This window comes from Magnolia sinica, chromosome 10 (genome assembly GCF_029962835.1).
Source record: "Magnolia sinica isolate HGM2019 chromosome 10, MsV1, whole genome shotgun sequence".
Classification (NCBI taxonomy): domain Eukaryota; kingdom Viridiplantae; phylum Streptophyta; class Magnoliopsida; order Magnoliales; family Magnoliaceae; genus Magnolia; species Magnolia sinica.
The window spans coordinates 67,211,848-67,283,936 of NC_080582.1; the positions used below are offsets into that span (position 1 = coordinate 67,211,848).

General features: G+C 41.0%; 1 protein-coding gene across 4 annotated transcripts; it reads right to left on the reverse strand.

Moving 5' to 3' along the window:
• Positions 1-4,361: 4,361 nt before the first annotated feature.
• On the reverse strand, positions 4,362-27,068 carry LOC131216910 (homeobox protein knotted-1-like 13). 4 transcript variants are annotated; one of them, XM_058211518.1, is made up of 6 exons: positions 26,068-27,065; positions 18,318-18,438; positions 8,959-9,152; positions 8,389-8,520; positions 5,212-5,348; positions 4,362-5,130 (listed from the first exon to the last, which is right to left on the reverse strand). In XM_058211518.1, exons 1-6 carry the CDS (start codon positions 26,851-26,853, stop codon positions 5,091-5,093), a joined length of 1,410 nt encoding a protein of 469 aa, XP_058067501.1. In that variant the 5' UTR covers positions 26,854-27,065; the 3' UTR covers positions 4,362-5,090. The 4 variants fall into 4 exon arrangements, with proteins under 4 accessions (XP_058067501.1, XP_058067503.1, XP_058067502.1 ...); XM_058211520.1 differs by having other exon boundaries at positions 4,362-5,119; positions 26,068-27,064; XM_058211519.1 differs by having other exon boundaries at positions 4,362-5,127; positions 26,068-27,064.
• Between the last annotated feature and the right edge of the window lie 45,021 nt (positions 27,069-72,089).

The following is a 72,089-nucleotide window of genomic DNA, read 5'->3' on the forward strand; positions in this document are numbered from 1 at the left end:
ATTGTGAACGTAATGCGTTTGCAGTAGCGGACCCTGTGGCAATAAGTAATTCCATGTCTCATGGGTAGTGGTGCACAAATCGATGTAAGTAATTCGCAATGCATGTTACTTCACTTCTGAGATTGGATGTCATAAATAGTCGCTCCATGAACAAATCGTGTCACGTAATTCATCCAGTCATGTGTTGTGTTTGTCTTCGGATAATCGCGTAAAATATATTAAACGTGAGACACGCCGACAAATCTCCGTAGAATGGGATGCGAGGTAAGCCGGATAACTCTAATCATTTTTCACATTGTGGTGATCGTTAAGTATGATGAACCGTATATACTTTTCTAAGCATGCATCTCATGTAGATTGCTTGTGCACATTGATACCTCTCATATCGCGTAAAATATATACTTTATATTGTTTTTATGAATATCTTGAAGTATTGTTAATCTTAAAGGATAACCATTACTATGAGTAGGGCATTGACTCTCTCCAACTGTACAGATGATGCAAGTGACATACAAATTGAAGACCTAGAGGACAATTTCCGTATGAAAGATTATGCTGAAAGAATAAGAAGATAGTATTTTGATTTAATTTTATACTTCCGCTACGAACTCGATAAATGTAATAAGCTTCGATTGAGAGGACATTTGATTATTCTTTTACTCTGATAAAATAATCAATACAGTCGATTTTATTCTCGTGAATGTTACCTTCATGAATGTATCTGAATGTGATCTAAATGAAAATAAATAAATAAATAAATAAGGTGCAAATTTTAAAGCATTCAATTTATATATTATTAACACCCGATTTTCTTGGGCACGAGTATAAATTCTGGCCGTGAAAATTCGAAATGTTACAGTGTGCCCCACCAAAATTTTAGTCCACACATTCCTACGAAGATAAAGATATTATTTATATATATATAAAAAAAATTGCATGGAAGGCTAACTCTTGATTTTGATGGGGTCCACCATAATTTTATGTAAGATCCACTATAATCATTAGATATTTAGTCCCATATTAGCTCGAAGACAAAATAATAATAATAATAATAAGGTTGATGACTGAGGGATGGATGTGATGAGGTTGAGTACTGTCTTCTTCATGGGATAATTACTCTAAATCCACAGAGTTTATCTGGACTCCTCGCAGAGATTCCTTAAATCCACAAGAGAAAATAGAAATAAATTCTAAGAAATTCAAAAATTAATTGACTGATGGTAAAAATGAAATTACAAGCCTTTAAATAGTGATATCAAACCTAGGAAGAAGTTTCAAAATCAAACTCCAACTCAAACTTCTACTATAAATAGTAAACCAACTATTTATAGACGATCATAATTTCTACTAGACTTCATGATTTTCTGCCAAAAATAGTAAGTGTCCAATTTGGCCTAACCACGTTATTCTCGTAAAATTTCTAAACCCCTTTTCATGTTGGGCACAACTCCTAAAGCTTAAAGGATCAAGAGTTATGGACGAACTAAAACTTACTATAAATAGTAAAAACAAAATTAAAACGGACTTTCGACCGTCAATCTGATGGAATCTTACAAATTCGGCGTGGTCGACTTGGCTTAGCGGGGTTGGTTGGCTAAAGTAGTCTCTCCTACCCCAAAATCATATATTGTACATCCAATAACTCATTTTGGTTTGCATGATACGCCTACATTAGTGTTCTAACAATCCTGATCACTTCTGCCTTCAATCGGGCTTCTCTGGTCCACCTTGGCCATGAAATTGTCCGTGACCCACTCTACATCAGTTGACCTATGATTCCAGTAGACCATACCAACCGAAATGGTTGCAAGAAAGACATCCACCCTTGATTTTTATAGGGCACATAGTGACAACTATATGAAATCGACTCCAATCATGTGGTCCACATGAAATCACAAATGGAGTGGATCATTGGGTCCTTGGCCTAGCATGAGCTGACAGACCTAATGGCTGGGATTATTTTACATAAGCATCAAGACATGGCCCACCCAAACCTATCAACCCATTTGCTCACATGATAGGAGATGACAAAAGGTAGAAAGTAGAATGATAATTATATCAACTAATGAGATAGCTATTTGAAAACTATTTTTTATTTCCTAATTAATTTGAAAATAATTATATTCATGGTTTTGTAAAATTAAAGTTAAAATTTGTTTTGGATGACCAATCATGGTTGTGGAAACCTAGAACACCGGGCCTTTAGGTGACACATGAAATGTTATTTTATAACAGCGTAAAAGATATGCCTTTAGGTGATACATAAACAGACACTTTAGGATAGCATGAGATAGGATAGTCACGTACGTCCATTCAATGCACACATGGATATATATATATATATATACCACCGTAAAAGATATGATAGCTGTGTGGGCCCCACCGTGAGTCAGATGCACCGGTGGGCCACAGGCTTAAAAATAAGGTCAAATCCATGACTTTGGTGGCCACACCACATACAATAGTTGAGAGGGGTTATCCGCCCATTAAAACCTTCGTGATCGTTTATTGGGCCCACTGAAATATGGTTCACAATTTCAGCCCATGCATTGTGTATCCCACTCTTTCATATATATATATATATTGTAGCTTATAATTTAAGTAACCCTCAAGGTGGACGCGGATTGCGTCCTACCCTCAGCCCGGACGGTAATCCGTCCAGGTAGGGCTCTGTGGTGCCCACCGTGATGTAAGTGTTTTATCCAAGCCGTTAATCGCTTTTGTCAAATCATTTTAAGGTCTGAGCCAAATATTGAGCAAGATACAGGGCTTAAGCGGACCACAAAGTGGGGATTTAATGTCCACCATTAAAAACTTCTTGGGAGATGGAGAAGTTTTGAATCAAGCTAATATTTGGTTTTTCACTTTATCCACGTGTACATGACCCTATTGATAGGTTGGATGATAGAAAAACATCACGGTGGCCCTTAGAAAGGTTTCAACGGTGGGTGTCATTATCACTGCAACTTCCTCCGGTGTGGTCCACTGGAGCTGTGGACCTGCTTCAATTTTATATATATACCATAAAATAATATAAGAAAAGCAATGAACGGCGTGGATAAAACGCTTACAACACGGTGGGCCTCACAGAGCCCTGCCCGGGGGTAGGACGCAATCCGCTCCCCCCTCACGGTACATCTCTCTCCAATAAGAATTTGATGGCTAAGTCTTATAGATCTATAAATACATGAGTAGCAGCCTAGAAAGTTACGTAAAGTTTCACATGCCAGGAAAGCTTCCTTAACACAGTAAAAACCCTAGCATATCCAATCCAAGAGGAGATATATATATATATATATATATATATAGATATATATATATATATATATACACACACACACACTATGCGCTCGACCTCACGATAAGCTCCCGTGAGGTCGAGCTGTGTGGGCCCCACCGTGATGCGTGTCAACCATCAACACCGTGCATTTGATGGGCCGTGCATTTGATGGGTCCCCTCTAAATTATGGGATATCCCAAAAATCAGCCGTATACAGAACTCAGGTGGGCCATACCATCTAAAATCATGTGAAGACATGCCAAAAACATATAAAAGCACTTAGTGGGTCCCACCTGAGTTTTGAATGTTGCTGAAACTTGGTCTGAACCCTCATCCAAGTGGGACACACATAATGGATGGGCTGGATTTGCAAACCACATCTCAGTGGGCCCAAAAAATGATTATGACTGTTCTAATGGTGCACAGCCCCTCCCCACTTCTGTATGTGGTGTGGCCCACACAAGTCACGGATTGACTTGATTTTTGAGACCTAGGCCCACGATGGAACGGTGCATCTGACTGATGGGGGTAGATGTTCGAAACGCATCACCGTGGAGCCCACACAACTTGACCTCATGAGACGGTCTTGTGAGGTCGAGCGCATAGTACCTTTTCCTATATATATATATATATTCTTTGAAGTCTTTCATTCTCCATAAAATGCACATTAAAGTTTTGTAATTAAAGTTTTGTAATTTCATACATGCCTAGAAGTGTATCCAACTAGATTTGTTTTGCTTTGGCCATGTCCAAACGCTTTCAACATCAGTTCTCCAGTTGAGAGTTGGAGAGTAGACGATGAAATACACAACCTTGTGAACATGCTTGGGTCAGATCAACCTTCACATAATGGGACACTAGGTTTTAAGGCATTGTCCAAAACTGGTACATATCACCCGATATATACAATATCATCCATGAACAGTATAGCAATATCAGCCCCATAAAGGAAAATATAGGGTGATAGGGCCCGTATCAGTGGTGATGATCCAATACACCAAAATTGATTTTTGAACCACAACCGTCCCGCTTCATAATAGAGTAACAGCTGGAGAATCAAACAACAGCCAAGAGATGAGAGTAGACTATAAACCATTCATCTCTTTGTATTTTGTAGCTCTTATCATACAGTGGTGAACAAACTATGGCCACCAACACTGTTAGGGGTATCATGCAGGAGATTATTACACTGTACACCTACACCTCTTTACTGTTATTCACATATATATAGAGAGAGGCAAAATAGAACTTAAAACCCACCAATGCTGGAAAAGGAAAATTTCCAAAGTTTCAGTTCTGAGTAATAATAAGAATTGGACCTCTAAATGTTACTCCTACTGATATAGTATAGATTGGCGTAACTGCATTCCAGTCAAGCTGCAAGATGATTTAAGGGTGCGTTTGGAATTTGGAGGCTCAACTGCACTGATTTGCAATTCATTCAATTGATTATAGCGGAAATCAACTAATTGCAATTACATCCATCTCTAGTTGGATTCCAAATGATAGTAATTGCAATTTGGAGGTAGTCGATCATTATGACTGGAGTGGGGTGTGGGCCCCACTTTGGCCATTTACTCTATATATTGAACTGAATTATCGCAATTCAATTCAATTGAACTCCCAAACGCAGCTTTAAATCAATCGCTTCCCACCTGTGTCCACAACATTGGCTTTGCACGAAACCAACAATAAGGTCTCCATGAAGGCCCCAGCAGATTGGTATGGAGCTGTATGTAAGATAGGCGATGCAAATCGGATCAGCGAGGCTTCATTTGTCGAGCATGGGCTTTAAATCCACAGCTGTCAACTACATGAGCCGTTCGGCGTTGTTGTCACCTGCATTACTTCTTTTTCAAATTTAAGTTGGCAGGGAGCCCTTGAAAAGCCACTAGCTGTAAATAATACATGAGAAGCTCATTTTACCATACCTCTTGCGTTTGCTCTTCAAAACAGTAGAAGAGGAGGGGTTGCTATGCCAGTTCCTCTTCCTCTGGTTGATGAACCAGTTATTGATCTGCTTTAATTGCAATCCTGTTTCCTGCACCAACCTCGCCTTGTCGTCCTCCTGAAACAGGCCAAAAACCAGTGAGTCAACAGCACTTTGTAAGTGTAGTCCCACAGCTAATGGTAATGCTTTGTGTCACATGGGCCGATAGCAGTTTGTATCCTGGGATTTGTATCAGGTAGGTCCCACAGCTGTAGATGACCTGCCCCCAGTATCAGGCCAGTCTCTAGTGGGCAATAACTGTACATTGAATGTGGACTCGAGGCTTTTTTTTTTCCCTACTTTTTAAAACCATCAACCTGATGAGTTGACATGCCTTTTTTGGGCCAGGCCATCTGGATTGTGGGGTCCACCTGATATGCCCACTCGAACATAACACACATGTAGAGGTGTGTATGAGTTTATCAAAGCTCGGTAGAAGAAAATGTCAAAAGGAATATTACACCAAGTAACACAAGACAAAACAGAGGAAAAAGAAAGAACTAAAATGCAAGAGAAATTTCAAGTCCAGATGCATCAGAAAGTGAGAAGTGCCCTGAGACCCCAATTCCATAGGACATGCATTTATGTGATCCAAAACATTGATCTGGTGGATATCATTGTGGATAAGGAATGCTCCGAAAATTCTCTCCCCCCCCCCCCAGTTAAAAGACTCTGTAACCATTTTATCACTGGCCTAGAAAGACCGTTAACAAAAAATATGTAAAGGGATTTTTTGGGAGAATGACCAAACATCCCCTCAGTTAATACTTACCAACAGCCCAATCCATTTATTTTCATTCCAACTTGGTCCCCACTTTTAATAAGCAACCTTGCTTACCCCGTACTTCAAAGAACACGACAAGACAGCGTGTATTTTTCATCTTTCAATGTCCATTTATGGTAAAAATCCCACAATTGTGTGGAGAATCATATTCCAATTGCATTGCACTAACCTACCATGCACATAGACCTAAGAAGGGTGTGACTACAACCAGCCGAGCACCACATGGGGGAGAGTATGCATCAAATCCACATCATCACATTTTCACCGTGAATCCTAAAATTCAGTCCAATCCACAGCCAAGTTGGGCCATAACATAGGCAAATGGTGTAAAGTCATTCTTAAAACTCTAAATTCACGCGGCATTGCCCACTAAAATATCTTAATTTTCACGCCCATTAATCCTAGTATGGCATGTCAAATGAGTGGATTGGATGGCATATACACAATTTTGGACCCCACACAATTTGGACGGTGTGAAAATGCCCCTACATTAATCACCCCTGGTGAGAAGTCTCAAACACGAGACCTCCCGCTTTGATACCACTTTGATGCAGGACAATTAACCGCTTGCTCTAAAAGCTCGAACTGATAGAGCATGGCGAATCAATCTATTTGTCTCATAGCTCAGGCCCCACACCCCATGGATTAGGACATCCGCCGAACCCTCTTCGTGGGCCCTACTTCACATGAGTTCCGCTTCACACAAGCCACCCGCTTCACACGGGTGGAGCCCACCTTACACGAGCCACCCGCCTCACACGGGCCGCCCACCCGAGTGTGCCCCTGCATCCCACAAGCCACCCCACTCGAGCCCGGTGCGAAAATGCCCATGCGTTAGGTTATATGCACGATTATACATTGTTACACTCACCCAAAGTTTCAAACCAGGATGAATGGATTTTCAGAAAAATAAGGATGAAAAATAGTAAATTTTGGCCTAAAACTTAAATTAACCCATAAAACGACCTATTTTTGAAAAACCTTACAGAAAGGCATTGGCTAGCATGTAGGGCAGTCAACGGACCGGACCTAGGGTTGGTCTTGGCCCAGATTTTGAGCTGTTTCGGGCCGGGCCGTCGAGCTAGGCCTATTCAAAATTCTGATTTTGCAAGCCTGAGCCTGGTCCATTGACACCCCTACTAGCATGTGGAGCTAGTCAATAGCGTTTCAATAACATATTATATGCACTAAACCGGTAATCGGTTATAAAGTTATGGCCGTCGGAAAGCTATAATACACGCTAGATCCTTGGATTGAATTTTCAACCCTGATTTCCTGCGTCCATGTGATTGTCCTTGACTTTGTCCTACATCACTACGCAAGTTGCAAGCACAGCCCAGGAGAGAACCAACTAGGATACCAAGTGTAAGTCACTTTTGGATTCAAGTGCCACATGGCTGGAACTTTAATGATATCACATCCATCAAGCACGCTGCATCATGCTCACCTTGGAACACAAAAGCAATGATCATCCAAAACTTAGGTAGCCCAACAATATAGGCTAAAGTTAGGATGAAACGCCTCCATTAGTTTTTTGTGTAGGGCCCACAGTGGTCTTTTGATGTGCTTCATTAGGATGAAGGAAATAAACAAAAATAACAGCATTCCGAAACTCAGGGGGGCCATACCACGTGAATTTAGATGTTTTAGGGACAATTTTATGGGATGGCCCACTTGAGTGTTGAATCAGCCTGATTTTTTAGATCAAGGAGAAATCAGGGGTTGTGTGTGTGCGCGCGCGCGTGTTGGGGGGGGTGGGGGTGTTATTAGGACAGGAGGCATCAGGACAACTTCATATTCTGAAGTATCAGCTACCTATAACTTGCTTAAAATAAGAATGACGAAAGAAATCCACATGATAAAAGGAGACAAACATGAGGAACTATATGCTACGTTTTCCCCATCATTGCATCGTATACATGGGTTTTCAGGTTTCAAAAGGACTCATGGTTCGTTAATCCAGACCATTGAACTACCAAGTCCCACATCCTGAAAACCTCCCAGATTGGAAAAGCCCGGCAGCCAATATCAGGACCTTTTTCAGTTGAATATGGACCGTCGTTGCATTTCTATTCCAAATCATCTTTTGCAGGCCACAAAACAAAAGGTCAAGACTGTCCTACATGGAGATTTTTTTAGGCATGGCGGGCATAGCCCATCCAGTGGGAGGCAAGTGACCAAATGTTGGGACTACCAAACCAGGCCCCACTCATTAGAATTGAACACTCTGTATATTGTACAAAGATGCAGACCACATAGCATATAATTCCTCCACAAATAAACTGCAAAACAGAGAAATTGTAGTAGTAAAAGAGAGTAGATAGGCACACTTACAGTCGGGTAAGGCCACTTGGAATGCGACTGCCACCAAGCCTTTAATGTGGAGGTGGTGTCCCCAGGGAGTTTACCCGCTCTTCGCTTACGTAGAATCTCCTCCCTTATGTCCACAATCTTCTCCTTGTAATCCTACAAACACAGAAACTGATTGGCAACATTTAACATGTGCAGCAGTAAAAAATTTCCTAGCCCTGCTAGCAAACACTTGTAGCCCATGCATGCCAACATTGGCTAAACGATTGAGATCCAAGCCACTGATCACGCAGACCCAGCCATGTAGACACCAAAACATCATGCTGATCTGAGACCTGCTGATGGTAAAAAAGAAAAAAGAGGACCACAAGACCTAGCCATGTAGACACCAAAACATCATGCTGATCTGAGACCATGCTGACAAATGGTCCACATTCCACGTATGAGTTTGGACCACAAGACGGGCATATTTTTTTGGTCAAGGCACCTAGATGGTGGGGCCAAAATGATGAGTGGGCTGGATCCTGCACGTTATTGCCACATTGGCATGTGTGTCCATGAGTCTTGTACACTTCTCCCAATACTTCTTCTTACCTGTTTCAGTTCATGCTTTAGCTCTTGCCTCACACGCTCCATCAAGGACCGTTCACTTTCTGTCGGGATAAGAGGGCCAAATCCCATGCTGTCAGGTCCCTCCAAGCTTCCATCATACAAGTTGGCATCGCTATCTGCTTGGTCGTCATCATCATCAGACATGGTTGCACCTGTGCCTTCACCTGGAGAGACACCTGTTCCATTGCCCACAATCCACACAGAAAGAATGAGAGTTACTTGAAGTTTACCCCTGTTAAGCCCATTTTAACTAGTTCTGACAAATGCACAGGCATGTATCATCTTGAACTAATCATACGATGACATTTGCAGCATGGCGCACAGTTTAAGACTTTAAGCCATCAAAACTTGTTTCGAAGCTGCTAAAAAAACAAAAAGAAGTGCCTAAGCTAGGTAATGATGAATAACCAACGGCATGTCATTTAGTCGAATGGAGAAACCAGAGGAGTTAAATGCCCATGTACTATCAATTATTTGATGTATTTACTTAATATATCAATTTGTAATGTCAGATGAATTGGGCTCGAGTTACCATGTTATGGAGTACTTGCAATTGCATGATACAGGTATCAATATCATCACCGTCGCCATCATCATCATCTAATCGTTATCCCAACAAATTGGGGCCAGCTACACAAATCCTGTTCCACCATCCACTCTATCAAGAACCATGTCCTCAGTTAAACCATAGGTCATTAGGTATTTGCTTACTAACTCCATCCACATCCTTTTGAGCTTCAGCCTTGGCCTTTTAGAGCCTTCGACTAGAATTGACACACTCATCACTCCTGAACAGTGCAGCTTTGTCTCCATTGCACGATATAGGTATGACCATTGTTGTCAAAAAGCATAAGCGATTGTATGCGACCCAAGGGGATTGTGCACATATGCGATCACATAATCGCATATGCCATCACATAGCCCCAAAAAAAATTACATTTTCTAATGGCATAAGTGATAGCATAATCGCATATGCTATCACATAATCGCATATGCAATCGCATAATCACATATGAGATCGCATAATTGCATAAGCCATGACATATGCCATGGCATAGTCATAAATGCGCACTTGTCATAAAACTCTATATGCAACTATGGTATGTGCTCCCAAAATGGCATATGCGATTGCATAAGCCCTTATGCAATCGCATATGACAACATTGGGTTGACAGTAAAAACATTTTCCATTTGAGGGGATAAAACATCTTCTCCTTTAAGGGCAAAACATCATTTAAAAAATGGGATAAATGTGCACCTCCCCTTTATTTGATGAAAATTGTAAATGCATTCCTTTTTTTACACATTAATCATTAACGTAGTGACTGCATGGATAAAGAGGAGATCACCATCTCTCATGAATAGCCCTTGAATTTATAAGGAGAGAAATCTCTAAAAATGAGAGATAAAAATTGATATTATTGATGAAAAATGCTACTAACAACATATCCAAAGTGCTTATTTAAGCAAAAAAAAAAAACCCTAGACCCTTTTGACTCGAAATAGGTAACTTTCCCAAAAATAGTAAAAATTACCAAAATATTAGAAAGATTTTTAATCCTACTAAAACTCATAAACAACCATCAAATGAGTATAACAAAGACTTTGGACCACAATTAGACTCTTAAAATAGTGAAACTGAACCTCCTACAAATAGTAAGTTTTTAACTTTAAAACACCCTAATTTGACCCTTAAAATGATTGAATTTCTGAAGCTGTTTAGGGACCAATGACCTTGGGTGATTGGTCAAGGCGTAGAGCTCACCGATAGCTTTTCAATGGTATATTGTACACACAAAATGCATAAACAGTTAAAAAACTATGGCCGTCGGAAGCTATAGTGCGCATTACGCCATTTTTACCAATCAACACCCCTCTGGCCCAAATTTATGCAATACTGGCCCTCCATTGAGTTGTCCTTTACCGTCCTACAGACCCATTGAGCTTGGTCCCTCTAGGAAAAATGGGACACCCCGAACATCAAGTAGTTTCAACCATCAAGTAGCCCACCACATGAATTTGGAGGTTTTTGGGTGGTTGTCTATTGTTTGCTATGGTGTGGTTGACATAACCATTGGATTGTCCTCATTTATTAGGCGTGAAATATTGATGGAGTGACCCTCCATTGGATGCCATTTTATACATAACAGTGAGCCTGACAAGTAAGTAAAACAAACTCCTTAAGGTGAGGCTATTGTTGTCATTCAGTAAATCTTTGTTTAATGTCTCTTACAAAGGAAGGTATTTGCAATAATCCAAAACAGAGGGGGAGTGTTTACAATTATCCCTAAAAAATTTAAGGGCTACCAAGGAGTGTTATGCAATTTCATGGAGGAGCATGAGGCAATTCTAACTCGAGGTTGTCAGCACACATATAGTCAAAATACATGGTGGGCCTTACATGCAATTAAGGGTAGGCATCTCCTCTCATCTGTCTCGTGGTGAGGCCCACCTGAATTTTGCATAGCATGACTTTTGGGCTTAGAGCCCAATGTGAGAAGGCACATCTGATGGACAAGTTAGATGTCATGCATACATCATGTGGGGCCCATTTCAAGCAGATACTAGCACAATTACCATGTGATTATTTTCAGTGTGTGTAAGCATTCATTTGTGTGGATTATATATGTAACAAAATCTGTAACTCTACCTTGTAGCAGCGTGCCATCTAATTCCATGCGCATGTCAATTTACACATCCTATTTCACCAATCGAGTATATCTGAGCCTCTATACTTGGTCAGTGAAAAAACAAGCCTTCATATCTCTTCTCACCACCTCAATCTAAGTCCTTTTTTTCCTCTGATCCCCTTTCAAGCCCTTCAACTCTAATCAATTTTCTTCTCACTAGCAATTTCCCCAACCTTCATTTCCTAAAGACTAAACTGTCTTCATATACATAAATGGCATAATCATCATCTAAGAGTTATCCCAACTAACTGGTGTTGGCTACACAAATCTTGTTCTGCTATCCCAACTAATTAAATCAGTATCTCCCGTGCACTTCCAAACATCTATTGGAATACATATGGTTCCTTGTTTTCATCTTTCTCAGAGCTTTTCACATCAGATATCTTAATCCCACAAAAACATCTACTGTCTCCAGCATCATTTGAGTTCATGATTCCTTCTATCCTTATGCACTCAAAGTGGTCACCATTTAAAAAATTATAATAAAAAAATAGCTTTTAAACCTTTCATCGAAATCATTGTCCTCAACCAGCACCCACTAGTCATTGCTCTTAAGGCATCTAGCATAATCTCTGTCCCTACCTTTCCTCTCTCATTTTCACAACTTTGAAGACATCTTTCTCACCTTCACTTGTCCCCAGTCTATCATAAAGATTAGCATATGCCGTATGCTTAGCCTCTCTACTTTCTTAGTGTTCCTAAATTTCAAGATTCACAAGAAAAAGTTTTGGCGAAAGTTTGATGCCAGCTACCAACCTGATGCAACCCTCCTTTTATTCAGGCTCAAGACCAGCAATGAGAACGCAAAAACTCCCACTAGGAAGTTCATATACATATATGAAATATGCAAGAAAATTATTAAAAATAATAATTTGTGAACAATAACAACTTCCCATTGTCAAGATGGTAGACTAAACTACAGCGCTACATACAGTATGTATGCTATATCTTGGATGAGATTGCATTAGATCCTAGTTTATCTGCTATATCTTGGATGAGATTGCATTAGATCCTAGTTTATCTCCTATGATTTGTTTAAAATAAATCATCACACACGCACGCAGGCATACGTGGCCAATCATTTTAGGAAAAGAGACCAAAATCAAAGTACATTCAAAGCTCAAGTGTACAACATAGGAACCAATGGGAATTGGGCGCCAACCATTGAAAACTTCTTATCACTTTTTCTGTGGTGTGGCCCACTTGAGCTTTGGATATACTTCAACTTTAGGTTCATGCCCAAAACGAACTAGAAAAATGGATGAATGGAGTGGATAAAGTAATTACACTAAAGTGGGCCATATAGAGTCTTCACCACGAAGGTAAAGGATGGTAAGTGCCTCACTGCATAATCAGTGTCCTATCTGTCACTTTACGTGAAAGCCATTCAAGGAAGGGGTGGTCCAGCTCCGGTGGGTCCCACCATTATGCATTTAAAAAATCTACTCTGACTATCAAGTAAATGCCTTAGTTTTAGGCCCATGGGTGAAAAACCAACTCACCATTATGCATTTAAAAAATCTACTCTGACTATCAAGTAAATGCCTTAGTTTTAGGCCCATGGGTGAAAAACCAACTCCAACCATGATTCAAGTGGACCATAAGACTGGAAATAGTATTAGGGTGACACTTACCCTCCAAATTGTTTAACCCGTTATGGGCTGCATGTATCATGGATCGGCCTGATTTTTAAGTCGCAGACCTGAATTTGTGTCATCTAATGGTTTGGTTGGATGACAAATAAACATTACGATGAGCCCTAGGAAGTTTTTAATGGTGGGCGTTCAATCACCACTATTTCCTGTGGTGTGGTCCACTTAAGATCTGGATCTGGTTCATTTTTGGGTCAATGCCCTAAAATGAGTGGGCAATATGGATGGACGGAGTGGATATATAACACATACATCAAGATGGTCCAGATCACGGCCTAACTAAACCCGGTGTTTCAAGGACACAATGATGATAGAGACTTCTTCGGTTAGGTCTACAGCTATCCTGTCAGGATCACATATTTTCCTTGGAATGGCTCACTTGAATTAAAGATTGTGCAGATTTTTGGGACCTATGGTTAAAACAGGGTGACTCACATGATGATTGGGATGGATTTCACCAAAACATTACGCTCAGCCCCACTTCAGCTAGCCCCGCCTTAAGACAGTGGATAAGGTTTGCAGACTAGTGTGCAAGAGACCACAACTCTCTCTCTCTCTCTCTCTCTCTCTCTCTCTCTCTCTCTCTCTCTCTCTCTATATATATATATATATATAGCCAAATGCTCAGCTGCGCACCAGTTCACATGGAACTCGTGCGAACTTTTTTGAGAACTCATCATACGTGATACGACTCCAAAATCTGAACGGTCCACGTGAAGCAGCACCTCATTGACCCCCTGGGCCCAATTTTTACTTTGATCCAAAACTTTGGTGGGCCATGAAAAATGAAAACAATTTCCTCCCTTGATTTACATTTCTCCTTGCTATGGCCCATCAGAATTTTACATCAAGGTGAAAATTTGTCCCTTGAGATTTCATGGGATTCCGCATCACATGGACCATTCGGATTAGACGCCCATGACACGTGTGCAAAGGCCTGCACGCGTGCAAGTAAGCATGACTATATATATATATATATATATATATGGGAAAAGGTACTGTGCGCTTGACCTCACAATAAGCTCCTGTGAGGTCGAGCTGTGTGGGCCCCACTGTGATGCATGTCGACCATCAACACCGTGCATTTGATAGGTCCCCTTTAAATTATGGGATATCCCAAAAATCAGCCGTATACGGAACTCAGGTGGGCCATACCATCTAAAATCATGTGAAGACACCGTTAAAACATATAAAAGCACTTGGTGGGGCCCACCTGAGTTTTGAATGCTGCTGAAACTTGGTCTGAACCCTCATCCAAGTGGGACACACATACTGGATGGCCTGGATTTGCAAACCACATCTGGGGGGGCCCAAAAAATGATTATGAATGTTTTAATGGTGCACGGCCCCTCCACACTTCTGTATGTGGTGTGGCCCACACAAGTCACGGATTGACTTGATTTTTGAGACCTAGGCCCACGATGGAATGGTGCATCTGACTGATGGGGTAGATGTTCGAAACGCATCATGGTGGGGCCCACACAGCTCGACCTCATGGGACGGACTCGTGAGGTCGAGCACATAGTACCTTTTCCCTATATATATATATATATATATATATATATATATATGCGCTCATGTTTACATGGTATTAGAGTGGGCAATCAACCTCTTTCTAATCTCCAGCCCTTATTACATGTCCTCTATTCATCTATAGCCATAGAACCCGGCCATCGCCAGCACCATCCATCTGCCTCCTCTGAATTAGATGTGAATGTCCATATTCCTCTATAACAACCACTGGCATCGTCTGCTGCCCGAACCCATCATCCAATATAGACAGAAAATTGCTATCTGTTGTCAGATCTTGTCCTTGCCATGGCCAATTTTGTCAATGCCACTTTCAACTCCCATCACTGACCCGCTATTGTTGGATCTGATTTTCCAGCAGTAGATACATGTTCCACACCACCACCATCTCTACTGCAACCCGTTGCTGCCACTGCCATCTTGCTGCCACCCTCTGGATATCAACCTCTGTGGATGTGAACTCACATGTCAACATTGGAACCCACTCACAGCAGTGGACACCCTGCTTAATCATCATCAGCACTGGCCACCCAGACCCTGTGATCAACGTAGATCACAACCCATCTCAGATCCAGTGCAAAATCATCTACAGCAGCTGTTTTCGAACATATACATCCTCAACTGTCTTCTCCAGCTACTGTAACTGTCAAGTACTCATCTTGGAATTAGCCATGACCACCCGTGAGACTCTATCCATGCATCCACCATCCTCTGCAGTTGTCAACATTGGACTTGGCACCCTCGATCCGCCACTAATGGCTCTTGGACTGACACATTAGCCATCAATCCTTCACTCCTTTCCAGCAATCCCAAACCCACCACAACGCTACCTCAAGTTAACCATTGGCAGCCATCATCATCGTTTTCATATCTAAACCACCAACACCACCACTACCTTTGTCCTGATCAGATCTAGATCATATCCCCCATCCGTCCCATGACCACCACAACAGATCATTGTCTTTCTCACAAACATTGATGCACATATGCTACGCCAACCTCATCTGCATCTTTAAAAACTGTCCCTGATCAGTTATCGTTCATCTGATCTACAGGACCCACTGCCAGGTCAAATCTAGACCATCAGATCTGAATCGGACATATTTTGGTTGTCAAATTTGGGTCATCTTCTTCAACATTACCGAAAGCCACCTTCTCGAGATCTCACCTTGGCCAGTTGCAGCTCGCATAAACCATCACTCAGATTGAATACCAAGGGTTTGTCAAACCCATCTCTTTTGGGAAAGAAGGGGTCTGGTGCCCCTTTAAGCTTTCTTTCTTTTAGTGCTCTGAGGGTGCACCGAAGTATGTTTTAGTTGGTCGATTCTTCATTTTATTGCGACTGTTCATCTTAGTTTTAACAGATTTAATAGCATTCGAATCACATCTTGCTGCCGCTTCTGCTATCCATACACTTTGTGCCACTGGATTTCATCATCTCCAACCATTTGTTAGTGTCGCTTGATCTGATCACTCCAGTTCAAATCACAACCAATTCTATCAGGTTTGATATGTTACTACATCTTCTACGGGCCTTTCTTATCAAACCTGTTTTCTACAAATCTGTTTCAGCAACCTATCTCTGCCAATTGAATCATCAGTCCCTCAACATCTAAATTTTGATCTAGTTCACTGTCTCTGGCTTAGGATCTTTCGATCTGTCCCTTCACCTATATGTTCACTAAACCTGTTTGCATCATCTGATTCTGTTTACTCAAGCCAAAATGATATGACCATCATTATCTAAGCCAAAATGCATGCATGACAGAAATTTTACACATCTTCTCACTCCAACTTGATAATTTGAAAACAATCTAGCCAGTTGACATTAGACATGTCCCCAAGTCAAAATAACTCTCTAAAGCGTACAAGGCCATATAAATTGTTCAATATGCTATTAGATATACATGTGAGCCTCTGCAATGGTCGGTTATAGATTCTAAGTAAAAGAGGAACTTTTGTTAAACAAACGAAACAAAGAGAAACATGAGACTAATACTAAGAGGAGTTGGGGTGCAATTGCTTGATTAGAGCTCTCAAGTGCACAAGGTGCCACATAGCTATGAAAGTCTTTTGTTGTTTTTTGTTGAAGCATAGTACTGGAGTTTTATTTTCTTTCCGAATAAATGCCTATCAAACTCAACTTGTTCTCTTGGCCTAGTTAGCCCCTCTCAGTTTAAGACACATCCTCTTGTATATTTTTTGGATTATTATCAATAGAACATACAGTAAGATTTCCAGTGTAGTCCCTAACGTTTAAACCTATGATTTAGAATGCCAAATAGACTAATAACAATAACTTATTTAATATTATTAAAAGTTCTTAAAATGGGTTGAATGGTTCTATTAAGGCAAAACAGGATTCATGTAGCCAATCCTGATTAATTGGTATAAAGCTTAGATGATGATGATGATGGCTGTATTGAATACAATGCAACAAACTATCAACGGCATGTCACAAATGGGATAACCTTTTATGTATCCATATGCTGCATTTTTTATATATATGGGGAGTCGTAACCCCATACCTATCTTTGTGGACATACTAGTATCTATTTATGGGTATAATAGGTTAAAACACATTCAAAACCTATAAGCCTAGAAAAAAAAAAAAAAAAAAAAAATTCAATAGAACAACACATTGGGTTTGTTGATGAAAATACAGACCCAAATTCATATAAGGGAATGGATTTCCCAAAAAAAAAAAAAAAAAAGCACTACTCATGAATATATGCTAAAGGATAAGGAAATTTGTTGCTTTTATTTTTGCTACTTTGTGTCAGTGTGAAGGGCAGCTTACAACCCATGGATATGTGCAAAAGGGTCAGGGGATTCTTTCCTTCTATTGCTACTAGTTTATATTACTGTGAAGGGCAGCTTACAACCCATGGATATGTGGGATTCTTTCCTTCTATTGCCACTAGTTTATATTACTGTGAAGGGCACTTTACAAGCTAATAAGAACTACAGCACCCCCTAAAAGAGGGTTTTCCGTCAGTTTGTAATGCTCCATGAAAAAATGATGATTCAAGCAAGCATGCATCTGCATAAAGCTGCAAAATGTCTGGCAATCAAATTGGTTTCTTCATGTTGGATGGGATGAATTTCTCCAAAATGATTGAACATAACATGAAATGAAACCATAGGTTGCATTTGTTTCAAACATTATGCATGTGCCATTTTGAATTCAAAAACATGACTTGAAACCTAAAGTTCTTATTGGGTAGCAGGGCCGCTGTGGTTGACTATACCAAGAAAAATGTGTAGTGGTCTGGAAGGCTTAAATCCACCTGCACAATCATACCACAATAGGCTAATCACTAAGCCAACGCTACACAACCAATGCAAAGCATTAAGCATTTAAGCGGAATGAGCTTCAAAGACCACCATATATTACTGTAATGCTCTCATGCAACCTATATTATGAAGAACCAAATCACAATCAGATAAACAAAAAACTCAAAATCACCTGTTAGGCTTTGCAGAGATTGTTCCAATTCCCAGCAAGCCATTACTGCTTCCATTGCATGGACACGGACATGCTGTTGAAGCTGTTCTTTAAAGGAATAGAGCAATAGAACATAGTGTGTCTAGACATAAGAAGAGAACAAGGATCAGACATAAGAATAGTGATCAAATTGTGAAGGAATTGAATGTACAAAAAGGGTTTCCAGTAAGACTGATCAAATTCTATGTATGTTCTCTTTTCCATTGGATTTCTATATATAAAGTTCTCAAGAAATAGAGCACCAATTATCTCAAAAATAAATAAATAAATAAATAACAAAACAAAAAATGGTAGAGCACCAGTTCATCTGTATAATGCATGTGACCATCACTACGCAGGCCAAAATGCATCCATGACAGGAATTTACACATCTTGTCATTCCCAACTTGATTATTTGAAAACAAAGAAAGATTAGTTGAGGTTAAACATGTCTTTCAAGTCAAAATAACTCTGTAAAGAGCATAAAGCCATATAAATTGTTCATATGCTATTAGAGATACATGTGAGCCTCTACCATGGGCAATACAAGGTCTAGGTACAAGAGGAATTTTTGTTAAAGAAACAACAAATAAAATAAAATAAAATAAAATAAAATAAGAAAAAAAGAAAAAAGAAAAAAGAAACACTTGAATTTTATTAAGAGAATGGTTGGGCACTCTTAATAGATTAGAGCTCCCAGGTGCACATGGTGTTACGTTGCTTGCACACTCTCCACACTAAACTAGATGGCTTGAGACACTTTATATAGATAGGAATTGCAACCCAATTTCCCACAAGCATCTAATGTAGGTTAAAACATAAGACAACATAATAAAACGCTCAGTTATTCTTAATAACCCCCCTCAAATTCAACATTGTTAGATTTAAGAGCATTAATTGCAGTTTGGCTTTAGATTGAACTGTTGACATCCGTTGAATCTTCTTTTGAAATAGTTAACCAAAACTGAGCTCAACAACCATCAACGAACCAAACCATCATTTACATGTGAAATCCTCTCAGAGACACAAGTGCAATACCGCACAACGAGTGAGTGACATCATCACAATGGTCGAGAGGGAGACTACACTGAGTACACTCACAGCAGCATGTGAAAACAAGAGCAATACTCCACAATAGATGAATGAACTAAACACAGAACAAATAAGAGAGATCTAACAAAGAAAGAAACGGTCAATGGAAAATCTTCAATGTTGGGTTGGAGCCAGCGTTACATCATACAATTGAGTGCATTGAGAAAAAAAGGTTGGAACTCGTGTAATCCATGGACTGATCCATTGCTCCTCCAACTTCAACATGCAGCATTACCACTTCTACATCCATTGGAGCTTCCAAGTGTACAAGGTGCTAAATAGCTTATGCACTCCACACTAGACTAGTTGACTTGACTATCCTTATATAGATAAGAATTACAACCCACCTTCTGATAAGTACCTGATGTGGGACTGTACTCCAAAACATTAAACATAGGGCGCAGAGTAAAAGGTTGAGTTTGTATTCTCAACAGGTTGATGTCTATCGGGCAGCGGATAAAAAAAAAACTTCAACCAATATACCATGCCAACCCTAAATTACTAGGAGAAAGGATGTGATGATGATGATGTTGATGATGTATTAATACAAGTACTTAAAGAGGGTACATATCAAGAATACATTGCACGCTTAAGAACCATCAGTAACATTCTAAGGACTTGTTTGAGAAGCAGGAATTCATGGGAAAGGAAAGGAATTTGTAATCATTATTTAGTGATAACTTCCCAAGGTACTGTTGAGAAATGAATTCCAATGGCTTCCATTTTCCATGGTATGTCTAATTTACAAGCGGAAATCCTTAATCCATCTCACAAATGTTACCTTCAATTTGGTACTTGAGAATTGAATAAGCAGGAAAGTGTAATGATTATATGGAATCCACGGTTGTCTTGCAAATCAAACATGGAAACACATCATGTCAATGAAAAACTTCTTTTCTTTAATATTCTTTTCCAATGGATTCCCACTTATCAAATAGGCCCTCAAATACCATGTATCCAAAAACCCAAATACTACATTTCCTTTCTTTATTATCCAAGAAAAAGGATTTTTTTTGAAATGCATATGCTCTAGCCCTCTAGTAATTAATATTCTAAACGCTAGGAATCTCCGTTGCTACATAAAATTTTGAAGAACAGATATGTTGTTCCATGGTTCACCATCACTATTGGTGTCATTGTCATCATTGACACTGTCATCATCGTCATCTCAGCCTTCTCCCAAAATTTTGGGGTCAACTTTGTTCCATGGTTAACAACTTATAATCTCTCATATCCACTTACTAATTAAAAAAAATGGATATTTCAGTATAATATTAAATATCAGTTGCGCATTTCTTATAAGTGAATTGTATAGTGTTTTAAACATCTCAAGCTGCATAGCTTGTAGCTCACGCAACAAAGTGTGGCATAGCCTTCACACTACGTAACTCATGAAAATAGCCCAAGTCGCATGTAGCCTATGCTACAGGCTAAGTAGCATACGCTACAGATTAGCCTTCACACTACATAACTCATGAAAATAGCCCAAGTCGCACAGGGCCTATGCTACGTGCTAAGTAGCATATGCTACAGATTACGCTAAAAGCTATGTAGTCCACACTATACACTACATAGCTTACACTACAAATAATTTTTCACTTACACAATTATTGTTTTCAATGGCATGTTACATTTTGCTATTTTCACTAAAAATTAGTCAATATTTTCAATGAGTTTAATGAAATAATATAAGAAACAGTGTTAAATCAGTCCCAGTGTTAATAAAACCCTTGCCTTATTTTTCCCATATTTTAGGTTGTCTGGTTGCACCAAAGATCATGATATTTCATTATTAATCAATCTAATTTCATGCAAAATATCATGAAATTTCATGATATTTGGTGCAACCAAACACAAGTCCTTAATTAAAAATATAAAAGTAGTGTGTACTGTGCTGCATAGCTTATGCCTCACACTTTTCGTGAATATCCTACAAGCTATTATTTAAAACACTGGCGTGCGTATGTAATGAAAATAGTGGTGCCAATATGCAATGTTGTTAAACCATGGGCATTTTGATCAACAACTGCCCCCAAATCATTTGTTGTTATATAGATAACAATGAATGGCTTACTCACCAATGCATGGATAGGGCATATGATTAAGAATTTTAAAAATTATGAACTATTTGATGCAAATTGTTAATGCTAAATGAGAATGAGCAAAGTATTGATGCTTAGGAGTCAACTAGCTACCTAGAAACTAAAATGGTGGGAAGAAAGGCTTTCTAGTAAAGATTCTCTAGAAGAAATTTTGTTTATCATGGTTTTCTATTGGAAAAGAAAAATATAGGGCCTAGCAGAATCTGCAAGCCAATTATTAATTGTGAAGCAAAAAGGGACCTTAAGATAGGACGGTCAAGGTATTCAATAACAGTAAGGGTGGCTGTAGCAGCTAGCCTTATGGATGTTACAATATGGGCTGCAATGGCCGTCGAATGGCCTTGTGCGGTAAAACAATTTAAGAAGAAATTGTATAGGACCTGTATCAGACAATTACATGCCCATATTCAGTGCTTTAAGGGGCCGTATCGGTCCCTTACGCCATTACAGCCCTGTATCACAGGTCCTACCATCATCGTTACATAACGATCGTCACGGCTGTTAAGCTATCGTTTTTTAATACCACGAGAAAGGTTATCCCACAAGAATATGTTTCATGATTTCCAAACATCGGAACACCCCTAACAAATCTTACTAAAAGAAATGGGTTCCTTTCTAGTTTCCTAAATATGAAGTTGACTAATGTCAATTAAACAAAATTTAAGAGACCCAACACCTTTGGGCTGGATGGATCCATTAAACGCATGTCATCAACACCATTCTCTTGGCACTGCCTGGATCTTACCAAACAGTTACCTCCTTTGAGCCGATCATTACCTATAATTGTCTCTAGGGCAACCTAACATAATCCCGGACATACATGGAGAGAACCAACTTCCACTCATGAATCCAAAATCAAAAACTTTGTTCATTAAGACCACTTTGGTGAGTAACACAACTGACTACATACCCAGATTTGAACTCAAGGACCATCATGTGATCCTGTTGTCATGGACCACCTAAAGATGCCTTTGATCTTACCCAAATAATATTCATTTTCAATCCTTTACTAACCGTCAAATTCCGCCACGGTAAATGGCCAGATTTGGCTTAAGATAAATGGTTATATCTACCCTAGATTCAATCCAAAATTTTCAGGCAAAATTGTCCAGATCCAATGGTCGAAATTGAAATGCACCCAGTTTACCATTGAGCTATGGACCTGTCAAGTTTAATCCATAACTACTTTGTGAGGACACGTAACCAATTCACTCAAATACTCAAAGGCGTTTCATTGACGGTTTTCTTTCATAAATTTCATATATGAAGAAACAAAGCTTTCATAATGATACAATATTTTTGAATTAGTTATTTATTTAAAACACTATCTTCAACGTGCAACTGCACGTGCGCTGTTGACTTGTCGCTAGTAATATCAAAATTGCAACAGTTGGAAAAGCCTTATCAACCATTATCAAAATTGGAATTAATCAAATCTTGCAAGGATAACGAAGAGTAGAGCTTTGATGCCATATTTAATCGGTCTGATTTCCCATGATCACTATGCATCAATTCCACAAAGTTCAAAGGCAAAAACATGTATATGGATTGCCCAATATTACTGTCATTGTTGTAGATTTGATGTTACTCTTCAAGAACCTAATTCATCCTCACCTTCTCTCCTTTAGGCTTTATTAAAATGGCAGTGTCAAACATGAGAGAGGCTTGGGGACCAAGAGTACCATACATTGAGGACTCTTAAGAAACCTAAACCCACCAAGAGTCCTTTGCCCTAAACTCTCCACGTTTTTAGAAAGTCCACGTTTGCTAGGATTCCACAACATGACGAAAGTGGTAACTACGCAGGCCCATATAATGTTAAATTCAGACACATCATATCTGGAACCACCAGCATGCTCATCGCACAAGATCCAACAACTAGATTTGATCTGGTTTCATCAAGACCACTGATCTAAAATGGTCCACTAAATTGAAAAGTCTTAAAAAGGGTGGTAACATGACTAGTAGTGTGTGCTTACCAAAATTGTTAGTGGTTGAATTTGGAGGTCTCTACGAATGCTTTACTTATATCTCATGGTTTAATTTTATTGCATGTGGTCCCAATGTAGCTATTATGTGTGCATGGGATCTTGAGAAGTAACGTTGTATAAATAAATGTTAATTTGTGGGGAGGTCAATATAAGACCTATGGGGATGACGAATTTGGAGAATTCAAACTTGATTTTGTTTGCAAATATATGTATATATAGACATACATATATACACATACGTATCTGTTGTAGTTGAAATTTGCTCCTATGTAAGGGCCATTCCATAGGGTGTTAATCTTTAAAGCGAAATTTGTTCGCCGTTGTTTTCTGCACTAGGTATGCAGGCGTGCCAGAATTGAAATTGCGGCTCCAATTCGAACCGAACAACAATGACTTCGAGCTGAGGTAGGCAGACACGTAGTTTATGACCGAGATCTGCAGAGATCGGTGCCCTGTTCAGCCACTCGCTCAATGTGTAAATTAGATCAGGCGATATTCAGAGAGTCGGGTTCGTCCTCTGATGATGGGTTACTCTTTTGCTTTCCATACGAAAGGACTTTTTAATACAGATTAAATGAAAGGAAAAAAGAAATTATTACCGTCAACTGCGAAGAGCAGCTAAAGAACGTCTTTCCGATGGATGAATTGAGTACAATGTATGAGCGTGAACTCGAATTACAGCGAAGATAACTGGCTACTTGATTAATGCTACAGATTACGCTACAGAATGTAAATCGACAAACTTGGAAAGTAAACGATTACGTTAAGGAATGTAATTTGCTTAACAAGGAAAGTGAACGATTACACTAAGGAATGTAAATCGACAAGATAATTTGAAAGATAGATTTGGTTTGTTTGGTTTGGTGTCAGATGCCTTTTCTTACTAAATTCCTCTTCTATTTATATCTTTGATTAAGCCATTTTGAATCTTTCCTACATTCTGACGATTACTATAACCGCTCTCCACAACTCGACTTCTAGATACTTCCCATATTCTGCTTCCTTCGTCTCTCCTTTCGCCCCCTATCATGCGACTGATCGAGCTCGATCGCTTCCCTCTCGGCCACTTTAGCAATACATGGCACCGCCTGATACATCCTAGCTCCACTTATCAAGAAATCTCTTCTGTACATATTCACAGATCTCTGAGCACACCATGCATATCCGTACGGATCACACGTAGTCTACTCTGATTGGTCGTGGCAAGGTACAGCTGTAGTGGGGACGACTAAAACCTTCCTTCACTCATGGTCTTGGTGTTATACTCTCTTCTTTTAGCATCTAAACCTTCCTTCACTCTTGATCCTCGGGTCGATTCTCAACCAAATCTTTCTATAAGCTGATTTAGAATTAACATCCCAAGTGAAAAAGCCCACAACTTTGTTCTCCTAGTTCTATGGACCGGTGGGAATGAAACATTTCTTTATCCGGTGGGAATGAAAAAAGTACTAACCATTGACAATCTCCAAAAAAGATCCATGACGCTCACCAACATATGTGGTGAATCGACTAACCACCTTTTTCATTCATTGTGCAGGTGTGGACCACCTTCCTTGCTTTATTCGGTACGTCATGGATGATGTCAAAGTCCATGAAGACTTCATGTGGTCTTGGCATGGGGGAGGAGTGAGGAAAGAAGACAAGATCATGTGGTGGCTAGTTCTTATGGCTTCACGTGGGGCTATTTGGGGGAAAAGGAACAATCGTTGTTTTCACAACCTCTACAATTCAGTTAATATGGTTGTGAGGAGAAGCAAGATTGATCCAGCGGGTTGGGCATCCAGCTTTAAGTTGGTGGACGCTTGTAAAGTTTTTGCTTTCTTAAAATTCTAAATCTTGGCGCCTTCCCCATGAGGTCATTCTTAATATAATTTTCATTACCTTTCAAAAAAAATATAAAAAACTTCCTCACTCCTTTTCTCCATCACCAAACGATCATGAATACAAATTCATCTTTAAAAAAGGAGTAAAGCTATTCACGCCTTTTAAGATGGGAAATGACTAATGACAAGTGTGCTGGTGGCATTCCTTCCACACACTACCTTCATTCACCCCTTTCTTTTTCACTATTTATTTGATTGCTGCCCCTTCCACTTCTCTTCCAAGCAACCTACATGAAGATACACAACAGAGAGTGATAGTTGCATTTGAGACCAGAAAGTCGACACTTTGTCTTACATAAAATTCCTCCCATTTACACTTTTACATCGACCAATTCTTCCTACTAACACTTAACAGCAAAATCAAATGTACTTCGTTCTCAGAATCAGTGCTACCAAAGTCATGTTGCCGATTAGAATCAGAACCATATCCTAATCCCAAGGCACTAAGTAACGCATAAAGAAACTTTTCACAGAAAACAAACATTCAATTATAGCAATTAGCAACAGAACTAACATCCTTTCTTGTATTCAATCTCATCAAAACCAAAAGCTATAAAAAAACCAATATCAAAATAACAAAAATCAATAATCAAAAGATAAAACAAGAAAACAGAGCAGAGGATAGAGAGAGAGAGAGAGAGAGAGAGAGAGAGAGAGAGCTGACCATGAACTGATCAAGCTCCTTATCATCTCCACCCATCAGCTGATTCCCATGGCCCAGCACAGAATACTTGGTGACAACATGCTGCGACTGTGCAAGCTGCGCGTCGATCCGTGGCAGCTGGTCCACCGGCGTTGCGATTCGCAGGCACGCCACATGCGCCGACAGCAGCTGCTCATACAGCGGGTGGGTCAGGATATCCGCCTTGTAACGCGCACTCTGCCACGGCGCCACCCCGTCGCCCTGCTCCCCGGCCGTGGCAGCCCCGGCGTCGCTCTCACCCAGCTCCCCCCCACTGTTCGCAGCCCTGCCCTGCTCGCCGCCAGTGTTCAAATCGGCGGACCCATGCGAGATCGCCGCAGCGATCATCGAGTCGCTGGCGTCGCTGGCCCCACCAGCATCACTGGCGTTCCGCTGCAGCATCGGACGCGGGACCCACGGGTTCCCGCCCGACGCTGTCGAGTCCGACGTCGTTTGGAGGTGAAGGAAGCTCCCGTCGGCGTAGTGATGGCTCTGCTGCCGGAGAATTGCGTTGTTCAGCCACGTCGGGCCGGCGCCTCCGCCACTCCCGCTGGCCGGTTTCCCAGCCGTCTCGAGCATCAGGCGCTGGATGTCTTTCCCATCCTTCACGGAAGGTCCGGCCGCGTCGGACGGGGATGGCCCGAGCTGCTGCTGCTGCTGCTGATGCTCTGGTAAGATGCTGCGGAGCACCGAAGGGTTTTGTGCCAAGTGTTGTTCGGTGAAATGCGGGAGCACCATTTCGTTTGCGCGGTGATTATGGTACGCCATCAAGAGAGCGGTTTCACGGCGTTGCTGTCATGGCGTTCAGAGAGAGAGAGAGAGAGAGAGAGGCTGGTGGGTTGTATTACAATGAATATATAGATATACGTGAGGGGTGAAAACCGCTTTGGGAGAAAACCTCTCGGGAAACTGCTTTTGGTTCAAATGGGCGGTATTTCTGACGCCATGCTAGATTTGGGGAGTTGCTGTTGCTGCTGGTGTCATCGACGCCGCCGAATTTAATTGAAGCGATTAAAGTCGCTCTCCTGATAATCGTCGTTGATCGAGGAAAAGAGATTGGACGTGAGAGATTGCGACACGTGGATCCATGTCGGAGAATTACAAATGCCAAGCGTGGAATTCGACCTACTTACACGTGTACTCGGGTTTGTAGTGTACAACTGGGGCCGGAGTTACTACATCCGCTGATCTGTTGGGCCCATCGTAGATGGGCCATGTTTTTAAAATCTACACCGTAGGTAATCTTGTAATTCATGGAATGAAAGGTGGACGGTTGGGGAGTAAGATGCAGCAAAGCTCCACATTTTGTGCAGAAATGCCCAAGATCTCGGGTCATTGTCGATGCACTGTGGGTCCTATTCTACCAACGGTCTCGATTACTCAACCATAAGAACTAATATTTATAACATGTCGAGGATCAAACGTAAGAGCAGGGTACGCGTAAACGTAGCTACCTAGCGCGGATTGGGTTCTCCCGCCGCCCGTTTCGAGCTCGGGACAAGCTAGAAGCACTGAGGGCCGCCGTGATGTACTGATTTTACCAATAGTGTCTGTGCACTTTTCCATGTCACTTTAGATTATGATCTAAAATAAGAGGTTGATCCAAGGGTCAGGGGCCACCTTACATGAATCATTAGTGCTAACGACGACTTTGTTAAAATCTTCCTAGAGCTCGCTGTGATATATATTTGCCATCCAGCTTATTCATAAAGGTCATGGAGCCGGATGAAGGGAAACACAAATATTAGCTTAATCCAAAACTTATGTGGCACTCAAGAAGTTTTCAACAGTAAGTGTGTTTATTCCCTATCTTGTGGTTCACCTGAGCCTTAGATATGCCTACTTTTTGGAATAAAAATTTTACAATGACATAGAAAAATTCTTGAACAGTGTGGATGAAATCCATACATCATGGTGGACCCTTGAGCCCTAGCTTGTCCCAAGCTCAAGACTCGTAAGGAAGTACCCAATCCATACCCCTAGCTACCATACATGGGAATGTAATCAATCCTGACTATTCAAATCTTCTACTCCACCGTGGATGCAGTGAGAGGGATCGATGGAGACTAAGTACTACCCCACCATGACAAATTTCGAGGCAGACAATCCTATCAAAGGCTTTGTGGGGATCATTGTGATATATGTGTTTTATCCAAGTTGTCCGAAAATTTTATAAGATCACATGACGTGGCTCCAAAATAGATGTAGATTGACGGCAAAAGAGGACCACAGCACATGAAGCAATAATGATGTTTATTTGTCATCTAACTTGTTCATAAAATCACGTAGACCTAGATGAAAGGAAAATATAAATATAAGTTTGATCCAAAACTATTGTGGCCTAATGATGTCTGTAGTGCAGACATTTGATTCCCCACCGTTTCTTGTGGTGTGGCCCACTTGAGCATTAAATATGTCTCATTTATAGGAACATTGCCTAAAATGATGTGTAAAAATGGATAGGCAAGGTGAATAAAACACATACATCATGGTAGGCTTCACAAAACCCCTGGCAAGACCGACAAGATCGATTATCCTTAAGTAGGTCCTTGTGAGGGTAGCACCCAACCTATGCCCTAGCTATAAAACTATAATACGAGATTGAAGAGGATTACGCTATGCATCAAGTAGATCAAATAAACTGGATAAGAGGTGTACCTAATTGTTGAAGTCTTCCACACCTTATACTTTAGAAAAACACCATAATGGAAAATAAACGCTTCGGACATGTGTAGAATTGGGGACTCAACCTTGCTTTTATATTTACTGAAGGTAAGGAGTTTATAACTCATCGAAACTCCTTCCATTTAGGCTCCACATGAATTTAGGATTCTTAATCCATCTAAAACGTTGTGTACAACATAGTTATAAAGCATCACTCATTATATGATTTTAGACCAATCACAACTAAGAGAGTCCATGGGTAGCCCGATCATGATCCAACCCCTAGGGAGATCTAGACCGTTAATCAAATAAGACCACCTTATAGAATTCTTACACTATCATGAGCCTAATGTCATGTTATTAATTGGATACTCTTAGCCATTTGATCTTGACCAATGAATGTGAAACATTCCCATTTTACTTTTGATTTAAAGTTTTGATGGCCATCATTCAATGCCAACTATTTTTTGAGTTGTCCCTAAAATATGCTTATTCTCCATAGAAGTTTCATAAAATTAGAGATTTGATCACACACAGTTTACACGTAATCTAACATTATTAGGTTAAGTGGCTAAGAAGTTGTGCCTTGGTGGCCTTGTCATATGAAGATTACCACGAAAACATGTAGTAAATGTGATTCAGAGAAGAAAATTGTAAAAGAAAAAACAAGTTCTCTATCCAAATAGCATATGGTGTATGTTCAGAAGGCAAAAGTATGCCGCTATCACCAAGTACATATGGCAAGATGTTATTAGCCATAATTCATGTAATTGCCTAAAGAAACACACATGACAATAGGGGATGATTTGCTCTCAAACTTACATCAAATTATAATTGGCGGTATTAAGATTTGAAAATATTTTTGGTAAACAAATAGATTGTTGAAAAGGCTTCTTGCCTACGAACTTGAAGATTTCATCGATTGTTGAGTATATGAAGTTTGATCAATAGCTAGATAAACATTCGATCATTCCACGATGAGTGTCTTGCCTAAAAGGGTTTTAATCAAACTACGAAATCCTTGATTATCTATATTTCGTCAACTCTCTCACAAAATTTTTGAAGATCCATCTATCATTCATGACCATATCGCTTAACAAGACTCAACAGCTAGATGAACATTTGATCGTCTCGTAATGATTATCTTGCATATGAAGCTGGCAAAGAGATGAATTTGACAATGGTGCTTGAGGACCCTTTTGTCTTCGGATTGAGACAATAGTTAGTTTCCTATTCGATTATTGTTTTACTTTTATAAGTTGAGTAGAGTGACACACACAGATATTCTCTTTTATTGGTTATAGCTAAAATATTTCTTTTATTAATATGAAATTATTGTTAAACCAAGTGAACTATCACACATTTAATTGAAAATCATTGCTTAAGGTAATAAAAACTTATTAGAACGATGAACTCTCCTCATTGCCAATCATTGATCTTTTACAATGACAAGATAGATAATCATTCACTCGAACCTAATCTCTTAGTCAATTTAGCACTTGGGGTCACAAGGTGTTGAGTTTAAGTTGAGATTATATTGACTCTAGCACATCTAGGACATACGCACATATGTACATGACACACGGCTGAGAGATTTTGAAACTAACACATATAAATGAATAACAAAAAAAATAAAAATAATCCAAGTTTATCGGTTCTTACTGATTCAAAAGATGGTGAATGATGGTTCGGGTACATGACACGCCCACAACATGAATTACAGAAATCTCCACTCAATCTAAGCTCGGTGAACTCACTATGATATTTGTATTAAATCCATCTATCAATTGGTTTGCCAACCGACTTTAAGATATGGATAAAAAGATCAAGCAATTTTAAACTCAAGTGTGCCACGTCACATGAAGCAGTGGCAGTGGAGACTCTAGTTGAGAGCCTTTCTAAGCCAACCATTATATTTCTATCCCACCAAACATTTAAATAAGATATTTCGAAGGGAAAACAAAGATATCAATCTGAATTTTTATATAACATCTTTTTATCAATCTGATTTTATTTCTTTCTGATTTTTTAATCACCTCTGATAGCACATACGTAACAGTGGGCTCCATAGAGCTTAGGCTCACGGGGATTCCTGTAAGTTACATGCAGATTTAGACCCGGCTGATGGGGAGCAGATTAGGTGTTGCTCCACCTTGATGATATGTTGTATATCCATGCCATCCATATGTTTTCCGGTCTATGATAAGACCTGGTGCAAAAAATTAAGCAAATTTGAACCTAGATTACCTCACCATGGGAAGTGGTAGTGATTGAATGCCCACTATTAAAAACTTCTTAGGGCCCAATGTAATATTTATTTTCCATCTAACATATTGATAAGGTTAATAAGACATGAATGAAGGCTAAAATACAAAGACTAGTTTGATCCAAAACTCTTATAGCCCTCAAAAAATTTTTAACAGTCATTGGCTACATTTTACAATGACATGGCCCACTTGACATTTAACTCTTCTTAAGTTTTTGGATCACAATTTATATTTTAAGCTGAAAAAAAAATGGATGGACAATATACAACAAATTCATCCGTAGAGAGTACACGATCAAGTAACACCTAATCAAATGAGCATTAGTTTTTTTTAAGGGAGTTTATTAGGTATTACCACTGGGTGTTACCCTTATTGTAGGGCCCATCTTGATGATTTGTCATATATCCAAACTGTCCATCGGTTTTTTAAGCTCATTTTAGAGGCAGTCTCAAAATTTAGGCAGATCCGGTGTACCAAACTATAGGAAACAATGATGATTGAATGCCCATCATTAAAAACTTTCTAAGTCCCACTGCAATGTTTATTTTCCATCCAACCCGTTGATTAGGTCAAACAGACCTAGATGGAGGGAAAAATATAAAGATCGGCATGATCCAAAAACTTTATGGCCCATAAAATTTTTTTAATAGTCATTCACCACTGTTTCCAGTGTTGTAGTCCACTAAGATTTGGATCTGCTTAACTTTTAAGATCAAGGACTGAAATAATCTGGCAAAACGGATGGACGGTGTGGATATACAAGAAGTTCATCAAGGTGGGCTCCACACGGTAAGGATAACACCCACTAAGGTGTTAGCTGGATAACACCTAATCCGCCTCCTTTGAAATCTGTCATCTAAACTTTAGTTTTGCACACGTGCCACGACAGCCACACGTAAGAAGGTAGTTCGCATCCTCACGCTTTATGCATTGTCACGACCTGCCAGCGTATCAAATAATTCTTCCCGATCGACGTATGTAAGCGTTGCAGCAAAGAGACACGAAACAATGCATGAAATTTCCGCGAGGGATTAGTTATTTGATACTCCGGCAGAGGTGATGGCTCGTAGGCTTATAGTTAAAACTCAAATTAACTCTCTAAATCATGTGATCTACAGCAGTTAGACTTAGATCATAACACTAATTAAAATAATCAAACTCGTTCTGTTGAATTTTGATTGTTGGTTATTTCTTATTTCAACCGACCATTAAAACGTTCACAATCGGATACTTGCAAAATTTAATGAGCTTGACATTTAGTCTACCATAAATTCAAATCGGGGCCCACCGTTTTGACGAATTAGATTTGTTTGTTTGAAAAGTCTACAAACTTATCAGTGCACGTGTATGAATTAGTATGCTCCAGAAGAGCATTATTGTTTCTCTGTACCGACTATGGGAATTAAGCGGCCGGTCAGCTGAGTAGGACTGCCGCAGAAGACGACAAACGGAGGATAAGATGAGATTGAGGATCGACGCGCGAATGCACTGGACCACACTTGAAAACTTACTGTATCCAAGCAGCTCATTGGGTGGGACCCACCGTTCATATATTTTTTAATCTCCCGTGAAAATCGGAAAGGTATAATTATCTGGGCGAGATCTGCAAAAAAAAAAAAACGAACGGATGAATCATCACAATCGTTGGTCCCACCAGCTAAGGAGATCGTATGAATTTCGTGATGGAAAATTGAACAGTGTGGGCCACACGATAAGCGGCCTAGATGTCACGCATCACCACGGCGGCCTCATACGCGCGATTGTGCTTTGCATATCTAACCATCCATTCGCCACTCCCTCCGCCAGTCGCGGACAACCACCCCAATCTATTCGTTGGACACGCGGCGCGTTGCGAGACCTTGGACCACAAGTGGGGACCACGTCGGAGCACGCGTAGAGTTCCAACGAGTGGCTGAGCGACACGTGGCATCTGTGGGACCACCTGAAACTTGACCTTGCGATGGCACTCCACTTTTTCGCGGTCTCTGCGCCGCCAGCCTGATCAGGACCTGGCGGTCCCCCGTGTAAAAGCCGAACGGTGGTGGGCCCCACCATGCCTAACTGCTCGCTCTCGCTGCCGTGTGGGGCCCACCCAGCACTGTGCGAGCTCATGTCGACAGTACACGTGGCGTGCGGTCCCCGACCTTTTTCTAGAGACTGGTCCCCTCCCCGGCTATCCTTTCCGTCGAGAGAACGGCAATAATTAAGCTATAAAGCATAGAACTATTCACCCCCTCCGTATTTATAACATCACCCATTATTCCTACTTTTGGTAAATCAAATAGCCAAAAGTTATAGCATCCGTACGAAAAATAGTGGAAAATAAAGCGTGGCTATCAATCGTTTTGGGTGTAAATAGCGATTCCCACCGAGAAAGCTACTCGTCTTTCCGTATTCCTGATCAGGATTCAGGGGACGCGGATTGCGTACTGCCCCGCCCGTCCCTATCTCCGAACGGGCAGTTCTGTGGGCGGTCCCACCATGATGTATCTGTACATCCAAACTGTCGATCTCTTTTCTCAGATTATTTTAAGGCATGAACACAAAAATGAGGCATATCCAACGCTCAAGTGGACCACACCAAATAATAAGCTTGGTTGCATCAAAATGCACAAAAGCATTAAATGTCAGTTGCATTAAATGCAAGAGTAGTCTATGGTGTGGTCCGATTGAGCGTTGGATATGCTTCATTTTTAAATAATCTTGAGAAAAGGGACTGACGGTTTGGATTTACAGATACATCGTGGTTGGCCCGCCCACAGAACTGCCCATTCGGAGCTACGGACGGGCGGGGGTAGTACGCAATCCGCGTCCGGACTCAGGAGGCTACCGTCACTCATTCGCAAGCCTTCCTTTCGTACGTGCTGATTTGGCACGTGTGTTCCGGAATATGCGCCATTATCTAGGGTCACCAGATAATCAGGCCAGTTCGGTCCCTCAGTGGACCACTCGTGAAAGAAGAATGAACGTTTTAGAAAGAAAAGGACCGACCAAGGGCTTTAGTCGACTTATCTCACCTAGACAATGACCGGACCAGCGTGTTTTTCGGCCTTGGCACTTATCGGGTGAAGCACGCCTAGTGAGCGGCCAAGATCTAGCCCACACGTACCTGGTTCGGCGGATCTCTTGTACGTGGAATAAAATCAAACCTGCAGAAACAACCCGCCTAAGGTTCAACCATGCAAATGTGACGCGCTGTAGTATGCCTGGTTTGGACCCAGTGCCCAGTGTCAGGCCAACCCGCTTCTTGTGTGGCCCGTACATGTTCAATACAAACCGACGGTTGAAAGAAGAGTGTCCTGTTAGGACACGGTTTGGCTGGTTACACAACACCTGCCTGCCAGCTGATGTCAAAGCTTTGTTGGCCCGTCATGATGTATTGCTTTATCCACGCTATCTATCGATTTTCCGGCTTATTTTAAGGCATGAACCAAAAAATAAGGTAGATCAATATCTTGAGTGACCACATCACATGAAACAGTATTGATTGAACGTTAACGATTAAAAGCTTTCCAGTGCTCCGTGTAATGTTGATTTGCCGTCAACCGGTTGACAAGTTCATATACACGTGGATGAAGGGAAAACACTGATAAACTTTTGTAGCTCTCAGAAAGTTTTTTACAGCAAGCGTTCAACGTGGTGGGGTTCACTTGAGATTTGGATCTAGTGGGGTTATGCCCTAAAATGATAAGGAAAAATGAATGGATGGTATGGGTAAAATACACACATCTGGTGGGCCTACGGATATTTGATACTAGATAGCTGGCTGGTGTTGGGTCACTAGCCAAACCGCGTCCATCCTGTTATGCCTTTTCCGTACGGTAGGGGCCATGGTTCTTTGATCCAGGTCGTTGATCCAGTGGGCCTACTTTTCATGTGATGGCCCTAAAAAATTCTGGAAAGTTTAGCAACCCTAACCTCTTTTTATTTTAAGCTTTGCTAACCGTCGCTGCATTTTCTTTACTGGTTTTTTGTTTGAAGGCCACTTTGAAGGGATGGGGATGGGATACTCCCACCTCAATTTTTCATCAGATCAACGGCCTATATCCCCTGACCATCCGCCTCATTTCACACATCAGCTTCTCCAGTCTGCCGAAATAAATAGGTAAAACTAAGACACTTGTAATCTTGGGAGTGTCGGTGGTTCGTACCTATAACTCGGTCAAATTGGACCGTCCAAAATGTTGGCCCCACTTTCTTTGTTATGATGTCCCATCGGTCTGATCGGTCTGATCGGTCTGATCTTTGAGTTTGTAATGGACGGTTGGAATTAAAAGAAGAAAAAAACTAAAAAGAAAAGGAAAAAAAAACGAAGGAACGATACGTAATCAACACCTCAATGAACAGTGATACGGACGTTAGCATAATACAATCATTCTGATTTTGGGTCTATGATCTAGGTGCACAGGGCCCGTAGCAAGGACATTGTAATTTTAATGTCACGAATGCAGCTTTTGCTGTTTCTGACTGCATGCGTTTGAAACATCACTCTCTGCCAGAGTATCAGATAACTCCCACTGTAAAGATTGTTCTCCTACGTAATTCAATCGTCGGACGAAGCATCTGGTTTCTTCTTGTTCCAATTTCCAAACCGCGTTAGGACACCACCAGCTATATACCCCACAGGTGTTTGATGCAGCGGGTGGATTAGGTACTGCCTCGGCGTCACTCAATCTAGTCGCGGCCCTATATGTGAGGCCCACCTTGATATAATGATGTAAAACGGGTTGTGGACACCTTCATGTCCAAGATGGACAAGGTCCGATCGGATGAGGAGGTGATCCAGACCATCAAAACTTTATAATAGGCATATCTCGCAAACTAAAATGAGTTACTCGATGTACCCTATATGATTTTGGGTAGAAGAAGCTACTTTATTAAACAAATTGAGCTATGCCAGGTCGCCCACGCCGAATTTGAGAGATTCTATCGTATCGATGGTAGAAGATTCATTTTATTTACATTTTTACCGTTTATAGTAAGTTTTAATTTAATTATAACTCTTTATCCTTTGGGCTCGAGGAGTTGTGTTTATAAATAGTAAATTTACTTTTTAAAGTAAGTTACGAAATTTAAAGAGTTTGAGCTGGTTTAATTATTAAACTTCTTCCAAGGTTTAGTATCACTATTTTAAGGATTGTAAATTCATTTATATTATCTACTAATGAAATTTTAAATTTTTTAGAAAATTTTTTCCCTCATGCATTCGAGGTATCTTTATGAAGAGTACAGAAAAACTCCGTGCATTCGGAGTAGTTATCCTCTAAGGAAGATGGTGATCGACCTCATCATGTCCATCCGTGTGTCAATGTATATATGCATTGTATATCCATGTTGTCCATCTATTTTGCTAGCTCATTTTAGGGTATGAGCTCAAAAATGAAGCATAATTAAATCCCAGGTGGACCGTAATTATGAGAAATAGTGATAATTGATCATTAAGAACTTACGGGGCACAAAAGTTTTCGATCAAGTTGATATTCATTTTTTCCCATTCATTCATATTTGTGTGACCCTATTAACAGGTTGGATGGCAAATAAACATTATGGTATGTATTATGGTGGGCCTTAGAAAGTTTTTAATGGCAGGTGTTCAATCACCACCCAACCCAGTGCGGCCCTCTATGTGGGGCCCACCTTGATGTATGTGTTGTATATTTATGCTGTCCATCTATTTTGTTAGCTCATTTTAGGACAAAAATGAAACATATTTAAATCTTAGGTAAACCATACCATAGAAACAGTGGTGATTTATCATTAAGAACTTATGGGGCACAAAAGTTTTGGATCAAGTTGATATTCATTTTTTCCCCTTCATTCATGTTTGTGTGACCCTATTAACAGGTTAGATGGCAAATAAACATTACAGTAGGTATTATGGTGGGCTCTGGAAAGTTTTTAGTGACAGGTGTTCAATCACCACCCAACCCAGTGTGGCCTTGTATGTTGGGCCCACCTTGATGTATGCGTTGTATATCCATGTTGTCCATCTATTTTGTTAGCTCTTAGGGCAAAAATGAAGCATATTTAAATCTCAGGTAAACCATACCATAGGAAATAGTGGTGTTTGATCATTAAGAACTTATGAGGCATAAAAGTTTTGGATCAAGTTGATATTTATTTTTTCCATTCATCCAAATTTGTGTGACCCTATTAATAGGTTGGATGGCAAATAAACATTATGATAGGCATTATAGTGGACCCTACAGTTTCCTATGTTTTGGCCCACTAAAGACTTGAATTTGCTTTATTTTTTTGTTTCATCTCTTAAAATAAGCTGCCAAAATGATCTCTCTCTCTCTCTCTCTCTCTCTCTCTCTCTCTCTCTCTATATATATATATATATATAGTTTTTTGTCTCATCTCTTAAAATAAGCTGCCAAAATGATATCTCTCTCTCTCTCTCTCTCTCTCTCTCTCTCTCTCTCTCTCTCTCTCTCTCTCTCTATATATATATATATATATATATATATATATATATATCTCTTCTCTCTCTCTCTCTCTCTCTCTCTCTCTCTCTCTCTCTCTATATATATATATATATATATATATATATATATATATATATATAAGTGGGCCCTACAGTCAAAGCTGCACCATGTTAGTCGAGGCCTAAACCTTACTTAATCAACTCTCTTCAGTAAAAGAGCTGCGTGGGTGGAACTTTCTCAAAGTTTGCTCTGTTCATCAGCTACATTGCCACAGATTCACTATTGAACTGAAAACTAATGATGATCCAAAATTCAAGTAAAATACGACATAGAAACCAATTGGGAACACCCATGGTTAGTATTGTGAGAAATCCAACTTGTTGTTTGTATGCCATCCATTCATATGATATTTTGAAGGGGATGAAATAATTATCAAAAAATAAAAGTATTTGAATGTTTCATGCTTGGGTGAGCCATATCATGTGAATTTAGAGGTTCTAGGTATAATTTTTGACAACACTGTTGTTGATGTTTAACTTATAAACAAATTGCCTGATATACCACACACCATCCACCTTAATGATGTGTTGACATCACCAGTTCTATAGGCTCGACCATAATGCATGTGTCATATCAAAATTATATGTTCATTTGGTGAGATCATTTTAAGGCATGATTTTAAAATAAGATAGATCCAAAGCTGAATTAGGTTACACTTATTTGCCATCCATGTTCATGGGCACGGCTTTGGTAAAGTGGGTTGGAAACCATGTATGTGCCTTACATTCACATATTCCATCCAACTTGTAGACTCATTGGCTATGATTTAAAAAAGAAAAAAGAAAAAAAAAAGCAGGTATACCATAGAACTTAGTGATGTCAATACACTATTAAGGTAGGTGGTATGTGGCAAATCACACAACCTATATCGGTCTAACTCAACCTAATTTTTGAGATGAACGCGGGAAAAAAAAAATCCAATTAATAATGTAGAGCGGGTTGTAGATAATTTCATGGCCAAGATGGACTAGAAAATGCCCATTCGAAGACGGAAATGATCCGGACCGTAAGAACTTAAAATGAATATATCTCACAAACTGGAATGAGTTATCGGACGTAAAATATATGATTTTAGGGTAGGATGAGCTACTTTAGCCACTCAACCCTGCTATGCCAAGTTGCGCAAGCCGGATTTGCAGAATACCATCAGATTAATGCTTGTATACCTATTTTAATTCTGTTTTTACTATAAATAGTAAGTTTTAGTTTGATTATAACTTTTCATCCATTGGGCTTTGAGAGTTACACCCAACATGAAAAGTACTTAAAATAATTAGGAGAACAGTGTGGTGAAGCCAAATAGGACACTTATTATTTTTGGCTAAAAACCTTGCGCATTAGTAGACCGTAGACATCACGATCGTCTATAAATAATAAGTTTACTATTTTTAGTAAATTATGAATTCTAGGAGTTTTCGTTGTAGTTTGATTCTAAAATTTCTTTTGTTGTTTAGTATTTCTATTTAAACGGTTGTGAGCTTGTTTATTTCATTCATTAATCAATTTTAAATTTTATAGAATTTATTTTCTATTTTCTTATTCTTTTTTTTTCTATAAATTGAAGAAGTTTAGTCCTGAGAAGTTCCGTGGATTCGGAACTGTTATCCCCTTAGTGGTCCACCTCACTGTGGGTCAATTACCCCTTGAAGGGCTTAGATTTCATTGACGTTAAGTCTTTTACCCGCGTGTAAAAGTAACCTCACGAGGTATCTTTGTGATGTAATCAAGTGATTTTACTTTACAGCAACCCCATCTTTGATTTTCCCCTGGGGGGGGGTTTTTGATACTCTGACAGAAAGCGATGGTTCATATCCTCACATTAACGCAATTAAATTAGACTGTCCATTGGGTAGACTGTAGACAGCTTATAACCTCACAAATCTGATTGATTGAACCACTCAATCCCCTTCTCTGTGGAAATTCCTCTGACGAATTTTCATCCAAACCGTCCATTAGATATCAACCAGTCGGGCCATTTAAGAGACATTGGTCCATATAAAATTTTTGATTCTTTCACCTACTGAAGTGGGATAGGTAGTTTGGACCGTTTAAATCGAGGTAGGTTTATGCCACGTGTACAATTTCGGAAGTCATGAGCACAAATAACCACACTCTGCCAGAGTATTGAATTCTCTTCTTATGGCATTCGACTATACGGAAGACGAAGTACTCCCTCGTTTCTAAAAATTAACGGAAAGAAGTCCACGTCTTCCGAAAGGCAGGCTGTCTACATCGGCTTACTAGATTCCTAGTTGAGAGTGGGGAGTGAGGAGTATCAGTCCATGCGCGCGACATTCAGATTCGATTCCGTACAGCGATCAGAGCCATAGATTTGGTGGGCCACCATGTGGATGGTTCATCTTCTGAAAGTATCAGAGACTTCGAATTGCAACATGGAATAGGGGACGTTGCCTAATGCAACAATTCACCAAATAGTTCCGGATAAGCGTGCTTGCTGGCCACGTGTCCGTTAATTACGATAAAGGTATGTATGGAGAAGTATGTCGTTTTACATCCATGCATTCAGATACTGTATTTATGAGGGAGAAAGGTGGTTCGCCAGCTGCCGAGGAGATGGGTTGTTCAAGAAGGCTTGTTTTGGGACCAATTTCCACCTGCGTGCTGAGCCCCACGATCTTGAGTCGTTCTAAGCGACGCGGTTCGGCTACCCATGCTGCCAGTAGCCAGGTGGCTAGTGGTCGGTGCTCCGTGGGGCCAACAAGATGTATGTGTTTTATTCACGTCCTCCATCCAATTTTCCATATCATTTTAAGGGTTAATAAAAAAATGAGGAATATCTAAATCTCAGGTGTACTACGCTACGAGAAAACAATAGGGATAGAATGTTCACCTTTAAAAACCTTTTAGGACTCATTGTAACATTGGTTTGACATCCAACCCGTTGTTTAGGTATACGGAACTAGTTGAAAGGGAAAACCAAAAATATGCTTGATTTCAAAGTTTTGTAACCTCGAGAAAATTTTAATGGTAGGCATTCAATCAATATTATTTTATGTGATATGGTCCACTTGATTTTTAGATTTACCTTATTCGCGAGCTCATGCTATAAATTGATCTAGAAAAATGGATAGATCAATTTTAGCCCACAAACTTAGGCACAATTTTAGCCATTAAGCGAGATGTGCGCAAATGGTGAATACTGTCAGTTATCCTAGAATCGTGTATCGGGTGGTTATTTCTGTCGTGCGTTACTGGGAGGGGATCTCGCGCCTAACTGATCTAGCCAAGCTCTCCTGGTCGAGCAAAGACGATCCGAGCCGAGCTCTATTGAATGGCTGAGGACAACTCAGATTGTTACTCATTGAAGATGACCCGAGCCTATTTAATCACGACTATCTCAGCCCTAATTGTGGCTCAGATCTAATCACTCATCGACTCTAGCTGTTCTCGATGGTCCTTTGATCAAATCAGGTTATCCAGTTCTTGGCATGTATGAGAAACCAGTAGCTTGAGACCTCATCCTGCCGAGGGTTATGTTTGTGAGAGCAGGCGCTAGCTTCATGCCAATTCTCCTAGGTAAAGTGTTTCAGGAACAAACGTTCGTCGGGTCGAGCAGACCTTGAAGGTGGTCGGGCTGAGTCGTTCTTGAACATGGCCAAGCTGGGTTGCCCTTGAAGGTGGTCAGATTATATCTTTCTGTAACAGAAGCCCCCTACTTCATGTGTGTCACGCCCCAAACTCGGAAACTGGGCTCACAAAATTTTCGATCGCCGAATCCGGCGCCGATAGCCTCTGTAGTACCCCATTCTCGGCTCTTAGCACCCATTTACCAGGTACCGATCCTGGGATCCTACAAGGAGGATTTCCAACGTCAGTTTAATTCGTAATAAGTATAACCAAAGGTATAACGCACAAACAACAACCAAAAACTCTATCACATTTTCACTATAATAAAAAATTTATAAGTACAATGCTCATAAAGGAAAATACAATGATGATAGACAAAAACTCCAAAATGATCTTTTATGCGCTCCTGCCTTAGCGCTCTGCGGTCCAATGTCACCTGCACGTAACGGTTGTGCATAAGCTTACGGAAAGCTTAGAGGGTGGTGAAAGTGTGCACGCAATGTAGTAATACAATTATACAATATTAGAGTAATGTGGAATATGATGATGAATACATGAATACTATTGACCGTACCAAGGCCATGCGATGCAAGGCATGAACGATGTCGGCCATACCATGGCCATGCGATGCAAGGCATGAATAATGTCGGCCATACTAAGGCCATGCGATGCGAGATGTAACTCAAGCATACTTATCCTCATCTGAGTCCACATATCAATACAGCTTAACTCTGGAATATCACCAGGGTCTAGTCCACTCTAAACTAGATTGCCGTCCTATCGCGCGCAACAAGGTGAGTGGAAGAGACCTCACTATCCGCCTGCCAATATCGGGCTCGACTCATCGATAGCGGACCTCTTCCTCGAGTTAGTCAAACTCAGCCTAGCTTTGCCTCCTCCTCTCGGGCGGGTAAGGCCGCACCCCCTTTCAACTGACCACGACACAGTGGAAAAGCATGACCTTCTGGTAATCAGCACTCGGCGCTCATGCATCCACTCGGTCTAGATATTGGAGCAACCTTCTGGTACTATAAGGGTTTAGAGAATTTTACCCAGGGATATCTATAGCACCCCATGTAGAACAAGATTTTCGGTGTCTAACCTTACCAACCATGATACGCCTGTGGAGGCTACGATCCTGATGTCGTTAGGGTGTACAGTAATCATGTCACATAATGAGAAATGCATGAATCACACTATCCAGTCATGCAGCAATCCTGCGCATATCGCGTGCTCATGTGGGCAACTCCCCTTATCAGGGAGTCTCATAACAATCTGCCCAAGGGCATGTGCTATGATTAATCATTTCTCATGTCAAGCATACATATGATGTGTATGGGCATGAATCATGGGGCTATACTAAGCATGTTACATGATGATGATGTGCCCCCTCTTATATCAAGGTTGGGCCTATGTGGCCTACCCAAAGCCTAAGGATTTGGAAAGGGTTCCTTCACCATACTATTGCATGGCCTGTTAGATGCATTAGGGGGCCTAAATGAGTCCTAAATGGACTCCAAAAATAAAAGAAGTAATCTCATTAACAACCAATGGGGCCCAACATCTTGGGATAACCCAATGAGAATAGATGGAACATGTAAATGGGGCCCAATAATTAGGGTCAACCCACTTAGAGAATAATGTGAATGGGCCTAACAAGGCCTAAGGGAAGATCACAATGTGGACATCTAACCATCATTGCCCATCAATGTGGACATCTAACCAACATTGCTCCCAAGGAGTGGCCCACATAAGGGATTCATATACAACGTAACGACCATACATATATCACATTGGGCCTTATTCATGGTCCTCTCATATATCGCGTTGGGCTTCATACAAGGGCCTCAAACGTATCACAATGGGCCACACCCATGGGCCTTAAATACATCACAATGGGCCTCGCCCATGGGTCTTGAATACATCAGATTGGGTCTCGCCCATGGGCCTCAGATACATCTCAATGGGCCGTGCCCATGGGCCTCGGATACATCACAATGGGTCACGTCCCATGGGCCTCCAACCTATCGCAATGGGCCTCATCAAATGGGCCATAAATGCATCACCATGGGCCTCATACGTGGGCCTCATATACAACAAATGGGACATGCGACATGGGCCTAACAATATAAACAGGTGGGCCCCGCCCATGGGCCAAAATACATTATGATGAGCCTTATGGATGGGCCGCACCAATGGTCCTCAAGTGGGCTTGGGCCACACTATAATCATTTCAATAGCTATTGGTGTAACATGTGTATCATTGTACACTATCATTCCATGGGGCACATGGCCCACTAATGATGATCAGCACTGTCCAAACATTGCTTATGTAAATCCGCACCATCCAAACATTGTCCAGCACGTCCAAACATTGGACAGCATCGTCCCAACATTGTCCAGCACTGTCCAGCATAATCTCGATGGTGTGGATGAAATAATACATCATGGTGGTGTCCACATGGTGGCCCACCAGAGATTTGAATCTGCCTCTGTTTAGTCTTAAGCCTTAAAACGCACTTGCCAAAAGGATGGACGGTTTGGATGAAACATATCCACACGTGGGGCCTATAGAACTTGCTAACGTCAGTCAGCAGATGGTCCCACCATCTGGACGGCTTGGATATTACGTGGGACCGATAGAACTTGCTGACGTCAGTCCAGTGGTGGGTCCCACCATCTGGATGGCTTAGACATAACACATATATCATGTGGGTGGTCACGGAGCTCACTGACGTTAAAACCGATGGACGGTGTGTATATAACACACTTCACGATCAGACCCACCGTCCCAGCCCATGGACGGTGGGGATATACAACATATATCCAGGTGGATCCCACGTTGTTGGGTGACGTCAATACAGCAGCTATACAGCTGCTGTAAATGTACACCAACCAATCTCCTTTCCCAAAATAGGTGGGTCCCACATGGGGCCCACACGTATGGATAAACACCTATATGTATATATACATACAATATATATATATATATATATATAATATAATATAATATTATATCATAGTATAATATTATAATATAATATAATATTTTAATATGATACATACCATATATATATATATATATATATATATATATATATCCAGTGTCCAACCCACCGTCCAGCAAGCTGGACGGTGCTGGATGATGCACATACATCATGGTGGTCCCACATAGTGGGCCACCAGATTTAGATCAAGCTGATATGTATTTTCCCTTTCATCCGGGCCTGTGTGACCGTTCGGTCATGCAGGCCCCAATTCAGGATCAAGGTGGCCCACTTGTTGGATGTCATGGATAAAATACACACATCATAGGTGGGACATCGATCATAGAGAAAGAGAAAGAGAGAGAGAGAGAGAGAGAGAGAGAGAGAGAGAGAGAGAGAGAGAGATCGGTGATGACGGAGGGGTCCCGCCACTTTGGGCCTCACTTTGATACAAAGCATACATCAAGGTGGGTTCCACCATATGTGGGCCCTTAAATTATAAAAATAAAATGAAATAAAAATGACAGAAATGTAGATCTAAGATCACCCATCGATTGCTAATCTTCTTGCTCTCTTGGCTTCCTTGGCTTCTCGGCTTCTTCTTTAATGGAAGATGATGAAGTTTTGATGGTTGAGATGGGAGATGAGAGGGTAGGAAGTGGGCCACACTAGAGCTTCTCCATGAGAGCTTGGGAGGTTCATACGTAGGAGCTTGGGGTTGCTTGGTAGTGAAGAGAGAGAATGAGAAAGAGGGAGAGAAGTGATGGGATGAAAAGGTGATGGAGTGATGGGTGTTGGGTGTAAGGAAGGGATGGGTGGAGAGAGAGTTAACTTTTGAAGTTGTTGTGTAAGAGAGGTATGGGTGTGATCGGGTGAGTGATGTGTTGAGTGATGGGTGTACTTGACTTGTACTTGACTCTTAATGAGATTGATTGATTGATTAAGGTGACATTTGGGTAGAGATTCTCTTTAGTTTTGCAATGCACGATGTTTTTCTCAAACTGAACTCGGGCCCACATCTCCTGGCCTGGGTATTGCCTTGGCGCTTGAGATGCTGCATTGGAACCGCGGAGACAGCGCGGTCGCTAGGGTACAAGTCTCAGGTTGAGTCGACTCGGGTTGACAGCATGTGACTCAAGATCACGCGTAATGCCGGTTACAGGTCGCGGGTTGCTGAAATTCGACAGGGAGGATCGCGGGAATCCACGGCATATGACGGACTAAGATATGGGTCTTACAATGTGTTCGCAGTGTGAGCTCGGGGAGTAAGTTTATGCAGTGAAGACGAATAGGTTGTCTATTATGCTTCCTCCAATGGTTAATAATGACAACAAAATTGATAAGAATATGCAATTATGGCCTAGCACAATCGAGGCATCGGACTTTGCTGAGGCAGCTTTTCAATTGTAGGCCTATGGTGGATGGATGTGTGGAAGAGGTCGAGAACACGTAATGACAGGATGAATGGGGAGCTGTTGCATGTAACCTAGTGGGTGAGGAGACGACTCTTCGCTTGTCACATTTAATGTTATTCATTAAGGCTTATGCGTGGCTCGGGAATTCGTATCGGTTAAGCTAATTGGATGCTGCCACGTATAAGGTGGTGCTCGATGGTGTGGCTCTTTGCCTCCAACAATTAAAGCTTGTCATGATTACTTTCGACTGAGCACAATATAAAAAGCAACCGCCTCCTTCGCCAACCTTATCATTTGCTTTTGCTTAGAGATTTTCATTGTTGATAAACTCCCGGAGCAAGCAATTTTTTATGAGTCTTTCTCATTCTCCGGCTTCGTTTTCTGTCCTTTTTTCCTTGCTTTAGTCCCATTTTTCGTTGAGCATCGGATGTCGAACGGCTCGGATGCTGTGCGTGAGGTCTATGCCTTTGAAGGCGATACTGACTCGGGGAGTGCAAGCTCCAGAGTTGAACTCTCAGCGGAACCACTCCTTGTAGTGCCCCTACGGTCTGCAAAGACGATCGCTCGACCTCCGGCCAAGCAGCCCAAGGGCGCGAGGGCAACTGCTCAACCCTAGGCCAAACAATCCTCCGAGCTCATCCCTGGGGGGTCTATCATGACTGATATCGAGATGGTTGAAGTTCGTTCTGAGTTTCAGATTCTGGACTCTATTGATATCCGAGCTCCAGCTCCGCTTGACGTCCTTGAGAATCCAACTAAGGGGCACGTAGCTATATTCATCTGTGCTCTTTAGTGCTGACTCCAGCTTCCGATCCACCCATTTGTGAGGGCGCTAATTGCACATTTGAGGCTGGCTCCAGGGTAGCTCATCCCAAATGCTTGGAGGTCGCTGTTCAAGGCTTTCATCATTTGGTATCAGCTCAGGAATAAAGAGCTGACACCGGATGAGTTCATATACTTATATCAGGCCAAGCATAACCTCGTGGAGCTGAGCTGATACTATTTCTCGTTGAGGACGCACCGTGGTTTGGGACTCATTGCTAACTCCCTTCTTCCAACAAAGATTGGAAGAATAAGTGGTTTTGGGCATCAGGAGAGTGGGAAGCGCCTGCTGCTAAGCTAGCCAGCCTCTAGGTTAAAGTGCCCACTAAAATTTCCCTCTTAGGTCGGACTTTGGGAGAAGACGTCATTCTCCTTTTTATTCTCCTCCCTTTTCTGTAGAATCCCGAGCTGACCTGTTTCCTTGTGATGTTCTATAGTTTTTCCAAAGGGACTGCCCGAGCTCTCTCCCTTCCTCCGAGCCCAGGTAGAAAAGGCAAGAGTGATCAAGGAGGAGCTTCATCTTTGGCACAAGCTTATTACTCCAGATTTGCTACACTGGTATGGGCTCTGTAGATTAGTTCCTTCTCTCTCCTCCCTTGGTAAGTACTCGTTTCCCATTTGAAGTTCTATTGTTGGTGGCTCGCTGATTTGAATCGTGGTTTGTAGGTATGGTCAAGCCTCAAAAGCCTGGGAAGAGGAAGTGTCCCTTTGTTGAGGAGATGCTTCGGTCAAAGACCACTGCTTGGAAGAAGGGGAATCCCTCCGTTGCCTGGGTGGTCTCTTCCATTGCCAAGCCTAGGTTGGAGGCCCTAGCTGGGCAACCTTTGGCTAACCAGGCATCCCTCACGGGAGCCAGCGCATGAGAGATTCCTGAACCAGTTACCCCTCCTCGGCCAAGAGCCGAGGCGGTTGTCGAGGCATATGTGGGGGAGAACCCTCCCATTCCTGATGTGCCCATGGCCGAAGGGCAGACTCCGTTGGGTCTAACGGTCGCAGAGGTTACCTTCCTTATCTCCAATGAGGTCGACCCATCGGCCAGGAGTGCCGAGGCGCCGACAGCCGAGCCTCACCCTTTAGCTACTAGTGGGGTTGGCGGAGTTGTTGGGTTGGCTCCCCAGACTTGAGACAGGGTGAGGACATTTCCACCAGGCTACCACATGTCTTGTCTAGTCAATTGGGTGGCGAGACATGCCTTGGAGGCGGAGATTGCAGAGCTCCTGACCTTTTGTCTGGAGTCCTTCTGACTGATTTTGCATCAGTCGATTATAAGGTAAATTATCCCCTTACGCTGTCCGACCTCTTCTTTTTATCCGCAAGCTTATTTATTCTTAATCTCTTGTTCAGATGGTCCCTATGCTGCTTTCTACTCGAGAGAAAGTGGTGCAGATAACCATGGAGAGGGACACAATTGAGGTGACTCTCCAAGAGAGGACAACCGAGATCGAGGCCCTGACTAAGGCCCTTAAGGAGAAGGTGGCCGAGGTTAGGAGTCTTCAGGAGGAGATAGCCGAGGTTGTGGCTTTAAGGGAAACGCTGAAGTTCACTGGCAAGGAGCTATACTCTCTGAAAACCCAGCTAGCGGAGGCCCGGGAGAAGGACAACCTAGTGATGGTCGAGCTCGGTGGGACAAGGTCTCACTTAGGTTCAGCGACGACTGAACTAGAGAGGGTGAAGGCTCATCTTTCATTTGTCGTCGACGATGCCACCAAGTTGATGGCCAAACTGAAGAAAGTGAAGGCCGATTCTGCTGCCGAGGTTGAGAAGGCCTTGATTGATCGACATGTCAAATTCGAGGCATCTCTTCCTTCAATCAAGGCCACTGCCATTGAAGAATACAAGACTTTAGTGGAAAGATTTGCCGAGGCTAACATCTTCTACAACTACAGGTACAATGCTTGCATCAAGGATGTCAAGCGCTTGTATCCCGACCTAGACCTGGCCGCCCTTGTTAGTGATGACGCTGTGGAAGGGCCTTCCGAGTAAGCTCCTCAATCCGACTAGCCCCCTCCTCAGGCAAATTAGAATATTTTCCCCCTTTTCTCTCATTATATATTTTTTGTTTAAGGCGGAGAAACTTTGAGACAATTTATTTCATTTTATTGGCCTTTTATTTTCATTTAGTAGATATATTAATCCATGTGTTCATATGCAGGGTTAAAGTGATTGTTTATTCCATTTATTAACATAGTTAATGAGCCGACCACTTCTTTAAGGGTCGGGTCGTCAGAGGATCATTTTCCCTGCATTTAAGGGGAGGTCCTCGGTAGAACGCATAATTATAGTTAATGATCTGATCGCTTCTTTAAGGGTCATCTCATCAAAAGGACTTTTTCTCTTGATATTGGAGATCTTTTGTAGCATGAGTGGATGGGTCATGTATTGAGTCAAAAACTTCCATGCTGAGGACTTATTATTATTATTATTAAGAAAACTAGAAGGAGCTTTTACAAGCAGTTCCTAACCTTGGTCGCTTTTCCTTACAATTCTTTCTATGCATAGTAGATTTTTAAATGCTCGGCGTTCCACAGATGAGGTAAAGGTCGGCTCTCTAGATCTTCGAGTCGATAGGAGTTGGGCTTGGCCGCACTGACTATTCGGTAGGGTCCTTCCCAGGTAGGTCCTAGGGCTCCCATTCCGGGCTCTATAGTATTTTGAAATGTCCTGCGGAGGATGAGATCTCCTGGTTGAAACCATTTGACCTTAACTCTGGAGTTGTAGAATCAAGTGACTTGTTGTTGCCAGGCTACAATCCTGAGCTTGGCTAACTCGCTTGTCTCTTCGATGAGGTTGAGACTCGTGGCCATCTGCTCAGTATCCTGATATTCTACGTAGGACCATACACATGTTATGGGGAGCCCTACTTCGACTGGGACAACTGCTTTGGCTCTGTAAGAAAGAGAGAATGGAGTTTCCCCGGTCGAGGATCGAGCCGTAGTCTTGTAGGCCCAGAGTACGAAAGGGAGCTCTTTGGCCCAGGCGCCTTTTGCTTTCTCGAGCTTGGTTTTGAGATGATTTTTAATTATTTTATTGATTGCTTCAACTTGTTCGTTCAACTGAGGATGCCGAGGTGATGAATAGGCATTTCAGATGCCGAGTCTTTGACACATGCCATGGAACTTCTTATTGTCGAATTGTCTCCCATTGTCCAAGATGATGGTGTGTGGGATGCCAAATTGGCAAACAATATTCTTCCACATAAAGTCAGTGACTTTTTGCTTGGTGATCCTGGCCATGGGCTTGACTTCCGCCCATTTCGTGAAGTAATCGACCTCGACAATCGCGTATCGAGTTTGTCTTTTGCCCTGAGGCAACAACCTAATGATGTTGATCCCCCACTAAGCGAATAGTCAAGGCCCACTCATGGGGGTTAGTTCTTTAGTGGGTTGCCTGGGGACAGCCGTAAATCTCTGACACTTATCGCATCTTCGAACAAAGCGTTTGGCGTCTTCCTGGAGGATCGGCCAGAAATAACCTTACTGGATGACCTTATGAGCTAAAGCTTGGCCACCAGAATGGTTGCCATAGATCCCTTCATGAATCTCCTGCAAGATGTATGTTGACTCTTCTAGTCGAAGACATCTGAGGTAAGGTAGGGAGAACCCTTTTTTATTACCGAGTTGATCTGAATTTTAGTCGCCATGCTTCTAGCTTGTCCTCGGGTAGTTTTCCTTCCTTTATGTATTCCATGATTGGGTCTACCTGAAAAGGCCAAGCTATATGTCCTAGAGGGGGGGTGAATAGGACAATGCCAAATAAAAACTTATAACAGCGGAATAATAAAGAAAATGATAGCCAAATTAAATAACAATGTAGGAAAGAAAAACAACCTCAAAATTCAGATCTTGAGAGGTTGATACAAACTTTATTCTAAGGACAACCTTACACCAAAAACAGAGTTTATAGTAGGACAACCTTATTTCTAGAAAGGTCTTTGTATCAAGTCTCAAATCGAAGAGGAATACAAAAATAAATATAAACTGAATTGAAATAACTTGTAATTAAAGATGTATTGTTCTAGGGACAGCCATACACCATAAAAATGGCAGGGCAACCTTGCTGGAACAACTTTCAAATGAAATTGAAAATCAAGCTTATAAAGGAATAACAGAAAGTAAATTCTAAGCTATTACAACATTCTCACAAAGCTTGAAATAATTACAACATTCACCACCATATATACATCCCACAAAAAGAATAAAAAATTAGAAGAAAAAAACAATCAACCACAACTCAAGGGATTATAGTGGTTTGCCTGTGTGTTCACCAACTGTTAAACAACAGCCACACAAAATGCTACTCCACTCCTAATATCCTCACACAGGGGATATTAGCGTTCACTAAAAATAGGTTTTCCTAGGTTCACCCAAAATCCTTACAATTGTGTCTTTGTATGTGGGCTTACACAATTAAAAAAAAAACCCACTTCTGAGTTTTCCTGGCTTTCCTCAGATAACCAAAATAACAAGATTTTTCTGGCAAATCTTGAAAGAAACCAAAATAATAGAAAGGAATTTACAATATGTAAAATACCTGAAAATCTCCTTCGTTGTAGCAGCCCGGTAGAACCAAATCAAAGTAGATGATTGAATGTCCAAGTTCAATGTCCAGTACTCAATTACAATGGTTCTAGTTCTAATAGATTTTAAATTAAACCAAATAGGGCTTGCCTTAATTGATTTTGATTCCAAAGAAAGGGAATAATAATTCCTCTTTATCAAATCAGATTGGAATATAAGAAACAAAATCAATTAAAATAAAGCTAAGGAAAGAGAATATTAAATAAGCACACTTAGCTTAGATGGAGCACAGAATTATCTCTCAGAAGTTCGACGAAGATTGGCTTGAATGGATTAATTAATTCGATGAATTTCTTCTGAGATTCGTGCACTATTTATAGGTGAGAAGATCGAGTCTTTGACCGGTCTAGAGTGCTCTTCGACTAGTCGAAGCAACAACAGATATTTGAAAAATCCGGCGGGATATGCTCGACCGTTCTACATGGTCGTAGCTCTCCTACGACCGGTCGTAGGTTTCCTTCAACTCTGGTCGTAGGTCCTGTAAACCATCGCTGACTTCGAGTCGAAGGTTGTACGATCGTCGAAGATCGCCGACACTGCTTCTACGATCGGTCGAAGATTCCGAGGATTAGTCGAAGGCTATGATTTTATCCTAATTTGTAACAAACTTACGATCGATCCAGGAATATCTTAGACTGGTCGAAGCAAGTCTAGGACTAGTCGAAGAAGGCCTAGGACTAGTCGAAGAACAGACCAATCACATGAAAAATAACATTCGACTTATGTATCCGAAATGACCTACTTCTAAGGTCAACCTATGGTCAAACAAACCTCAATCATGAAGTATGGACATTGAAGCATTAGGAACAAGTGACCTTGAAGTATCAGTCTTGAAGTCTTGATGTAGTTGAACTCTTCATGTAACTCAATCTTGAAAGTGGCTTGAGTTTCAGCTTGAGTCTTGAGTTCAGCTTGAGTCTTGTCTTGTGAGCAGTTCTTTCATTCAAGATCTTGAGTCTTGTACTTGAGAGCTTTGCTTGTTGTGAGCTTAGCTTGTTTATGAATGTTGATCCTTGAGAGAGCTTCACTTATGCAAGTTATATATAACAGAGTATAATAGTGATTTTGGCACTACAAATTTGACAACAAAGAGGGATAGAAACTATAGCACTTACAATCTCCCCCTTTGTCAAATTAGTGACAAAACACATAATCAAGATAAACAAGAGTAAAACAACTGGTTAATATCTGTAAATCAATATTTAACATTCAACATTCAACCAGTTTCAACATTCAACCATTATCATTCAACAAGATCAAACATATATTCAAGATCAAACATATATTCAAGATCAAACATATATTCCCCTTGACACCCCACTCCCCCTGAGTAACATAACTAATGCTACTCCTCTCACAATCATATTAACAACAAACCATTCTCCCCCTTTTTGTCACAATATGACAAAGGAGAACTAAATAAAGAAATGAGAGTAAACATGAGGAAGTAAGAGAGAAATAGAGAGATACTCAAGATAGCATCACATATATCCAGCATAAATATTACATTAAGAACAAATATCCAGCATTAAACATAGATAGAATCCAAATCAAAATCAGCCAAGTGCTAAGTAAGAAAGTTATTACATACAAAAAGTCTCATAGAAACTAGTCAGAATTAGAACTTGAAGAAGGAGCAAGAATAGTAGGATCAAGTTGGTGCATGCCTTTGTTCAAGCGCCTTAGATATTTACGCATGTATTTGAATTGCAAATCATGAGCAACAGACATGTTCTCCAACTTAACATTAATATTCTCAACTTTATCTTCTAATGCACTCGACGTGCATCAAATCAGATGGTATAAAATCGGATCATTTGCTGAGTTCGAATCCAGTTCCTCAAAAATGTCATCCATATTAATGTCAACACCGGCTTTTCAAGACCACCATCACCACCACCACCTTGTTTAGAAAGCAGATCCAACTTCATCTTATTAATATTTTTATTGTTGAAGATCGATGATGGATTGGTGCTTCATCAACAGCATATCGACTAACATATGAGTAGCCAATACACATAAAGTATGCAAATGGAATGTCACTATGACCAGGATGGAGTCGAAATCAAGAATGAAATGATAGATTAAGGATGGCAAACAAATCGAGTACCATTTGAGATAGCATGGATAACACGAACCATAAATGAAGTCAGTCCGATTTATTACCCGAACGAGGATACAGATTAGACACAAAGATTCTGTGGAGAATTCTGTATTTGGGTAACAAATACCTTGCGGGGAGCGCATTCCCTTTTTGAGTCCATTGAACATCCATATTGCACAAGTCTCTAGTGAGCATGCATTTTTCAGCCATTGAGGGTTTATCAGTTAAATTATGAATTGGAATACCCTCATCATTCACAGGAATTTCCATAAGGGCTGAAATTAAATGACGATCAACGTCAAATGACCCTTCTCTAATAGAAATTTGAAAAGTTAAATTATCCTGTGAAAATGCACTAATACATGAAAACATGGATTGGGCAATGGACCGGTATGCAGGCCCACCCCAATGCAATAAGTTAGTCCAACCTACAGCTTCAAGCATAGGAAGGATGTCAAATGGAGCAATGTGATTGACATCAACAGGATGTTCAACGATAACTTTACGAGATCTAATGTCCCTAATAAATGATGGATCATCATTGGGAACAAGAAGATGACGTTTAGAGATAGGGGTTGATCTGGAGGAAGACGAAGGACCACGTGAAGTAGTTTTTCGTCCTCTAGAAGCCATTTGCAACAAGGAATTAAAGGAATAAAGAAGTTGCAAAGGATTGAGAAGTGGGTTTGCTCAAAACAGATTTTTCACAACCCAAACCCCAAATCTCAATGATTTTTAAGATAGAAAGCTTCAAAAGAGAAAAGGAAGCAATCTTGACACAAATATGCAAGAAAAACAGATTTGGAACACTAACCTTGAAGAACTTGAAGGATGGGTTCGACGAGTCGAAGTTCGGCTCTAAGGAGAAGAAAGAAGAGGAAGAAAGTGAAAAATCCCCAATTTGAAGTGAAACCCATGCTCCACGACTGGTCGTGGGTATCTACGACCGGTCGTAGTACGACTGGTCGTGTATACTCACGACTGGTCGTATAAACCCCAAAAATTCAATATACTTGCAAATTTTACAAAAATTGAAATACAATCTAGCAAATATATATAATATTATACAAGAAGGCATAAATTATCAATTTAAAATGCACATGCCAAGATCAAATTTTATCTTTTTGAACCTGCTTTTATCAAGAGGTTTTGTGAAAATATCAGCACGTTGATCTTCAGTAGGAATATATTCTAGAGATATAACATTTTCTTCTACTAATTCCCTTATATAATGAAATCTAATGTCAATATGCTTAGTACGAGAATGCTGAATAGGATTTTTTGAAATATTTATCGCACTGGAATTATCACAATGTAATAACATAGAATCCTGTTTAATTCCATAATCACTTAGCATTCGTTGCATCCAAACAAGCTGTGTACATGCATTACCAGCTGCAATATACTCAACTCCAGTTGTTGAAATAGAATTTTGTTTCTTACTAAACCAGGAAACTAGACAATTTCCAATGAAAAAACAACCACCACCGGTTGATTTTCTATCATCTAGATTACCAGGCCAGTCAACATTCGAGTACCCAACTAATTGAACATTGGTTTCATGAGGATACCAGAGACCGAGATTTACAGATTGCGACATATCTAATAATTCGCTGGACAGGAATCAAGTGAGATTCTTTTGGATCGATTGATATCTTGCGCAAATACCAACACTTAGAGAAATATCGGTCTACTAGCTTAAATATAACAAACTACCAATCATACTCCGATAAAGTTTTGAGTCAACATTTTTACCATTAGAGTCTTTTGATAGTTTCAGGGTAGTACTCATAGGAGTATCAAAATTTTTGCTATTTTCAAATCCAAATCTCTTGATTAGGTTCAAGGCATACTTAGATTGAGAAATGAATATTCCTTCAGGTTGTTGCTTTACTTGCAATCCAAGGAAATAAGTCAATTCCCCAACCATGCTCATTTCGAACTGTGATTTCATCAAATCTGCAAACTCAGTAGTCAAGTCAGTACAAGTTGATCCATAAAAGATATCATCAACATAAATCTGTACCATTAAGATATGATCATTATGTTTCTTAACAAACAGAGTTTTATCAACAGATCCCATTTGAAAATTATGAGTTAAAAGAAATTTTGTTAGTTTCTCATACCATGCCCTAGGTGCTTGTTTTAATCCATAAAGTGCCTTTTTAAGCCGATATACATGATTAATATTTTTGGAATATTCAAATCCCATTGGCTGTTCAACATAGACTTCTTCATGTAAATCGCCATTTAGAAAAGCACTTTTCACATCCATCTAATAGATCTTTATCTTTCTAAAACATGCAATGGATATAAATAGTCTGATAGATTTAAGACGTGCTACTGGTGCAAAGGTTTCATCGAAATCAATCCCTTCAATTTGAGTATAACCTTGTACCACTAGTCTAGCCTTGTTTCTAATTATATTTCCACATTCATCGGACTTATTTTTGAAAATTCATTTTGTTCCAATGATGTGTTTATCTTTAGGTCTTGGTACGAGATACCAAACATCATTTCTTACGAATTGGTTGAGTTCATCTTGCATCGCAACAATCCAGTTCTCATCAGCAAGAGCTTCTTTTACATTAGATGGTTCAATTTGGGATGTAAAACATACATAATTATGTATATCTTCAAGTTGTCTACAGATGCAAACACCGGTGAGAGGGTTTCCAAGAATTTGAGTGGTTGGATGATCTTTAACAGTCCTCAACTCAGAATCAATCTGATTCGATGAAGTATCGGGTTTATCAATGATTAGTACTTCATCATTATCTGAATTAGAGATTGGTGTGTTTAAGTGATCATCAATGACAACATTAATGGATTCTTGAATCACACCAGTCCTTTTATTCAGGACCCTATAAGCTCGACTGTTTAAAGAATATCCTAGAAAAATACCTTCATCACTCTTCGTATCGAACTTTCTCAAATTTTCACGATCACGTAAAATATAGCACTTGCTGCCAAAAACTCGAAAGTATTTAACAGTAGGCTTTTTATTGAGCCAAAATTCGTAAGCCATCTTATTATTATCTTTGCTAGTGTATACTCGGTTAATAATATAGCAAGCTGTGTTAACTGCTTCAGCCCAAAGATTTTTAGAGAGCTTCATGCTATTCAACATGACATTAGCCATTTCTTGAAGCACCCTATTCTTTCTTTCAACAATTCCATTTTGTTGTGGAGTTTTGGGAGCAGAGAATTCATGTAATATTCCTTGGTCGGTACAGAACTTCTCAAAATTGCTATTCTCAAATTCAGATCCATGATCACTACGAATTTTACTGATTTGAGAAGATTTTTCAGTTTGAATCCTTTTGAGAACTTTTCTTACTTCTTCAAGGGTTTCAGATTTGTCCCTTAAGAAGACTACCCAAGTGAATCTGGTAAAGTCATCAACTATTACCAAGATATACTTTTTACCACCACGACTTTCCGTTCTGGTAGGTCCTATCAGATCCATGTGGAGAAGTTCGAGTGGTCTTGATGTGGTATTTGAATTCACCTTTTTGTGTGAGTTCTTTGTTTTTTTGCCTATCTGGCACTCACCACATATTTTATCTAATTTCTGAAGTTTGGGTAAACCTCTTACAAGTTCTCGTTTGCTCAATCGATATAAATTTTGATAATGTACATGTCCAAGACGTTTGTGCCATAAATCAGTCTTGTCTGTATGGACCATGTAACATGTTTGATTAGATGAGCTGGATTCACTAATAATATAGCAATTTTCAGACGTTCTACGTCCAGTTAATATTACAGAACCCTTATTGTTTATTATCTCACAGCTTTGATTAAAAAACCAAACATTATGGTTATTATCACATATTTGTGATATACTAAGCAAGTTATGTTTTAAGCCTTCAACGTATAAAACATTTTTAAACACCGGAAGATTAAAAAGTTGAACCGTACCTTGGCCTATAATCTTGCAGTTGCTACCATCACCAAATGTGACTGAACCATCAGTCATATCTTTCAGATCGGTGAATAAAGCTTTGTCACCTGTCATATGCTTGGAGCATCCACTGTCTAGGTACCACTTTGAATGACTTGTTGCATTGAAATCATTGTGAGCAACCAAGCAGGTAACTTTAGGAACCCATTTCATAACTGTTTTGGGTTTAGGAACATAGTTGGTCTTCTTTTGTGTATATTTGTAGGAATGACCTGTAGAGTTAGATTTTAAGAGCTCCTTGAGTAAATCAACTATCTTTTCAGCTAGTGGATTTCGTTTCTGATTAAAGTTGACATGGCTGTTTCTAGGTTTTTGAAAAGTTTTTGAATTTTTAAAAAAATCTTGATAAGTACTTTTCCCTTTTGAGTTTGAGGACTCTCCTTTAACAAACATAGGAGGAGTATACTTTTGTTTAGGAGGTAGATTTTTATCATAGCCCAACCCGGATCGATCGCCACATTTTCTTGATCCGGATAAAAGTTTCTCTAACTTTGGATCACCTTGGGCATATTTCCATGTGTCCTTTAAACTCAGAAGAGAAGATACTTTAGTTTTAAGTTTCTCAATTTCAGATTTTAAATCAACAATTAGGGAGTTTTTGAATTTCAAATCGCATTTCGATTTTTCAAAACAATCTGAAATTTGTGATTTTTCTAAAACAAGAGATTCAAAACAATTTTTGAGTTTAGAAAACTTTTCTTTTTGAAGTTTAAGTTTGACAGCAATTTTACAACTTTCCTTATATAGGGCATTGTAAGCGTCTTGAAGATCATCTTCATTTTCACATTCACTATTCAGATTTTCTTCACTTATAGAGTCATTATCTGAAAATGTGAATTTGGCTAGAGTCATAAGAGCTTTGACCTCATTACCCGACTCAGTTTCAGAATCTTCTGATTCAGAAGAACCTTCAGGATCAGATGATTCATCCCATGTAGCCAACATACCCTTCTTCCTGGGTTTGTCCCTTTTAGGACATTTATTTGCTAAGTGCCCATATTCTTGACAGTTGTAACATTGACTATCTTTCAAAGATTTTCAAATTTTGGGTCTAAACTTCTTTTTGTCATTTGATTTTTGAAAATCAACCCTTTTCTTGCTTTTGAAAATTTTGTAAAATTTTTTAGCTAAAAGAGCCATATCATCTTCTGAACCAGAATTTTCTTCTGAATTACATTTAGAAGATTTTAGCGCGATAGATTTACCTTTAGGAGCTTTAAAGTTTAACTCGTAGGTTTGTAGAGAACCAACTAGTTCTTCAACCCTCATATTATCCGTATCACGAAGTTCCTGGATTGCGGTTACTTTAGAATTGAACCGTTCAGGAAGTGAGCGTAGTATTTTTGCACACACTTTACTTTCTGGGATTTTATCGCCAAGACCCCACATTGAGTTTACAATGTCATTCAATCTAGTGTAGAAGTCCATAAACATTTCATTTTTCTCCATATGAATTTCTTCAAATCTGGTTATGAGGAGTTGGACTTTAGATTTTTTGACAATTGTAGTACCCTCGTGTGTCATTTCTAATATATCCCAAGCTTGCTTTGCAGTATCACAAGAAATGATTCTTTTGAACTCATCCGGTGATAGTGCGCAAGTAATTGCATTTAGTGCTTTAGCATTTGCACTACTCTCACTTTTCTGAAGGGTGGTCCATTGGTAATATGGTGTGGCTTTCATTGATTTTGAACCATCAACACCAGTAACTTCCATGATAGGAGGATTCTATTCAGTCACTGTGGCTTGCCACACATTTTCATCCATTGATTTGAGGAAGATCCTCATTCTGGCTTTCCAATAAGCATAGTTGGAGCCATCAAAGGGTTGAGGCCTATTGACTGAAAGGCTATCAAAATTTGACATCTTAAATAGCTTAAATCGTTAGCTCAGGAATTAAATCCAAGAATTAAAAAGGAGCTATTAGGCTCTGATACCACTTGAAAAGGCCAAGCTATATATCCTAGAGGGGGGGTGAATAGGACAATGCCAAATAAAAACTTATAATAGCGGAATAATAAAGAAAATGATAGCCAAATTAAATAACAATGCAGGAAAGAAAAACAACCTCAAAATTCAGATCTTGAGAGGTTGATACAAACGTTATTCTAAGGACAACCTTACACTAAAAACAGAGTTTATGGTAGGACAACCTTATTTCTAGAAAGGTCTTTGTATCAAGTCTCAAATCGAAGAGGAATACAAAAATAAATATAAACTGAATTGAAATAACTTGTAATTAAAGATGTATTGTTCTAGGGACAGCCATACACCATAAAAATGGCAGGGCAACCTTGCTGGAACAACTTTTAAATGAAATTGAAAATCAAGCTTATAAAGGAATAGCAGAAAGTAAATTCTAAGCTATTACAACATTCTCACAAAGCTTGAAATAATTACAACATTCACCACCATACATACATCCCACAAAAAGAATAAAAAATTAGAAGAAAAAAACAATCAACCACAACTCAAGGGATTATAGTGGTTTGCCTGTGTGTTCACCAACTGTTAAACAACAGCCACACAAAATGCTACTCCACTCCTAATATCCTCACACAGGGGATATTAGCGTTCACTAAAAATAGGTTTTCCCAGGTTCACCCAAAACCCTTACAATTGTGTCTTTGTATGTGGGCTTACACAATTAAAAAAAAACCCCACTTCTGAGTTTTCCTGGCTTTCCTCAGATAACCAAAATAACAAGATTTTTCTGGCAAATCTTGAAAGAAACTAAAATAATAGAAAGAAATTTACAATATGTAAAATACCTGAAAATCTCCTTCGTTGTAGCAGCCCGGTAGAACCAAATCAAAGTAGATGATTGAATGTCCAAGTTCAATGTCCAGTACTCGATTACAATGGTTCTAGTTCTAATAGATTTTAAATTAAACCAAATAGGGTTTGCCTTAATTGATTTTGATTCCAAAGAAAGGGAATAATAATTCCTCTTTATCAAATCAGATTGGAATATAAGAAACAAAATCAAGTAAAATAAAGCTAAGGAAAGAGAATATTAAATAAGCACACTTAGCTTAGATGGAGCATGAATTATCTCTCGAAGTTCGACGAAGATTGGCTTGAATACTTTAATTAAATCGATAATTTCTTCGAGATTCGTGCACTATTTATAGGTGAGAAGATCGGGTCTTCGACGTCTAGAGTGCTCTTCGACTAGTCGAAGCAACAATATATATTTGAAAAATCCGGTGGGATATGCTCGACCATTTTACGATCGTCGTAGCTCTCCTACGATCGTCGTAGGTCACCTACGATCGGTCGTAGGTTTCCTTCGACCGGTCGTAGGTCCTGTAAACCATCGCTGACTTCGAGTCGAAGGTTGTACGATTGGTCGAAGATCAGTCGACACTGTCTCTACGACTGGTCGAACAGTCCATATGTCTAAGGCTACAGATTTTATCCGTAATTTGTAACAAACTTACGATCGATCCAGGAAATCTTAGACTCGTCGAAGCAAGTCTAGGACTAGTTGAAGAAGGCCTAGGACTAGTCAAAAACGACCAATCACATGAAAAATAACATTCGACTTATGTATCCGAAATGACCTACTTCTAAGGTCAACCTATGGTCAAACAAACCTCAATCATGAAGTATGGACATTGAAGCATTAGGAACAAGTGACCTTGAAGTATCAGTCTTGAAGTCTTGATGTAGTTGAACTCTTCATATAACTCAATCTTGAAAGTGGCTTGAGTTTCAGCTTGAGTCTTGAGTTCATCTTGAGTCTTGTCTTGTGAGCAGTTCTTTCATTCAAGAGTCTTGTCTTGTGAGCAGTTCTTTCATTCAAGATCTTGAGTCTTGTACTTGAGAGCTTTGCTTGTTGTGAGCTTAGCTTGTTTATGAATGTTGATCCTTGAGAGAGCTTCACTTATGCAAGTTATATATAACAGAGTATAATAGTGATTTTGGCACTACAAATTTGACAACAAAGAGGGATAGAAACTATAGCACTTACACTACCCAGCTTGGGGTTATATGCACGGGCAGGAAGGTTTCCCGGTCAGTTCGAGCAATGCTCGGCTTGGTGAGAAATTCTTGTAAGACCCATATCATAGTCTGTACCGTTTCGTAGGCTTCCGCGGTCCCCTCGGTCGAATTTTGACAACCCTTGACCTGTATCCGACGTTTGCGTACGATCCTAAGCCGAGTCTAGCATACCGAAGTTAGCTCGACCCGACACTTGTATCTTAGTGACCACACCATCGCCGCGGTTCTAATGGCATGAATCTCGCACTGAACCAATACCCGTGCTAGAAGATGTGGACCCACGTTCATTCCGAGAAAAAAGCCTCGCGTTACGAATTTTGAAGGAATCTCTGCAACATGTCTTATCAATCAATTAATCAATAAATGTCAAGTATAAGCCATACCCCAAGTACATCACCCATCCCTCCCTTTTCACAAGTCAACTCTCTCTCTCCCCTAATCATCCCTCTTTTTATAAAAAAATCGAACTCACCCATACCTCCCATCTCCTTTCCTTACACCCACCATTCCATTCATCCCTTTTATTCATTATTTTCCTCTTTCTCTCATTTCTCAAAACACTCTCCCAAGCAACAAAAAAAATCTAACGTCCAAACTCCCCAAGTTTTCAAGAGCAACTCAAGTGTGGCCCACCCTCTCATCTCTCATCTCCATCATTAAAACTCCATCAACCACCATTAAAAGTGAAGGCAAGGAGCATAGGAGTCCAAGGGATCAAGGATGAGTGCAATAGGTGGGTGATCCATCATCAATTTCGATTTCTAAGGGCCCATTTATTGTGGGACCCACTTAATGTATGCAATGTATTTGGGAGGGCCCAATAGTGGCGGGGTCCCTCCCCTTCCCGTGTCATCTTCTCTCTCTCTTTATCCTCCCCCTAGAATGAAGTGGGCCCCACCGAATCATGTTAAATCTACTTCATCCATCAAACGGTGTGGCCCACCACATTTCAGGCGAAATCCACCGTTCACTGTAGAGACGGTGGGAAGTCCCACATGCTGGGTTAAATGATATATAATATATCAATATAATAATGATATATATATGTATGTACATCCATGGTGGGCCACGTCCATGTGGGACCCACCATGATGCTTGTGCTATTTTCACACCGTCTAGCATCTAGGGACGCTAGACGTGGCTCCACAATGAAGTGTGAACTGACGTGGCGTTTGTGAGGTAACAATGAGATGTGAACGGTCGTGGGTGTGGTTAATAATGATGTGTGGACCGCTCATGCAGGCCCCACCTTGATTTATGGGTCCAATCCATGCCGGCCATTCCATTCTCCAGATCATTTTAGGCATTGAATCAAAAAGTGAAGCCAATCCGACTTTCTAGCGGGCCGTAGCAGAGGAAATAATGTGTCTACTATTGAAATCCACCCTGATGTTTCGATATGCCAAAATGTATCGAATATTGGGCTTGTTTAGCTTGTCTTAAGCCATAGGAGCCATTGGGCGGGGTGGATCCTCATGATGCGGACCCCATCTAGGAAATTCATCAGAAAAACATATTTTAAAAAAATACATACAGCAGCAGCAACGTTTGCTACTGCCATCCAAAGGACGGCGCCGTCTGCTCGTGGACGAGAAACGCAGGGACCCACGGTCCCAGCCGTGGGCCCCACTGTGATGTGTGTAGGATATCCACACTATGCATTTAGTGGGCCCCCTTCTAGCTGTGGGCTGCCCTAAAAATCAGCAGCACGAGGAATTTGGGTGGCCCACGCCATATGAAGCAGTGAGGGTTGAACATCTGCCATTAAAATCCTTTTTGGATTCATAGAAGTTTTGGATTATTAAGAAAATTGTTTTTCCTCTTCATCCAGGGTCTGTGTGACCTTATCAATGGTTTGGATGGCAAAAAAACATTATGGTGGGCCCCACGTGGGACCCACTGATGCATGTATGGATACCCACACCGTCAGTCCATTTGGTGGGAACCACCAATGATGTATGTGTTCAGTCCTCACCGTCCACACCACTGGACGATGGGACCCACCATGATGCATGTGTTGCATCCAAGCCGTTCAACCATTTTGAAGCTCATTTTAAGGTTTGAGTTCAAAGATGAGACAGATCTAGTATCAAGTGGACCACACAGCAAAAGCAGTGGGGATTGAGTGTCTGCCATTGAAACTTTTGTTGTCACAAAAGTTTTGGATCATTAGAAAATTTGTTTTTCCTCTTAATTCAGGTCTATGTGACCTTATGATCAGACTGGGTAGAAAATAAATGGTGGGCCTCAAGAGTTTTAAATGGTGGAAATCATTCTCACCACTGTTATTTGGAGTGCAGTCCGGCTGATCTTTTGATATGATTTATATATATATAAGGCCATGTGATTAGGCCCATCTTGATGTATTTGTGGCTTATTGTTGAGGCCCACTTTGATATATATAAGGCCTATGTGATTAGGCTCATCTCGATGTATTTGTGGCCTGTTGTTGAGGCCCACCTTGACATATGTAAGGCCCATTTGAGGAGGCCCATCTTGATGTATTTGTGGCCCGTTGTTGACGCCCACCTTGATATATATGAGGCCCATGTGATACGACCCATTAGATGTATTTGAGGCCCATGGGTTAAGGCCCAATGGGATGTACACGAGGTCCATTGCAATGTGTGATTCTACCTTGGTTTATGTAAGGATGTTTATGGCGGGCTATGCCTTGGGAGCAATGATGGTTTGACGTCCACATTGTAAGGATAATGTTGGTTAAATGTCTGCATTATGACTCTCCCTAGGGCCCATTGATAGGCTCATACTTGTAGTGTGTAGGCTGTCTAGGCCCATCTTCGTTGTGAACAGAGCCCATCACCATATAACATGTTTAGTATAGATCCATGATTCATGCTCATACACATCACATGTATGCTTGATATGAGGAGTGGCTGATCATAGCATATGTCTTTAAGCAGATTGTTTATGGGCTCACTGATAGGCGGAGTTACCCTTCATGAGCGTGTAGTACGCGCATGATTGTTGCATGTCTGGTAGGGTGATTCATGCACTTGTATTTGTGTTATTATGATTATTGTATGCCTTTATGACATCAGGGCCATAGCCTCTATAGACACATCGTGGATGGGTGGATTGGATACCGAAAATACTATTTCTGGCATCGGGGCGTCATAGATGTCCCTCGGTGCAAAATCACTAAACTCGATGGTACTAGAGGATGACTCCAACATCGAGACCAGGTGGATAATGAGCGCACGAGGGCCAAATACTAGGAGGTCGTGTCTCCCACTATATCGTGGTCGGTTGGAAAGGGGTGTGGCCTTACTCGCCCGAGGGTAGGGGGCATTACTGGGCTGAGTTTGACTAGCTCGTGAATGGGTCCGCTATCGATGTGCCGGATAGGTATTGGTAGACTATTGGTCAGGCGGATAGTGAGGTTTCTTACTCTCACTTGGACTATGCGACTGGGAGAGGGGCAATGCCATTTGGAGTGTACTAAACCCCGGTGATTATCCTAAATGAGAACTGTACTGATATTTGATGAGCTGTATGTGGATGATGATTGGTATGCTTGAGTTGCATCATGCATCGCATGGTCTTGATATGGCCGATAGCATTCATATCTTACACCGCATAGCCTTGGTACGACTGCTTACATTCATGTAATCATCAGCATAATTCCACATTACTCTGACCTTGCATTTTGAGTACACTCATATTGCGCACACACTTACACCACCCTCTAAGCTTTCTATAAGCTTATGTATGATTGATGCGTGTAGGTGACGCCAGGATGCAGCCTTAGCCTCGTCATAGCTGGAGTGTGCAGCCAAGCTTCTGGAGTTTCTGTTACTTTCATTATATTGTATTTCCCTTTCATACGCATTGTACTCAAAGTTTTTGATCATAGTGAATTTTGTGATGGTGTTCTTGTAGTTATTGTTCGTGGGTTATGCTTATGGTTATGTTCATTACAAATCAAATTGATATTAGAAATCCTCCTTGTAGGATCCCAGGATCAGAACCTGGTAAATGGGTGCCAGTAGCCAAGAATGGGGTTATACAAAGGCTGTCGGTGCCGGATTCGGCGATCAAAAATTTGTGAGCCCAGTTTCTGAGTTTGGGATGTGACAATTGGAACAGTCTTCGGGATGTCTCCTTCAGTTACAGACGTTAGTCTTGCTAAGGCATCTGCTCATGAATTATCCGCCCTTAGGATTAGGTAGACGTTGTATCTTTGGAATTTACTGACAAACTCTTGAGCTTCGTTCAGATATGCGATCATTTGAGCCTCTTTTGCTTGATATCTCGTCGAAATTTAGTTGACAACGAGTTGAGAATCACATTGGACCTTGAGAATTAAGGCCCCCCATGGTAGCTGCTAGTCTAATCCCTGCCAACTACGCTTTATATTTAGCCATATTGTTCGAGGCATGAAAGCCGAACCTTAGAGCATATTCGATGGTTGTTAGGTTGGGAGTTAGGAGGACGATTCCAGCCCCGCCGTGCTTAGAATTGGACGATCCGTCCACATACAACTTCCAAGTGTTCGGATCTACTTCCGTCGTTTGAGCATTCTCGATTAGCTGGGCGAGTCCCGGATCATCTGCAGACTAGATAGCTTTGCCGACTTCACTGTCTTGATTGGGTCTTTCGATCTGGTCGGGAGGTTCTTCCAAGCTAGCCAGGTCGGCTTCATTTTTCCAAGTAGTAAGTTCTACGATTAAATCGGCCACCACTTGGCCCTTGATAGCATTCCTGGGCTGATACTTGATGTCGAACTCACTGAGCTCGATTACCCATTTAGTTAGACTCCCAGACACCTCAGGCCTCTGAAGCACTTGACGGAGAGGCTAGTCGGTAAGGACTACTATGGTGTGGGCCTAGAAGTAAGGGCGAACTTATCGGGACGAGATTATCAGGGCTAGGGAAAGTTTCTCTAGATCCGGATATCAGCTCTTGGTTGGGGCTAGGGCTTTATTGACATAGTACACTAGGCATTTCTTTCCTTCAAATTCTTGGACGAGGGCCGAGCTTACTGCTGAAGTGGATACCGCCAAGTAAAGCAATAGGGGTTTTCCTGCTTCTGGTTTCAATAGTAATGGGGCGATCCCAAGTATTGTTTTAACTATCGGAATGCTTGTTCACAGTCAGGGGTCCACTCTGCCCTCTTGTTACCTTTTATTTGTTGAAAAAAGTGAAGGCACTTGTCGGTTGCTCTGGAGATGAAGTGCTTGAGGCAGCCATTCTCCTAGTAAGACATTGGATCTCTTTCACAGTTCGAGGGGACCCCATGTCCAACAGGGCTTTAATCTTATCAGAGTTTGCTTCAATTCCTCTCTAGCTGACTTAAAAGCCGAGAAATTTACCTAAACTAACTCTGAACGCGCACTTGGTCAGATTTAACTTCATTTGATATTTCCTCAGGATGGAGAAAGTCTCACTGAGGTCAGTCAAGTGGTTGGCAGCCTTGATGCTCTTCACTAGCAAATCATTGATGTAGACCTTCATGGATCATCCGATCTGCTGAGCAAACATTTTGTTTACTAGTCGTTGATATGTGGCCCCTGCGTTCTTCAGTCCGAAGGGCATGACTTTATAGTTGTAGAGGCCTTTATCCATGATGAAGGTCATCTTTTGCTTGTTCAATGGGTGCATTACTATTTGATTATATCCCGAGTATGTGTCCATGAAAGTCAGGAGCTCGTGCCCAACTGTGCTGTTGACCAGCTAGTCGATTTTAGGAAGAGGAAAGCTATCCTTGGTGCATGCTTTGTTCAGATCAGTGTAGTTGATGTAGACTCGCCATTTTCTGTTGGAATTTTTTACTAAAACTATGTTGGCGATCTATTTGGGATAATACACTTTTTCAATGAACCCTACATCTAAGAGTTTTCCGATCTCTTCAGTAATCACGGCGTACCATTCTGGTTCAAACATTCTCCTCTTCTGCTTGACTGGTCTGCAACTTGGGTTAATGTTTAGCTTGTGGACCATCACTTCGGGATCGATGCTCGACATGTCTTGATGAGACCAAGTGAACACATCGCTATTCTGTCAGAGGAAGCTCATCATTAGTACGCGGTGGTTGGGAGTCAACAATGACCCGATCTGGACCGTTTTGGTCGAGTTGACCTCATCAAGGAGAATAGTTAAGAGATCTTCTATCAGGGAACTCATCTCTGAGGAATCTTCCCTAGGATCGAGCAAATTGACTGTAAGGGTTTGCTTGGACATTCTTTTCCTTAGTGTAGATGAGTAACACTACTGAGCCTCGCACTGATCTCCTTAGAGGTAGCTGACCCCGTCCTCGATGGGGAAATTCATCATGAGGTGGTATGTAGATACCATGGCTCTCATGAAGTTGATGGAGGGTTGTTCTAGGATGATGTTGTAGGTCAAAGGGCACTTTACCACCAAGAAATTGACCATTGTGGTGATCTGATTTTGTCCTTCCCTGACTGTGATAAGGAGGAGAATAACACCTTCGAAGACATGATCTGTCGACCCCCATCTTATCGAATTCCTAAAAAATGAGCATGTCGACTAAGCTACCCATGTCCACGAGAATGCGATACACCCTCTGGTTGGCTATGGTCATGGCTACGACCAGAGCGTCATCATGCCAGTACTGGATACCGTGGGCGTCCTCCTCGGAGAACGTTAGGCTGCATGGATGCATTCATTGTTCCTTGCACGGATTGTTGGCTAGGTGGATGTAATGGTCTGAATCAGTGCTCTAGGCATAAGCCTTCCAGGCTCAATTTGAATCTTTGCCCCCTGCAGGCCCAATGCAAATGGTATGAATTTCAATGCTGGTGTCGGTAGTTCTGCTTGGCTGTTCATCCTTTCGAGCTGGTCGTCCCTCTTTAATGTATTCCCATAAGTGCCCGTTGTGGATGAGGATTTCGATCTCCTCCTTGAGGTTGAAATAATCACTGGTGTTATGGTCGTGGTCATGGTAGAAATGATAATATTTCCACTTATCTTGCTAATCTGCGCTAGTCTTCATACAGCTCGACCACTTAAGCAGCTTTTTGTCTAGAACTTCCAGAAGGACTTGCTCTTGAGAGGCGTTGAGGGGGATGTATGAGCTGAACGGACTTTCAGGTCATCTGCTTGGACGTTGACCACGTGCAACATCCTCGTCTGACTTATTCTTGCTGGGGGTCGTCCGGGGCGGTGCTTCCTCTCTATGCTTCTTGTCTTTTGCCAAGTTCTCAGTATTTCGTGAGGACTTCCGGGAACTGAAGAGGTCCTTAGCATTAAAGTACTTCTGAGCTTGATTCATGAGATCTCCTAAGGTAGTTGGAGGGTTCTTCCCAATCGAGAAGAGGAACCTTCCTTCCCTGAGGCCGACTATCATGGCAGTCAGAGCAATCTTATCCGAGTAGTCGTCGACCCATATAGCCTTCCCGTTGAATCGCATGATGTAATCCTACAGGGTCTCACCATCTCTTTGCTTGATGGTGAGCAGGTGAGTGGATGGCTTTCGCCGTTCTTTCCCAATAATGAATTGTGTTGGGAATGCCTTGTTGAGGCTGGAAAATGAGCTGATTAACTTTGACTTAAGTTGCCTATACCAACTCCACGTTGCTCCTGTCAAGGTTAGCGAGAAGGTACAATACATAATTGACTTGGATGTCGATTGGAGCTCCATCCAAGCTTTATAGGAATCCAAGTGCTTAGTTGGATCTCTGGAACCTGAGTATGGGGTAATGGGTGGCATCTGGAATCTTGATGGTAGAGATGAACTCATGATCTTGCTAGTGAACGACAAGTCTGTTTCCTCCATCATCGCATCTATCATGGTTGGAGCTTACGCCTGGCAGGCATGGCGCATGACGTCGAGCTATCCTCACAACTCATCAAGCTGGGTCTCCTAAGGGTCTTCGTTCTTGGTGACAGTTTCAAGGGCCAGATCTTCTTCGGGTACTTTCCTGCGTCTCCTCTTTTCCAATTCGTGATGTAGTTAGGAAGGCGCCAGCGCCGAGGTTCCTGAAACGTGGGACGGTGTTAGGGTCGATATGCCCCGAGACGCTTCTCTCTAGGATCCAACAGGCGCAGAGTTTTTGATAGCTACCAGGGCAACTGCCTCCTAATTAGGGAGGGGGAGTTACCTTTCTAGCAATTGTCTCATCTGGCCGAGATCATTGGCCAATGTCTCGACCTGGTTTTGTAAGGAAAGATAGCAGCCTCCTTGGTTCCAAGATCATTGTGTCGGACTTGTGGGGACCGACTCAGCTTGGAGTTGAGAAGATGAGTTTTAGACATGATGCTGTCTAGCGGGCTCGGGGCTAGCAAGGTAGTGGCAAGGAGTGCTTTCTTTCTCCCTTTCACCATTGCTCTTTTTGGTGATGCAGGAATGACTTTCACGTTGTTTCCCACAGACGACGCCAAAATGTTGATGCAAAAATCTGGTCCACCCTCATCGAGCCGCTGAACTTCTGAGCACTTGCACAATGGGAGGAAGGCAATGGAGACCCTGGCTAGAGCAAGGGACCCTCCGATGTCAAAGTCAGGTTGGGAATCTGTGTCTAGTAGCGTAGAGGGGTTCTAGGTGAGAGATTTTGTGTACATGTTCCTGTAGGTGGGTCCTTTATTTATAATGTTCATAAGACAAGGTGGCCCATAAACTTAGGCTCGATTTCAGCCGTTAAGCGAGATGTGCGTGAATGGTGAATACTGTCAGTTATCCTAGAATCATGCGTAAGGCAGTTATTTTTATTGTGCGTTACTGGGAGGGGATCTCGTGCCTAGCTGATTTGGCCGAGCTCTCCTAGTTGAGCAAAGACGATCCGAGCCAAGCTTTGTCGAATAGTCGAGGACAACTCAGACTGGGCTTAATAGTGCCCGACTTTGTTACTTAGTCGAAGATGACCCTAGCTGATTCAATCACGACTATCTCAGCCAGAATTGTGGCTCGGATCTAATCTCTTGTTGGCTCTAACTATTCTCGATGTTCCTTTGATCAAATCAGGTTATCCAGTTATCGGCAAGTGTGAGTAACCAATAACTTGAGACCTCATCCTGCTGAGGGTTATGTTTGTGAGAGCAGGCACTAGCTTCATGCCAATTCTCCTAGGTAAAGTGTCTTAGGAACAAACGTTCATCAGGCTTAGCTGAACTTGAAGGTGGTCGGTTTGAGCCATTCTTGAACATGGTCGGGCCGGGCTGCCTTTAAAGGTGGTTGGATTATATCTTCCCATAACAGATGGCATGGATGAAACACATACATCGTGCTGGGGCCTACAAAGCACTGACCAATAGCTAGGTGTAGACACCTCATTTACAATGATATAGCGAGGTTGCACTAAATTAGGTGTACCTGAATTTTTATACTAAAATTGTGGAGTTGCCACTGTCTTTACAAGAAGATGAATAGGTGATAATTGTTTTAATATAAAAACAACAGTAACCTAGTCTTTTACGTTTCTACTCTTACCACTTGGACTAACCCCATGTTGATAGGCACTCAATTGGGAGAATTTGACCATTGTAGATGCTACCTTTTACCCAATGTCTTTTTTAAATGCTTCAAAACCTTGTTTTCGAATGTAAACCCAAGCTGTACGGGCACACATTCTGAAGACGAAAATACCCTTGCTTTTCAAACGCATCCCTTTCACCAGTTTGCCTCCCTCCATTCCCACAAAAAAGAGACAAAAAACCCTTGCCGTGGATGAAAATATCCCTGCCTTGGATTGCACCATCCTCTCAACTTCTCCAAAACTCCTTTAGTTTGGATGGAAATAACCTTGCATTGGATCACACCCCCTTCACACATCGGCATTTCCTTGATTTTCTGAAAATGGTCCCTCCACTCAAGAAAGCACGCACCTCAGGTATATTTTAATATATTGCCCTAAATGGAGCATTTTTTTGGGCCATTTAATTGTTGGATGAAGCTTGCATTTGGGTTTTCGGTTCATCCATGTATACATCATCCTAAGAACATGATGGATTACAAATAGAACATCATTGTGGGGCCTAGCAAGGTTTCAATTGTCGAATCACTATTTCTTGTGGTATGATCCACTTGATATTTGGATATGCTAGGATTTTCAGCTCAAACCCTTAATTTAGATGGAAAAACGAATGAACGTTGTGGATAGTCCACATACATTCAAGGCGGGCCCAACGCAATTTGTGTTAGGCTAGTTCAATTTCATTTAAAGTTCATTTAAATTCATGTTAGCGTCGCTGAATTTCATGTTAGCCTCGCTGAATTTCAAGTTAGCATCACTCAATTTCATGTTTCCCTCGCGCAATATTTGTTTGCCTTGTTGAATATCTAGGTTCCCCTGCTCAATTTTTAGTTTCCCTTGCTCAATTTCTAGTTTGCCCCATTCAATTTTTAGTTTCTCTCCCTCAATTTCCAGTTTGCCCTGCTTAATCTTTAGTTTCCCCTGCTCAATTTCCAGTTTGCCTCACTGATTTTCTAGTTTCCCTCACTCAATTTTCAGTTTGCCTCGCTCAATTTTTATTTTGCCCTGCTCAATTTCCAGTTTGCCCTACTCAATCTTCAGTTTGCCCTGTTCAATTTCCAGTTTGCCCTGCTCAATTTCTAATTTGCCTCGCTTAATTTCCAGTTTGCCTTGCTCAATCTTCAGTTTGCCCAACTTAATTTCCAGTTTGCCCCGCTCAATTTTAATATCTAGGAAGTCCAGGGCCTGGACGTTGCTGTCCTTTAAATAAATAAATAAATTATTATATAATATAATATAATATATTATATATTATGGTGGGCCCTATGTGGGACCCACCCATCATGGAGTGGAAGCAGACTGGCTGGTGTACGTCTCACACCAGCTATATTGCTGATGTATTGATGTCACTAAATTCTGTGGGACCCACCTTGATGCAAATGTTTTATTCACACCGTCCCACCATGTCAGACCCTCTGATGTGTGCGTAACATCCAAACCGTCCATCCACCAGCTGAATAGCTGCTAGATTGACGGCAGCAAGTTCTGTGAATCCCTCTAATGCATGTGTTACATCCAAACCATCCATTTAGATGGTGAGATCATCTTTAGGCTTGAGAATAAAAATAGGACAGATCTGCCTATCAGGTGGACCACACTGCAAATACCAGTGGGAGTTGAACGGCTACCATTGAGATCCTTTTTGGTATCACAGAAGTTCTG

Coding starts and splice junctions, on each gene's coding strand:
- LOC131216910 (XM_058211518.1), bottom strand. CDS start 26,853: ATGGCGTACCATAATCACCGCGCAAACGAAATGGTGCTCCCGCATTTC. Junction 9,153..18,317: donor ATCTCTGCAAAGCCTAACAG/GTGATTTTGAGT, acceptor GCAATGGAACAG/GTGTCTCTCCAGGTGAAGGC. Junction 5,349..8,388: donor CCAAGTGGCCTTACCCGACT/GTAAGTGTGCCT, acceptor GGCCTGTTTCAG/GAGGACGACAAGGCGAGGTT.